The 72,089-nt window shown below is 37.1% G+C and overlaps 1 long non-coding RNA gene across 1 annotated transcript; it reads right to left on the bottom strand.

Annotated features, from left to right (window-relative positions):
* Nucleotides 1–13,112: 13,112 nt before the first annotated feature.
* LOC143588610 (uncharacterized) lies at nucleotides 13,113–36,136 on the bottom strand. Its single transcript, XR_013145138.1, has 3 exons — nucleotides 36,066–36,136; nucleotides 35,691–35,962; nucleotides 13,113–13,266 (listed from the first exon to the last, which is right to left on the bottom strand). It is a non-coding gene; the product is annotated as an uncharacterized LOC143588610 (long non-coding RNA).
* Between the last annotated feature and the right edge of the window lie 35,953 nt (nucleotides 36,137–72,089).

Below are 72,089 nucleotides of genomic sequence, written 5' to 3'. Positions count from 1 at the left end.
TAAGAAAAACGTACCGAATCGTTGTAAAAATTGAAAATATTTTCACGGGTTGCTTAGAACATGTCATATAAGTGTTTTATAAAACTTTTTCGGTTTAACGGATGCTACAATGCTCGTTTTGATGTTAACGATTGCGTTTAAACTTATAGCGTAACCATAAACGAAACCTTTTTCGTTTAAATGGTTTTAAACATACTAAGGCCTAAATATCAATTTGTTTGCCTCTATAGCATATGTATAACTCTTATATGACCCCTCGGTATATATATACGGGTCTTAGTCAGTATCAGTCGGTTACTTGTTTAATCACTACGAATTAACCGATTTTTCGTTTACTCGCTACGTAGTGAATAAAGTATACCTCATATTGTCAAGAATGTCACAAGGCGGAAGCTGGACAGACGTTTCTAGAAGTAAAAAAGTGTTTAATGAGCTGCCAACGTTGTCCGCACTACATGATGGTGACCATTAACGATATATCCGTCCGCGTCGGATATAACGATTGCAACAGTGTTGTTAACGGATAGGAAAACTGTTCAGACACCAATTTATTATGTTATCCAGATGTTGGCAGATGCTGAAACACGACACTCTATGTTGGAGAAATTGGTATTGGCATTGGTTTATGCAGCACGACGTCTCCGCATATATTTTCAGGGTCACCCGATTAATGTTTGACGGTATACAAATTAAAGAGTAAGCTAAGCAGAATGAGTTGTTTGGAAGATTATCAAAGTGGGCTTTTGAATTGGGTGAACACACCATTGAATACAAACCAAGACCCGGAATTAAAGGACATATTTTGGCGGATGTCGTCACAGAAGTCCAGCAAAGTAAGGAAAAATAATGCTTGAACGAACGACAACCTCTAGTACCACTAGAGCAAGATCAGATGTGGTATTTGTTCACAGATGGTGCATCTGGCGGAGAGGGATCTGGTGCGGGTTTAAGGTTGGTTAATCAAGAAGGTCATGAGTTCACGTACGCTATCAGGTTGGATTTTAAGAGCAACAAAAATGAGGCTGAATATGAAGCATTCTTAGCAGGATTACGAATTGCTAGAATAGCTTGCGTACGTCACCTTGAAGCATGCGTTGACTCAATGTTGATTGCAGGACAAATTAATGGATCGTACGAAGCCAAAAATGAAATTATGGCTTCTTACTTGTCTCAAGCAAAAGAACTTATCCTTCAGTTTTCATCTTGTAAAGTCATTCATATCAAGAGAAGTAAACCTGCGGATGCCATAAGTAAATTAGCATCAACAAGTTTTGATCAATTAGCCAAGGATGTGCGCATTGAAGTTTTGAATAGGACATCAGTCCCACAACACCAAGTTATGGTTATTCAAATAGGTGTCGCAACATGGATGACACCAATTGTAGCTTACTTGTCTTCAGGAGTGCTCCATAATGAGAATATGGCGGCTCAAAAAGTCTCTCACAAGGCTTTGAACTATCACATTCAAGACGGTATCCTCTATCGTCGGTCTTTTTTAGGCCACTTCTCAGACGTATTGATGCGGAAGACGCTAATTATTTAATTTGAAAAATGCACGAGGGCATATGTTGTCTACATGCCGGACCAAGGATGGTAGTTGCTAAACTGATGAATGCGGGATATTATTGGCCCGAAATTCATGTTGATGTGGTTCGTGAGATTCAAAAATGTGATTCATGTCAACGGAATGCACCAAACACTTTACGCCCTAAGAATGAGTTGGTACCGGTATCATCTACATGGCCATTAAGAATGCAGTTTATATTAAGAAGGGCCCATTCCCAAAAGCTCCGGGGCGTGTGAATTTTTTAATAGTCGCAATTGATCACTTCACCAAGTGGGTTGATTCCAAGCCAGTCGCATCTATCACAGCTGCAAGCATGATAAAATTCATCTGGGAGTTCATTATTTGTCATTTTGGCCTTCCGCATGCAATATTCAGTGATAATGGAACTCAGTTTGCGAATTGTGGTTTACAAGAGTGGTTGAAAAAACTCCAAATCAATCAAGTATTTGCTTCAGCTGCTCACCCACAAGCTAATGGTCAGGTGGAGAGAGCCAACAAAAGTATCAAAGATGGGATTAAAGTAAGATGTGTTACGGGCTTATAGAACTCAAAAGAAAACAAGTAAACTCAGAAACACCGTTTAGCCTTACGTATGGAACTGAGGCTATGATACCCGTGGAGATTGGGATTTCATCATCGCAAGAATGCTTTCCATTGTCGACAATGATGAAGAACTGCGCCTTAACCTTGACTTACTGGAGGAAAGACGTGAGTTGGCACTCATCATAGAAAGTAATTACAAACGTCAACTCCATAAATATTACGATTCCTGGGTCAAGATCTGAGTGTTTTGATAAAATTAGTTATCTTTATAAAATGTGTTGTAAAGAAGGCGTGCGTGTCATTAACCTTTATAAAATTATCTATCATTTATTTTTGGCCTAGGTGTCTTAACATTTAATTGGTGTGCGTGCCATAATTACATGCATGTCATGTGTACATCCCTTGGGTTTGAGAACCCGATATCAGTTTAATCGGTTTGAATGCAATTTGTTATAACCCGCGAGTTATAATCTCATGGAATCATTGTATTTTGTGGTAATGATTAATGCATCATTAGCCCGCGAGCTATAATACTTAACTACCTTCTATTTGAATATACCTAAGAGTTTCATCACAACACTTATATTATTATCACAAGACAAAGTGTTAGAAACGACTTGTTATATTATCATAACAAAGGTTACAAAAACCCAAAACCAAACGATTTAAAAAATATATATAAACTCGAAAACCGAATTCTCTGTTTTGATCCAAAAACCTACCCACGCTAAACTATTCATGCTAAACTATACCATATGAAGATGAAATTTAGAATAAACATACTCGAAAAGCTTGTTGGAGAATGTGCAGCAACTCACGAGCTCGCTTTCTCTTTCTCGAAATGTCATCAGGTTCTTGCAACATTTGTTCAAACAAATCATCTCTGTTACCAGCACACTGTTAGATATCAGAATTTGAAATAATAAAACACAATAAATCAATATTCATTGATCCATTATTACCCGTGCAGCTTTTTAACGAACACACTGTGCAACTCTCTTTTTGTATGGTTAACCTAATATTAAGTTGAAAGAAGCAAGAAAAAGAATTTAAAGAATAATTGAATAAGAAACTAGTAGAAGTTTAATGACATTATAATTACCAGAAAGTGCATAATGGCTTAAGGCACATAGTCCTCAATGTTCTTCCTGACAATATCATAATATGATATCAACAACAATTTTGTAACTTGAATCTCAATGGCCTGTTGATCTGAGTTGGCATCAGATGGCCTCCTGTCGGTGGCTATAACAAAAGTCAGCATGCATTAGCAGTTAAATCCTGTTATATATACATATATATATATATATATATATATATATATATATATATATATATATATATATATATATTAAAAAATAAAGTTCCGGTCACTCTCAAATTTACTATTCATCATTTGGATCTTTTGATTGGTTGTTACATGACACGTGACACAAAACTATTGCACCATTTTCTTATCTTTTTAATAGTATAAAAGTTGAATTTTAGGTTACAACCTCTGCCTAATAACGTTATAAGGCTCCGTTACCGGTGCCTCACATTTGGACGTAGAATTTACTCATAAACGCAATTCTAAATATCATAGTTAATTAAAACTTTCGCAGAATAACATAAAACATCAACAGTCATTACAAACATTCATAACTTGTGTTTAAAACATAGTTTAAAACATGTCTTTTAGTTCAAACATTAACAATTAAATCTTCAGATGTCAGCTTCATTATTCCTCTACCATGTGTCCCCCTTCAAGCCAGCTGTATCATCCTACTCACCTGCGTGCATACTAAAAGTCAGCTACACTGAGTGAGTTCTAATTAATCGTACAACATACATCACATTCATAATTACATACTTTCATAAATACTCCATACATTCATACTTTCGTTTATATATACTTACTTACTTACATACTCTCTTTCTTTCATATTCATACCTTACGTTTTAAAGAGCATTTAGCCCTATAACCATCGCATACATTATTAGGGTATGCAACCCTTTAATAACCTTCGCATATATTATTAGGATATGCAACCCTTTAACCTTCGCATATATTATTAGGGTATGCAACCCTTTAACCATCACATATATTATTAGGGTATGCAACCATTTAACCTTCGCATATATTATTTGGGAATGCAACCCTTTATCCTTCACATATATTATTAGGGTATGCAACCATTTGTCCTTCACATATATTATTAGGGTATGAAACCCTTTAACCTTTCCTTACCCTTTGTTATCGTCTTTGTTATCGCATTCACACACATCATACATCATACATCATATCATACATGTCATAATCAAACATACCACATAATAAGGTCCGATTTACTATCCTACTAAGTTTCATGCAAAACTGACTTTGTTTACTCGTTCTTTTCACAAACCAAACACTACTCGTTTTACCCGAAACGAACCAACTAACCCGTTTATTATCAAGTTCATTACTTTATCAATAATCATGACCCGATCTGTCATCCTACCAATTCTCATGTTAATCCGTTCATGAAAAGTAAGTCTTTTTAGCAAAAACGTACATTTGAGGTTATTGTCTGAAATCACTCGAGAGGCTCAAAACTATATCACACGAACAACGATTTCAGTGATTCAAGCGGCCACGGAACCGCCTTGTCCCGATCTACAAACCTATAATCTCACCTTCGCCGGAAACAACCGCTACAGTCGCCGGAAAAGCTGAACAGTCGCCAGAATCTTCATTTTTGAGCTGCTACGGTTTTGCTGATAAAAACTTGACTTTCCGACCTCTGATCGAAGATATGATCTGTGGAAATCTTCATATATTTGTCATGAACACTCAGTTAAAATTTGTGACCGATCCGATGATCAGATCTACGGGAATCTTTGTGTCTTTGTGGGTGATTTTCTCAAAAACGGGAATTGGAGAAGTACGTGTTTTTGATGGTGTAGGTTATGGTGTAGAGATATATGAAAGTGGAAAGGATTAGAGTTTTAAGGGGTATTTATACTCCATTAAGCCCATAGACCTTAGGCCCATCTTTCCTTTTTGGATCATAATTAATTACATCTAATTAGCCTAGTTATCCTTCCATCTTTATTATTTTACTATTTTTCTATTAACTCAAGTAAACTTTTCGGTCTTAAATAAATAATATATTAATTATTTATTCTTAGAAATTTCGGGATGTTACAAGTCTACCCACCTTATAAGAGGTTTCATCCTCGAAACCTGCTTAGTCCTTGTAAAATGAATACTTCCTATATTCACATCCTTTCCTGAACCGTCTTAGCTTCCTAACCTACCGGTTTATCCTTTGTCTCATAATAATAGAGTGATATTCATTAGTTTTAGCTGTCTTAGGTAGCTTGTGCATGAAGTCCCCGATGATATGTTTCCTTATCTAGACTCTGCAACTATATATCATTTCCTCAAGCATGCTCTCCTTTCTTGTCCTTTCCAGTTTCTCCTTAAGGATTATTTTTTAAAATCCCTTTGTCTATTCCTTGAGATAGAACACTCCGTGCAATTCTTGAGCACATCAATTTCATAACTTGTCAAAAAACTTCTTAAGTCACCATTTAAACCTTCTTTCATTCTCAGCCTTGCATCAATACATAGGGTTCATGAGTTATAGTTGTCTAAGGTATCTTGATAATGAAGTCCGTGCTGATACATCTTTCTTCTCTCGACTAATCAAATCTCGTATTGTCCTCTGAATATTGTTTTCTATTGTTGAATAGCAGGTTATCTGACATATCATAACAATTTATTTTAACCGACTTCTTTTCTGAGCATGTGTTGGCCTTCATATGGATATATATTAATACCATTATTTCTTTACCGACCTAGAGGACTTCCCGTTGGTGATCACATGGATGTCAGTCACACACTAATCATTCATGTTAAGACTTAATTCTAATAACATAAGTCTAAGCCATCTCTACACCTTCCCTGCATGTCTTTCTAGCTTTTGTCCTTGGTTTCTTGTACCCTCTTTCTGCGTTATTGTCGTTTTCACCTTCGTAATACTTGCGGTTGTTCTTTTCTGTGTAGGAAAACTATCATATTCTTCCAAAACTATTACATATCATGAAATCATCTTCGTTTGACTTCTACTTACAGGTTTCACCTTCATCAGTATCCGCCTTCATTGTAATCAAATTCCTTCCTTTCGAAACCCCAATGTAAACCGACTATTTATGTTTGACAAATTGACAATGACACTCCATGGCTTGTCACAATCTTGTTAATGAACTCCTTAACTAACATTTCCAAGGAGATAGCTTCTCTTATTGGTATAAAGTGAGCACCTTTCTTCAAACGGTCCACAATCACTTAGATAGTATCATGGTTTCTAGCTGTACACGGTAGCTAAGTTATGAAATCCAAGGTTATGCGTTCCCATCTCCATTTTGGTGTTTCTAATGGTTGTTCCTTTTCATGCAGCTTCTGATGTTCTGCCTTGACTTGCGAGCAAGTCAAACACTTACTGACATATCATATCACTTTCATCTTCCATACTCGGCCACTTGTAGTCTATCTACAAGTATTGATACATCTTGGTGGATCTCGCATGTCTACGAATCCACCTGCGACCAAATTTGATTTTCACATCATAAGTATTATCCTTCAAATCTCCATCTAACCCGATAATTCGTTCCTTTTCTTCTTCATCTTGCTCCCATTCTTTATAACTTCTATTGCGTCTCGCAGATCTCGTTCATGAAATCCGAAGTGCTAAGTAATTTATACAACTTAATCGTCATGATAGCCTCTTCAACTTTACCACTTAGCGCGTCAGCGACCTCATTAGCCTCACCAGCATAATACTTGATTTCAAACTCACAATTCTTTTATAAGCCTTACCCATCTTCTTGTCTTATATTCTGTTCCTTCTGCTTGAAGAGATATCCAAACTCTTATGAAATGTATTAATGGTACACCTTGAAAACCTAGCATACAATTACTCTTTCTTTAGAGTTTCCAACACCTCTCTCAAGTGTTCAGCATGGTCGGACTTATCCCTTGAATAATCAAAACTATCTTCTGTGAAGGCAATGGCATATTTGTCCTAATATCAGATGGCATGCCCTATTCATCATAACCATAAATGCTGTTTGAGCATTCGTCTATCCAAACGATATCACGAGAAACTCGTAGTATTCGTTGTCTTTGAGATGTCTGCCTCTTTCACTTTCAATTGATGATAGCCTGCTCCGAGGTCTATTTGCGAGGACCAACTCGCAGCTTCCATTTGATCAAACAAATAGTCAATTTGTGGCAACAAATATCGATCCTTCAAAGTAAGCTTGTTCAACTCGCAGTAATCTATACACAATCTCATACTTCCGTCTTTCCCTTCAAGAACATCACCAGTACACCCCGTAGGGAAATACTCGGCATATAACACCTTCGTTGAGGAGTTCCTGTAGTTGGGACATTAACTCTTTCATCTTGGACGACGATATGCGGTAAGATGCTTTCGCGACGGGTTGTGCTTCTGGTATTAACTCTACCTGGAATTCAACCTTTCGTTCCAGTGGTAACCCCGGAAGGTCCTATGGGAACACTTCGGGTTAGTTACACACTACAGGAATGTCTTTCAATTCTTTTGTGTCAGCCGTAGCTTTGACAACATACGCCAGGTAGGCACTACACCGTCGTCTTAACAAACCTTCAGCTTCTATCATCGCAATGACGTTAAGCCTTGAACTTTCCTTATTACCATAAACCATCACTGTACCGCCATCCAATGACATAAAACTTATTAACGTAATCTTACATGCCATACGATATGTAAACTCTAACGTCAAATCCATTCCCCAAACGATATCAAACTCTCTTAAGGTCAATCATAAAGAGTTGCAAGGAACTCACGTCCCTCTAGTTCTACCTTACAATTCATAACCACTCTCATACTTTAACGAAAGTATCGCTAGTGGTCCCTTCTATAAAGTTTCAGGTACACAACTACATTCTTCTTGGCGTCTTTTTTCATTTTTGCTAAACTATGTAGCCTCATCCTTTCATGCATGCTCACTTAGGATATCTTTACAATCACCCGTCCTTCTCGATCATCTCCGCTTCCTCATCGTTCATTTCGTTACTCCTGATCCCAGCAAGTTCCCTTATGGAGTTAACTACTACATGCATACTACATGTCTTGACTCATTCTATTTGGTTTATCTCCGTTTCTTTTATGTCGCTTTCACTTGGATTCCCTATTTTGGACTACCTTTGATGCTTTAGCAAACATTGTTGGCATTGTATTTCGAAACAATTGAGCAACTCCCTTAGTGTTCATGAATACAAGCTCCAAGCATGATCCTTCTTCATTACTTTCTAAATTCGATGTACAACTGCTTTCGTGTATCGCTTTGTCACATCTTCTTCAATACTTGTTTGGTTGGCACGTGTCTTACCACAGCGTCCAGTACGACCTCTTCGCGCTCGTCCCTTTTGTAGCAGTCATCTATCTTATCTCTAAGGGAACACAAACGTTATCACTCTAGGAGTTATTTAGCACACGATTCGTAAGGTAAGTAGTTAATGACAGTGGCCAAGTATAATACACTCTTTACATTACTCCTCAGGTTCTACATATTTCCCTTTGTGATTTCACTTGTGCCAGTTCCTACTTCTCACACAATCATAACATACATATAGCCTATATTATTATTCCTAGCAATTAAGCTAGCATACACACATTCTTTCTTTAGCAATTAAGCTAACATTCAAATATTCTTTCTATAGCAATTAAGCTAACTTCCTTACACATTCTTACATTATGCATGAAATTAATCATATACTTTACCTTTACCGAGCTTGCTTGAGTGACACATGGCTATCTTGAACTGGCATCTTCTTTCTTTTCTTACTTAAATCCAATTCTCTGTTCTAGTCTAACCATGTAGGATGCCTAAATCTCTCGAACTTTGCTCTAATACCAACTTGTAAGGTCCCGTTACCGGTGCCTCACATTTTGGACGTTGGATTTACTCATAAACGCAGTTCTAAATATCAGAGTTAATTAAAATTTTCGTGGAATAACATAAAACATCAACAGTCATTACAAACATTCATAACTTGTCTTTAAAACATAGCTTAAAAGATGTCGTTTAGTTCAAACATTTACAATTAAATCTTCAGATGCCAGCTTCTTTATTCATCTGCTATGTGTCCCCCTTCAAGCCAGCTGTCTCATCCTACTCACCTGCGTGCATGTCAGCTACGCTGAGTGAGTTCTAGTTAATCATAAAACATACAACATATTCATAATTACATACTTTCATACATACTCCATACTTTCATACTTTCGTTTATTTATACTTACTTACTTGCTTACTTACTCTCTTTCTTTCATATTCATACCTTACGTTTTAAAGAGCATTTCGCCATATAACATTCGCATATATTATTAGGTTATGCAACCCTTTAACCTTTGCATATATTATTAGGGTATGCAACTCTTTAACCTTTGCATATATTATTAGGGTATGCAACCCTTTAACTTTTGCATATACTATTAGGGTATGCAACCCTTTATCCTACGCATATATTATTAGGGTATGCAACCCTTTAACATTTCCTTACCCTTTGTTATCGTCTTCGTTATCGCATTCACACACATCATACATAATGTCATACATGTCATAATCAAACACACTACACTATACTTTCCTTAACAATACATGCAAAACCCGAAGGTCGTTCACGTATTGTCAAGCGTACATTCATAATTTAAATATAACTTATCACATTCATCATTAAGGAATACACTTACCATTTAAGGTAAGTGTATTAACATTCACATTGAGTATGCACACAGCCCCGAAAACATAACAAGGAAGTGGGGCTAGAAACTCACATGGATCATGTTTCTTTCTCCGTTAAGTGTTAATCCTTTCCTTAATTAAGCTCTGCTAACTGTATATTAATTACATGTATCAATACGTGTCTCATTCACATTATTCAATTTCAGCCAAAATAGCTAATTCTGTTCTATTCTAATTGTCTTGTTTTAGATTACAATCTACCTAGAATATTTTCATCCTTAACCTGAATGTATTTGAATACAAGGTATTCAATTATCTTAGTATCCTTTCTTTCTTTCCTTTTGCATTTACAAGCATGGTTTGTATTAGATTACATTGTAATTAGAATCCGTATTCCATTGATAGCACCCAAAATACTCTACACTTGAATACATTGGTGTATTCAAGTGTATATACATGTATTCGATCCTAAAGGAGGTATTCGGGTCCCTCAATGAAATCGGGACTTCATGTAATCGAGTATATGTAATGTATGCGAGTATAAATTGTAACCGAATGGTATATTGTATTCGAGTTAAGCACATGAATCCAGTAATGGCCATGTAATCGAGTTCTGACCATGTAATCGAGTGACATAATGTAACCGAATTCCCCATTGTAATCGAGTATGTGTAATCGAACCATCCAAATGTACTCGACCATAAGGCATGTAATCGAACAAGTTGTGGCCACTTTGTTCGTTTATCACCTTTATTACTCCATTTCTTGACTTTAATACTTTATTAAGGTTTGGTGTTAACCCATAAACATTTCATTAACCGTTTTCGTCGAAAACTTGACCCGTGTGACCATAAAGCTTGGACCTTTATGGTCCAAAACGTCCAAGGCTAGATCTACGGTTTCTTTAGAAGAGGCGTATATGTACATGAGTTTGTTAATTCCATTTTAAACATCAATTTTGCAACTTTATCACATAATAAGGTCCGATTTACTATCCTACTAAGTTTCATGCAAAACCGTCTTCATTTACTCGTTCTTTTTACAAACCGAACACTAATCGTTTTACCCGAAACGAACCAACTAACCTGTTTATTATCAAATTCATTACTTTATCAATTATCATGACCCGATATATCATCCTGCCAATTTTCATGTAAATCCGTTCATGAAAAGTAAGCCTTTTTAGCAAAAACGTACATTTGAGGTTATTGTCTGAAATCACTCGAGAGGCTCAAAACTATATCTGACGAACTCCGATTTGGGTGATTCAAATGGCCATGGAACCATCTTGTCTCGATCTACAAACCTATAATCTCATCTTCGCCGGAAACAGCCGCTACAGTCGCCAGAAAAGCAGAACAATCGATGGAATCTTCAGTTTTGAGCTGCTACTGTTTTGCAGATAAAAACTAGACTTCCCGACCTCTGATCGAAGATCCGATAGGTGGAAATATTCATATATATATCATGACCACTCAGTTAAAATATGAACCGTTCCGACGGTCAGATCTCCGGGAATCTTTGTGTCTTTGTGGGTGATTTTCTCAAAAATGGGAATTGGAGAAGTGTGTGTTTTTGATGGTGTAGGCTATGGTGTAAAGATGTATGAAAATGGAAAGGATTTGGGTTTTAAGGGGTATTTGTACTCTATTAAGCACATGGACCTTAGGCCCATCTTTCCTTTTCGGTCCATAATTAATTACATCTAATTAGCCTACTTGTCCTTCCTTCTTTATTGTTTTACTATTTTTCTATTAACTCAAGTAAACTTTTCGGTCTTAAATAAATAATATATTAATTATTTATTCTTAGAAATTTCGGGATGTTTCAAACGTTTCCAACTCCGGTAAGGTTTCCGGCTATACAAATCCGTGGCCAACCACCGTCGCCATCTTCGCTAACGCCCGAAAATGTCACTAATCACCACACATGACAGAGGCAACGATTACAAGTGGTAGCGACTGGAAAGACGGAGACAATCCCCATATCACGGTACCATCGCATCGCGATCACCGGAAACCGCAAAAATATGGTAGAGATCGCTGCAGGGAACCATATCGGCACAAGTTGGTAATTCGGTGGAATAAAATAAAGGGTTTCGAGCTTTACGTGGATGTTGAAAGATTAGGTGGTGATGCTGTAGCGGTGGTTTCTAGATGGTTCTGACGGTAGTTAGGCGGTGGTCGTTACATGATGGTTTTGTAGTGGTATGGTTGTGATGTGATGGCAGGGGTGGGGTTCTAAGACATGGACTCTTACTGTAGATAGATTCCATACACAGACAAAGTATAATGGAGGTGAATAATTAATTAATTTAACAAGTATATATTCAGTTTAAATGTTTGGTAAACAACAAAATTTAGATTTATATAGGATTTCATATATATATATATGTATATATATATATATATATATTCAAACAATACTAGTTAATTAATTATATTACTTTCTTATATAACAATGATCAAATTTATAAAATATGAATATTGAATCATTTGGTTCTATAAAACATGCTTGAGAGATGGCCGTGGTGGTAGTAATTATCGTTGGTGGTGGTGGTATTGGAGGAACTTTACTTTTTAATATTATATATATATATATATATATATATATATATATAAACACACTTCTATCAATGGTTAAAGTTTTAATATTACTTTCTTAAAATTATTATAAAATGATTTCTTATTTACAACTTTGGTTGTTTTTGATTGTTTGGTCACAACTAACCAAACATAACCGATCTTTAACATGCAAAATCAATGTTGTTCATCTCCCTTCGTTTCCTGCTACAACGTGCGGGCTATATATATATATATATATATATATATATATATATATATATATAAACACTTCTATCAATGGTTAAAGTTTTTAAAATTACTTTTTAATATTACTTTCTTAAAATTATTATACAATGATTTCTTATTTACATCTTTGGTTGTTTTTGATTGTTTGGTCGCAACGAACCAAACATAACCAATCTTTAACATACAAAATCAATGTTGTTCATCTCCCTTCGTTTCCTGCTACAACGTGCGGGTCTTATTTACTAGCTCATGTCAATCAATAACTAGTGGTCTAGGGGTGTCGATCAATATCAGGTTCACAGTTGAATAGGTCAACCCAAACATGAACCGTATATTTTATTCATATCAAATACATCAACCTTAACCCATATAGACTTAAATTAATGCACTTGTTTAACCCATTTAAAAAAATAGAGTCAAAACGAGTTTATGTTTAATGGGTTGTTATCAAAATATAAATGGGTTAAACGAGTTGGCAGGATGTAATAAATGCCTTAGCATGTCGAGATTTTAATAAAGAGTGTTGACGGGTCGTGCTTAATTACACAGGTTGACTGTATTGCTGTAAAGAGCCGACCAAGCCAGGTTGGGCTCGAGCTCAAGCTCGAACTTAAACGATGTGACCTGGCTCGAATCGTTTATCTTTTACACACTGATATATACGAGATATAAAAAGATAACATTCTAACATGTGCATTATACAAAATTTATAAACTAAAAAGTTTATAGCATTATACTGTATTAATTTCATTTTTTTAAATTGAGATGCAAATTCAATATGTTATATTTACTATTTTTAGTTTTGTAAGTATTGATATTCTCTCCGTACAAAATATATTCATGCCGTCCATTTCTTTTTTCTTTTGCGTTCTATGTAAATCAACGGCTCTTTCTCAATATTCTCGTGGTCCAATTCTCGCCGGCAGATCGTAATTAAAGAGGTAAATTTTCATCAAATCATCTCCAGATCTGATCTAATCGATGCTCATCATATACGATTGAAGGCTCAAACCGTGGTTTGTGACAACAGCATCGGAGCTAGCTTTTTTTCTTGCAACTAGCACCTCACCGGAGCTCTTTCACCACCGAAGCTCCTCACCCAAATCTTATTTCTATATATTCTCTGTCACCTTCGCTACCATTGAACACCACCCCCGTTGCTACAACCACTTAATTTCTGACTACCTGAATAACATCCTATGGCAGCCACCGCTGCATAAACTCGCTGGTGATTAGAGATCTCAAGCTCTGGCTAAGATCTAGAGTCTCCAATCTTAAGCTCCGGACCAAAAATCAAGCTGGGATTTAGCAATTACCGGAGAATGGCAAACTAACAAAGGCAACCCACAATCATTTTGAAGCTCCTTGATTAGTGACTCAGTTTTCAACCTACGTTACCGACTACTATCTCGCAGCAAACACCCAGGTGCACTCAATCCTAAATTTTTAGTATCTCTACAAACACAAAGTGCACTATACTAAAAGAACTCTTAGTAATTAAATAGTAAGGATTATATAATCTGTTTAAGATAAACTTTTTAAATTAAAAATATTATCTTGTATTCTAAAATTCAATACTAGTTCTAAACAATATATTATTTACACACCTGGGGCGTTTGTGAGTATTTTTGAGTTCGTAGTTGTGGCGCGTCTTGTGGGTGACTAGGTGTTCTTTGACTTGCAATGCGTGGTTTTACATATTTAGATTGGGTGTTCTATTGCCTGTGTTTGTGTGATTTGTTGCAATCATTGAGCGTAGGAGCTATGACTATTACTTGATACCGTGTCCTTAAACGAGGCGTGTAGGTAAGGGTAAAGATATAAAGCATATATTGTGTCTGGCTTGTGGAATGTAGGAACACTAAATTGTAAGTTGCTAGAATTGGTAGATGTGCTTAAAAGACATAAGGTTCAAATAGCAAGCCTCCAGGAGACTAAGTCGAAAAGGGCATAAAGGGGCAGAGTGTAATGGGTATAAGTTGTTATACTCGGGGCCTGATGGAGCTAGAAATTGAGTGGGGTTTCTAGTGGGTAAGGAACTACACACTATTGTGGTGGAGGTGATAAGACATAATGACAGGATTATGGTGTTGAGTTTAGTATGAGAAGAGGAAGTAGTGGTAGTAGTTTACGCCTACGCCCCTTAGGTAGGCTTAAGGGATCAGAAAAAGAGAGAATTTTTGGATTTCCTAGACGCAGTGGTAGGGGGCATACATAGGGGTGAGAGGATCTGTATAGGTTGTGATTTTAATGGACACATTGGTAAGGCTAACGATGGTTTCAAGGTGTACATGGGGGCTTCGGTTTTGGTGATAGGAATGAGACCGGCGCAGATCTTCTAGAATTTACAGTGGCCCACGTCCTAGGTATTATAAATTTGTATTTTAAGAAAGCAGATTCACATTTGATCACTTTTAGAGGTGGCGGACACAACACGCAATCGGCTACCTTTTGATGGGGCAAGAAAACCAATGTTTGTGGAAGGACTGCAAAGTCATACCTGGGGAGACAGTTGTGGCTCAACATCGACTGTTGGTGGCAGATATAGGCTTCAGATATAAGCTGACTACTCGAGAGAGGAAATGTACACCTAGAATTCGATGGGGAAATTTGCAGGAAGAAAATCTTCAACTTTTTAAGGAAAAACTCATGTTATAGACATTGGCTCGACTAAATGAGGATTCAACTTAGATATGGGAAGTTATGGCGGCAAATATCATTCAAGGAGAAAAGGAGACTCTCAGGGTTACAACAGGAAAGGCAGGTGGGCATAAGGAGGCTTGGTGGTGGAATGAGGTTCACGAATGAGGTGGAGTGAGTGGAATTAAGGGAGACTTATAAAACAGCCAAGAGGGAAGCAAAAAAGACAGTGTCGGAAGCAAAGAACACGAACTTAAATGGATGTATGAACGTTTAGAAACAAAAGAGGGGAAACATGCTATGTTTAAGATTTCCAAAGACAAGGAGCGTAGAAGGCAAGATCTAGGGCTTGTGACGTTTATAAAGGATACTGATGGGCGTGTACTGGTTAAGGAGCTGGACATCAAACTAAGATGACAAACCTACTTTGACAACATTTTTTTTATCAATGGGAGAACTTACCAAGAAGAATATGACAACACAACCTTTCAATGACAATAACCGAATAACTGATACTGCCGACGGATCAAACAGAAATAGGTGCATAATACACTTAGGAAGATGGGAAGGGCTAAGGTGGTCGGTCAGACAACCTACCCATTGATGTGTGGAAGTGTCTGGGAGAAGGAGTCATGTGTTTAACTACTTTGTTCAATATTATCCTCAAATCTAGCAAGATTCCAGACCAGTGGAGGAGCAGCGTCGTAATCCCTATCTATAAGAACAAAGGAGACGCCCAATGTTGTGGAAACTACCGAGGAATCAAACTACTAAGCCATACTATGAAGCTATGGGAAAGAGTGATTGAGGTTAGACTTAGACGGGAAACCTAGGTTACGGTGAACCAACTTGGCTTCATGTCAGGGCGGTTCACCACAGAGGCAATACCATTATAAGAAGATTGATGGAAAAGTATAGGGAGACGAAGCGCGACCTTCATATGGTGTTTATTGACCTAGAAAAGGCGTACAATAGTGTGCCACACCAAGGGCTTTGGGAGTGTCTGGAGGCTAGAGGGGTCCCCAGGAAATATAAAGAGATAATTATGGATATGTATACCAGGAGTGCAACAAGTGTCTGTGCGCCCGTGAGGGATACTAATTTTTCCTTGTGGAGGTAAGTCTTCACCAGGGGTCAACGTTGAGCCCGTCTATTTTTGCAGTAGTCTTGGGTGAGTTATCAAAGTCGGTTAAGGAGACACTCCTGTGGTGCATGATGTTCGCAAATGATATTGTGTTAGTTTTTGAGAGAAAACAAGATCTAAACATGAGGCTAGAGGAGTGGCGAACAACCTTAGAGGCAAAAGGTTTAAGGATTAGTCGCTCTAAGACGGAGTACCTCCACTGTGATTTTGGTAAGGTAAATGACAATGTTCACGTCCTGATCACCATTGAAGGGCAAGTGGTCCCGCAGGTAACGAAGTTCAAGTAGCTAGGATCATTTGTCCAGAGCGATGGGGAATTAGACAACGATGTGGCCCATCAAGTTTAGGTAGGATGGTGTCGATGGAGAGCAGCCACGGGTATATTGTGCGACAAGAGATTCCCCTAAACTAATGGGAAAATTTTATAGGGTCGCAGTAAGACCTGCAATGTTATATGGAATAGATTGTTGGGCCATCAAGAAGGCACAAGTGCGAAAGATGGAGGTAGCATAGATGAGAATGCTACAATGGATGTGTGGGCACACAAGTTTAGACAGAATAAGAAATGGTGTGTTTCGGGAGAGATTAGGGGTAGTTAACATATTTGACAAGATAAGAGAGTGGAGATTGAGATGGTTCCGACATGTGAAAAGAAGACAGACGACGAATCCTGTTAGATCCGTAGAAAACATTACTATAGAGGGGAGTAGGGGTAGAGACCAACCTAAATTGATTTGGGAGGAGAGGATTAGACATGATTTGCTAGACCTAAACATCTCCGAGGACATGGTTAAGGATAGGAATTCTTGGAGAGGTAGAATTAAAGTTAAGGATTTTTAGGGAGAAATGAATACCTTAGGGTTACTCTTTACCTTATTTTTTTGGGTCACACACCATTATGTTATTTTCTTTTCATATATTATATATTCTTATCTATGTATGTAATAGTATTACTATTTTTACTATGTCTAATTATATTATTGTTGAACTTTGATTTCCTCTTATATCACCTCATACATATTTTTTTTAGAGCTAAGGGTCTCTCTGGAAGCCACGTCTCTATCCCATTGGATAGAGGTATGGTGTGCCTACATCCCACCCGCAGACCCCACATAGAGCTTTTCTATTGGTGGGATTCCACTAGGTATGATTGATTGACTAAAATAGTTTTATAAGTATTATTAGTATTATTATTATTATTACTAATAGTAGGATTATTACTATATCAAAAATTGGGGGTTAATTGAAACGAGCGAGCCTCTAGCCAAGCCAAGCAAACCCTGGCTCTGGCATGGCTCGTTTACAAACGAGTTTGCTTTTCAAGTAGAGTATTATTTTCAAGATTTTAACAACAGAGCAACAATTTTTCTGAACAACCCTAGGTTGACGGGTCACTCTGTTTAACTAAGAGGGTGACGGATTGATGTGTGGGTAAAAATATGTGTGTTAAGTGTTTAAATTTGTGGATTTTAATTAGTTATATATTGTGAACACGACTACTTTGAGTGTGTTTATTGGTATGGGTGTGCGGAGCTTAAAGGAGCTTAATCGGAGTTCATTTGGAGTGTTGAAGGATGAAAGAATCGAGATTATACGAAAATAGGCGATCGGGAGCTTAACCGGACGTTCGAGAATCCAGAAGAACGAGAAAACAGAGTTTTGGAGAAGGGCCAACCGTAAGCTACCCTCTCCAGGCCGTAGCTTATGGTCTGGTAGCAACCATAAAGCAGAGTCCATCAACCGTAGCTTACTACTTAACCGTAAGCTACGTTTACCTTACAGTAAGCTACGGTACACAACCGTAAGCTACGGTTGGCAGCCCGTAGCTTACGGTCTGGTCTGACAAAAAAATGGATTTTTGTGATTTTCTTCCAAATATAAAGCCATAAAACCCTAAGGTCAAGGTTATTCAATTATCATCAGTTTTGGGGACTTTTTGGAGGCATCTTACAGCATCATAACACATCCTAATCACAAGATTGATCCATGAACTCCCTTTGCAACATCATAATCAAGAGCATGAAGATCTAGATGCTCTTGATTATGATGTTGGAGAGGGAGTTCATGTATCAATCTTGTGATTTGGATGTGTTATGATGCTGCAAGATGCCTCCAAAAAGTCACCAAAACTGATGATAATTGAATAACCTCGACCTTAGGGCTTTATTGCTTTATATATGGAAGAAAATCACAAAATCCCCTTTTCCGTCAGACTAGACCGTAAGCTATGGGCTGACCACCGTAGCTTACAGTCATGTACCATAGCTTACGGTAAGGTAAATATAGCTTACGGTTAAGCCATAAGCTACGGTTGATGGACTCTACTTTACGGTTGCTACCAAACTGTATGCTACGGCGTGGAGAGCATAGCTTACGGCTGGCCCTTCTCCAAAACTCCGTTTTCTCGTTCTTCTTGATACTCAAACGTCCGATTAAGCTCCCAATCTCCTCTCTTCGTATAATCTCGATTCTTTCATCCTTAAACACTCCAAATGAGCTCCGATTAAGCTCAGTTAAGCTCGCATACCTATAACCATAAATGCACTCAAAGTTATCGTGTTCACAATATAAAACTAATTAAAATACACAAATTTAAAAACTTAACACACATATTTTTACCCACACATCACATCCCCACACTTATCATTTGCTTTCCCTCAAGCAAACTCTCATGCAACACATACACATCGATCGATGGTTCCTTAATTATCAATATTAATACTAGTAAGGTATACGGTCATACCCAATTTCCAAGAACTAACACACTCAAGGTTGATAACCCACCAAACAATTTAATAATACGTTTTAAAACTATTAAACCGCCAAAAACGAGTGTACTTTGTTTCCGGTTAAGGCACACATGGTCATACTCCATATAATATAATATCTCTCTACTCGGTTTAATATCTGGACCAGTAAAAAAATGTGCTAGTATCTCTCTATCCTCAATACCAAGTATGAACACAATGTAATAAGCTTGGAAGCAAGTCATATATCCTCCCATATAAATGTTCTCCATCCCCACACTTGAGAATGACATTTCCCTCAATGTAACTTAGATTTTCAAAAACAAATGCAAACACGGGATAATCATACCAATTGCAATTCTAGGGACAACCAATTACCCATCTCCGGATTTAAATAAAGTTTCATACCATTAAACGAAACACACAAAGTTTTTAAACATAAGCATACACACTAGCATTAACCACACGACCCGAAAGTTTATCACGCCACCCGACCACCTATAACACAATTATTAAACAGAAAACAAAACATAAAAGATAGAGAGAGACACATGGACCTGATCAGCGGATCAGTGAGTGCTCAAACATATGGCGGCCGCGGATCACCAAATATAGACCTCATAGTGTCGATGACACCAGAGAAGTTAAACGCGTCCGACGAACTTCCCACGCCAACATCCTGAGCAGAATCTGCACGTGGATCCGCCCACCTCGAATGAATCTGAGGTGGTGGATAGTGTGTACTCTCGTTAAACTGCCCAAAAGATGAGTAGTCAATCATCGGTGAATTATCCACCACCGGCACACCCCGATGCCACGTTGTATGTGCACGACTTTAGCAATCATCCTCATATCGATCATTGATTTCTTGCTGCCAGATATAAGCGTGTGTTTGATTCCACGATTCCATGCGGTCATACAATCTTCGGGTCTCTCTTCGCTGCATCTCTGCGTTCCGATTCTGTTGGTTAAACATGTATTGAAACTCACTACCCCAACTATCATAGACTAGTGGACTAGAAGCTTGTAACCAGTCAACCATCCATGCATCATCCTGCACCAACTCTTGTGGAAGTTGAGTCGAGGCTTGTTGTGGCTGCCTCGATAAACTCCCCCTTGATCACTTCTCACTACCCGTCGTGGAGCTTGATGACCCCGACTACCCGGAAAAAACACATACGGTTCCGCAATCACATCCTCACCATGCCCACTCTTCAATGCCTTCAGCTGCACTTGTGTATCAAAATGTTGGATATAAACATGTCCTCCTTCCTCATGATACCATAAATTCTCTTTCTGCAAGTGATCTTTATCAAAAGTACGCAGATTCTTCTCAACCGTTGGTGTATCTCCTCGAATCACTCCCTTTGCCTTTAATAAAGCTATAATCAAATGACAGTGTGGGATAATCAGCTTTAACTTCGACTCTCTTGCCATCCATATATTCATCATAACCAAATACCGTTACGAAATCTTAGTGTTCCCGTCATCAATGCATGCAACACTGGAATTTCCCATATTTTGACTTGAGTTTTGTCACCTCGCTTCGACATTACATTAAACCTTGCTTGCAATTTCAGATTGTTTCGCAACATCGTATGGGCAAGTCCCGGTTTAAAGAGATCCAATTTCATTATCTCGTACAAAAGATGTTTATCCGAATTTATATACAAATCATCTTCCGAGGGATACACATACTCTCTTGATGGTTTAGAATCAAATGTTGTTATTCTCTGCAATGTGTCTAACGACATAACCCCCTCCTTATTATTTGTCTTCCCAATCAACCTCATTGACTTGTTCGGATTACTTTCCCAATCAACTCTCAACGATGCGACCCACTCTTGTATAGCATCCATGTAAATTTCCTTATCTTCATCATCATAACACTTCAACGCTGCCTCCCAACCCAAGTTTTCAAACATGGTTATAATACCAAACGGCCTCAATAGATTATTCGAAACACGTTTTTCACACATAAACCCATCTATATTGTTTTTCAACTTTACTATATCATCATTAAATAACTCCGCTTGCCAATACGGATCCATTCCAGATAACCGCCCCCACCCCAAATTAGCTTAAGGGGAGGCGCCATTCCTTCTTCTTCGTATGGTTCTTGCATTGGGTCATCCTCATAATCACGTAAAATCAATATTCTCTTTGGCTGAGGCGGTGGATCGGCCGACGATGAGGCAACTTTCCCTTTGTTCCTTGGCTAGTTTTTTCTAGTATCACCTGTTCGTCCCATCCTACACAATCACAATCAAGCAAACAATGCAAGTCAAATAACCTAATAAACCCCCCAAACGTCCCCACACTTGTTGTTGGTTATGGGTGTATGACTTGTTGATTTAATGTTTATAAAAACCACCTCAAAGTCTACCTTGTAAAAGTTTGATTTATATCATTTACCCAACATGTTCCCATTAATTATATATACATCAGTCACTTTATCATCAATTTCCATCTTGTTTTTTTTCAACAAGCCAGTATAACAAAATCATTATAACCCATAGCAACCATAAACCAATCCCTTAACAAATCTAATCATACAAGTGTGGAGACATTATCACCAAAACATTCCCTAACCTAAATAAATATTCATAATATAAAACTTGAACTTCATCACAAACCTTAGGCTTCATCAATATAAATTTAAGTGAACTACATACCTTTTTAGTGATGAAAGTTGATGTCCTAAGATTTAATTACAAGTAAAAACACTTAAACTTGAATATCCCCAAACTTGATTGTTAGGGTTCTACACACCCTTACGAATCTGGCAGAAATTGAGCAAGAATTGATGAAAACCGACACCACACGTGAGTTCCTCTTGAAAAAATAATTGGTTTAGAGTCCTGAAACAAGAGATTTGGTGGAGAATTGAGAGAGTTAGGATTGTGGGTGTAGGTTTGTTCTTGGGTATAAGAGATGAAGAAGAAGATGAAGAATAAGAAGAATAAGAAGAAGAAGGAGAGAAAGAGGTAGGTAAAATTTGTGGTGGAAATTAATTGATTTAATTTTTATTTTTAATTTATTAATTTATTATTTTTCTTTGTCGGAAATCAAAAAACCCCGATGGTAAGCTATGGCCGGGGTGGCGTAAGCTACGGTCAGCTGGAAAAAAAATGTAGCGTAAAGCAGTAACCAAGACCCGTAGCCTACAGTTTGACCGTAAACTACGGTCTCCTGACCGTAAGCTACGGTTCATGGTAATTTTTTTACTTAAAATAAGATAAACAAAAACAAAAATGCTCAGGTTTCCTTCTGAGAAGCTCAGAATTTAGAGTCTACAGCCCGACATTACCTGGCCCTTATCACTCGGCAAAATATTATGGTGCAGTAGCTATAAAGCTCACCACCGACTCATGCATGCTCTTATTCAAGTTCGTATCTTCCAAATATGGTTTCAACCGATGCCCACTCACTACATGCCTTAGATTATCGTCAAAATCCTCACTTTTGACCTCACCAAACTGACCGACACGCTTCACCTGATACAATCCCATCCACTTACTATTTAACTTTCCCGGGAACAGTTTTGCTCTCGAAATGTATAACCAAACCTGTTGTCCTTCTTCAAAATTCTTCTTCTTGATCTTTGCATCATGCACTTGTTTCATCCGGTCTTTATATGCTGACGCACACTCATACGCTTCATACCGTAGCTCCTCCAGCTCACATATATTCAACTTTCTTTCTTTACCTGCACACTCATAATCCAGATTAACATTTTTCACGGCCCATAAAGCACGATGGGCAAGTTCGGCAGGTAAATGACATCCTTTCCCGTAAACCAACCGATAGGGGGTGGTACCAATAGGCATTTTAAAAGCAGTACGGTAAGCCCATAAAGCATCGTTTAACTTTGTTGACCAATCTTTTCTATCGGGTCTTACCGTTTTTTTGTCAAATTTCTTTAATTTGTCTATTAGATAACTCAACCTGACCACTCTTTTGAGGATGGTATGGTGTGGCTATTCGGTGGATTACCCCATATCATTTAAGTAATATACCAAAATTGAAGTTTTTAAAACTGGGAACCCCCGTCACTAATAATAATGAGAGGGATGCCAATTCTCTAGAAAATATTTGATTGGACAAATTTACAAACAACGGAATGGTCATTTGTTTTGGTGGCAATTGCTTCAACCCATTTTGAAACATAATCAACCACCACCAACATATAGTAATTCCCGAAGGAATTTGAGAACAGGCCCATAAGATCAATCCACCAAACATCAAAGATGTCCACAACGAGGATTGGTTGTACGGGCATCTCGTTCCTCCTGGAAATGCTACCTAACTGTTGACATCACACACAGTTCTTAGCATATTCTGCTGCATATTTAAATAAACTAGGCCAATAAAAACCACAAGCTAAAACTTTATGACTCGTTTTCTGCCCGCTGAAATATCCACCGCATGCGAGTGAGTGTGCGTGTGACAACACACTTCGAATCTCCTCATCTGGAATGCATCTCTGATAGACTTGTTCAGCCCCAATCTTGAACAAATATGGTTCTTCCCACACGTATTGTTTCACCTTAGACATGAATTGATGTTTCTTTTTCTTGGGCCACAATTATGGGATGGTACCTGCAATAAGAAAATTATTGATGTCAGCATGCCATGGTAGGGTAGAGACAGCAAATAATTTCTCGTCCGGGAATGATTCATTTATAGCCCTGGTATTCTCTCAATCTGGACCCGTCAGTCTAGGTAGATGATCAACAACCACATTCTCGCTTCCTTTCTTATCACGGATCTCCATGTCAAACTCTTGGATCAACAAAATCCATCTAATTAAGTGCGGCTTTGCATCCTTCTTCTCCGTCAGTTACTTAATAGCGTTGTGATATGAAAACACAATAACCTTGCTCCCATAAATATAAGATCTAAACTTATCCAAAGCATATACTACTACGAGCAACTCCTTTTCTGTAGTTGTGTTGTTTATTTGAGCATCAGAAAGGAAAGGGTTTTGCTTGCATAGTATATGGAAATGGTTTTCTTATCCACCCGTTGACCCAAAACAGCCCCAACCACATAATCACTTGCATAACACATAATTTCAAATGGAAGTGACCAATCAGGTGATAGCAAAATTGTTGCCTCAACCAGTATGTTTTAAAGAACGTTAAATGCATTTAAACTGTCTAAATCAAAACCATATGGCACATCTTTTAATAGAAATTTAAACAACAGTTTTGTGATGACACTGAATTTTTTAATGAACCATCGGTAAAATCATGCATGTCCTAAAAATGACCGGATTCCTTTAACATTTGTAGGAGGTGGCAAATTAGATATGACATTAACTTTTGCCCGGAGAACCTCAATCCCCCTACTCGAGATGACATGACCTAAAACCGTTCCCTCTTGAACCATGAAATGGCTCATTTCCCAACTTAAAACCAAATTCGTTTCCACACATCTTTTTAAAACCTTTGTTAATTCGTTTAAACATGATTCAAAAGATGAGCCAAAAATAGAAAAATCGTCCATAAAAATTTTAGTTGATTCCCCGACCATATCTGAGAAGATAATCATCATGCACCTTTGAAAGGCGGCCGTGGCATTACACAAGTCAAAAAGGCATTCCTAAATGCGAAAGTACCGTATGGACATATGAAAGTGGTCTTATGTTGGTCATTGGAGTGGATAGCAATTTGATTTTACCCCGACTAGCCATCTAAAAAGCAATAAAATTTCTGACCTGATAATTTTTCAATGATTTGGTCAGTGAATGGTAGACGGAAAAGGTGTTTAGATGTTGCAGTATTTAACTTTCGATAGTAAACGCAAATCCGCCACCCGGTCACCAGTCGGGTAGCAATTTCTTCACCTTTTTCATTACGGGTTATCTAAATACCTGCCTGATTTGGAACCGTTTGCGTAGGACTTACCCAAGTACTATCCGGAAAATAATTCCCGCATCCAACCACTTCAAGACCTGTTTCTTCACAATTTCCCGCATGTTCGGATTTAACCGTATTTATGCATCATGTGCGGGCTTCATCTCGGGATCCATGATAATCTTATGCATCACGTTGGATGGAGAAATTCCCTTCAAGTCCGCAATCGTCCACCCAATTGCTGCTTTATACTCTTTCACTACATCCATCAATGCCTTTTCTTGAGTTTCTTCTAAGTTTGAGGATATGATGGCGGGTAAAGTATCGTTGTCTCCAAAAACACATATTTGAGGTGTTTTGGGAGTTCCTTCAACTCAACTGCCGGTGGAATTTCAAGTGACGGTCTCAATTTTGAGTCTATAGTGTACGGTAATTTCTTTACCTGTTGAGACCATGGGGGTTTTCCGATGCTTGCAGCATAAATTTTCACCTGTCTTTCTTCTTTCTCCAACTGATGTGAATGCTCAACTGCGGTCCCGCAACAAATAGCACACTCCTCTGTGGCATCTTCCTCATTTTAATGAGGATTCAACCCGTTAATAACGTCAGTCGCGAAGCATTCATCACTCACTAGAGGGTTAGATACGTTTAAAAAAACATTCAACCTAATATTTTTATTCCCAAAAGCCATGTCAACTTCTCCGGTTTTACAGTTTATTAAAGCATTAGTTATTGCCAAAAAGGGCCTACCGAGAATCACGTTCGGTTGCCGTTTCCGGTCAACTGTAGCATAATCTAGAACCAAAAAGTTGACCGGGTAATAAAAATCCTCTATCATAACAATCGCATTAGTAACAAATCCCCTAGGAAGCCTAAGTGTCAAATCAGCTAACACCACGGTGGTGTCGGCTTTTCGAAGTAGACCAAAATCATATTGGACATATAAGCTTCCCGGGAGAATACTCACCCTGCTCCAAGATCTAATAACGCCCTTGTCATTTTAAAATCACCCACTTGAATGGGTATTATTGGTGCTCCCGGATCTTGCAACTTGGGTGGGAGGATTCCCGTCAAAACCGAACTCACATTAGCCGTTAAATCAACCTGTTTGGGCATCTTGTGAGTTCGCTTTTGAGTACACAAGTCCTTCAAGTACTTAGCATATGCGGGGACTTGTTTAATAGCATCGATGAGGGGTAAATTAATTTTTACTTCTTTAAAGACTTCCCACATTTCCTCCTGATGTGGGCCCCTCTTTTTTGGTGATGATGTTGCGGAATTCACCAATGCTTGAAGAAACAGGACGGTTTTACCCGTGGGCCCCATCTCCTTGGTGATTGGTGTTTCTTTATTTTTACCGATTTGTTTAAAATTTTATTAACTAACATTTTCGGTTTATTTATGTGTATAATCTCCACCTCCTCATGACTGTTCCTATTTTCTCCCAAATCTTCCACCAGTCCTTCTTCGAAGGATGATGATGGATTTACCCCGTTATCATAAACCTTACTATTCCTAAGGGTACTTACCTGGTTAATGTGATTGTTCTTTCCACTTGAAGAGCTGTTGTTCTGATGGCTAGGATTCTTCAAAGTGTCACTCGGTAACTTGGATGGATTTCGCTTTAGGCTCGCCATTTCTTCAGCTAGTTGACTCATCTGTTTATCTCTCGCAGCATTTGCCTTCTCTTGAAGCTCCAACCTCTGATTCGATGCTTTATTCTAAGTCTCTTGATCTGCCTTCATTTTATTTAAAACCTTATTTTGAGCTTCTTGGTCTCTCTTCATCTCCTTCAGAAAATCCATAACGTTTTTCATAGACTCGTCTCTGTTACCCGAAGAATTTCCTTGCCCCCGCTGATAATTCTTTTGATAACCCTTGTTATAACCCCCATAATCTCTCTGATTGTACCCACTCTGACTGCTGCCGGAGCAATTAACATACCACTTCTTGTTAGACTGATAGCATGTCTTCTGAAAACTACCTTGAAAATTTGGGTTATTTTGCGTGTTCGGATATCCGTAATTGAAGTTTGGATGATTTTTGAGGCCTGGATGATAGGTGTTTGAACTCATATTATTTTATTTCCTTTCACCCTGCACATAGTTGACCTCTTTTTCAGTTTCTTCATCTTGCACAACCCCACAACTCACAACCTCATGTCCCAAATCACCACAACTTTCACATACTGTGCTTGTCTCTTTGAATTTTTTGCATGTCTCTCCAAATACCCCCAATCCTCGTTTTCGTCATTTGCAAGAAAAGATCCATTCGTGGTGGCTTGGAGGTCACGAACATCATCATTTGAGAGACTATAGTGGAATACCTTTATCAATTCCCATAAGGTAATCCCATGACGCGGACAAGTTTTCAACAATCGTTTAAACCTTTCAAATGATTCATAGAAAGTTTCACCGGTGATCTGCTGAGAGTTTCAAATGTTGTTGCGGGCCTCTGTGGTTGTCTGAGCCAGGTCCCCCAAAGTGAAAATACTAGCTGATGGCAATGATAGAAACCACTGTTTTGCCACATATTTCAAGCTAAATTGGAAGACTACCATCTTCATCTGTTCTGCAGTATAGCCTTGACTTGAGATGAGTGCGTATATCGAGTTGAAGTCACTCAAATCTAAGTATGGTTCTTCTGTAGCCTTTTCATGAAATGTAGGTAACCCCGTCAAACTATTCTGCCTTAACGAAAAAGTTCTTCCATGTCTAACTGGAATGATGATCTGTTGAGAATTCGTAGCCACTTGTGGAATGAAGTGGCTTTGAACGCCTCTGACTGGCGGTGAAATAAATGCCCTTAGAACTTCATTGTCAAAATTATAGTACGGCTGTTCATGGTTTGGTTGCCGTCTTGGTGCTAGATTTCTCTGATTTTCTGGATGATCCTGTCTAATCTCTTGGGCATCATGGATATCTTGTTGCTGATACCGACCCCCTTGTTCATATCTAAGCTCATCCTCTTCATCAGAATCGAAACTGAAATCATCCCTATCTGCCAATGTTGCACCCGTGCACGAGCACTATTAATCGCTGGTCTTTCCTCTCTCAAGTCAGCGTGTCTTTGAAGGTTCACTAGGGCTGATCTGATTGACAAGTTGTCATCATGTTGCTGGTATTACGGTTAACATTTCTTTGGTTGAACAAATTGCGGTTTCTGTCAAAGTTAATATTTTGGTTTTGTGGATCTGGTTGTTCTTGGTTATGTGGTTGGTAAACATTTGGGTCTCTTCGTTTTAGGTTACTCATGGTCTCTTCTTTTGGTGTTATGATTTCGGGTATTTGGTTTAGTATGGGTTTCTGATCTGCTCGGTTTCGTCTTGCTGTTTTCTCGATTTCGGGATCAAACTGGAGCGGCTCTTTCTCACGATAATATCTTGTCTTCATCAACTTGTGAAGTTACTTGCACAGACAAAAACACTAACACCCCGCGTAAAATTAGCGGAGAAAAAATAAAAACAAAAATTATAAACTAAGTTAAACTAGCACTTTGCGCGTTGATTCTCCGGCAACGGCGCTATTTTGTTCGATTTCGAAAGGTTAATCAAAAATATTTATAAAATACCTTTACTAGCTAGGGCAAGTAAGTTGTCGAATCCACAGGAACCAGTGGAAAGTGCAAGTTGAACTCAAGTTTTATTACAAATACTTAAAAGTGGACAGACGATGTCAAGCGGTTAAAAGGAGTAGTTTGAAAAAATTATGTGAAAATAACCAAACTCCAGGGTTTGGGTTTTGCATCAAGTTAAGGAATTGTTAAACTTCTTTGGACGGTTTCTTATAAAATATTTAAATCAAAAGACTTAACGATTGACTGTGTTGATCGTCAGAACTAAATCCGAACAATTGACACGGTTAAATGAAAATCTATTTGATAAGATGTTTTTCTTGTCGAAACATAAAATCAATAATATGGTTAACGATAAACGGGTCAATGACAAAAGAACTTAATCTTAGTTGTTGATGACCACAAATCAGTTAACTGACATAAGATTAAGTAATCACTTCATTAAAACCGTTTAAGAACAAAGCAAACACAAAGAACTAATCAATCAAATGATTAATCAAATCCAAATCCAAAGTTAAAGTATAGAATAACAAAACCTAACATGCTACTCAACCCTACACCCGCAATCCTTACTCTCTCAATTCTCAACCAAATCGCTTGGTTCCAGACTCTAAACCAATTATTTTTTCGAGAGGAACTCACATGTGGTGTCGGTTTTCATCAATTCTTGCTAGATTTCTTCCAGATTCATGAGGGTGTGAAGAACCCTAACAATCAAGTTTGGGGATTTTCAAGTTTAAGTATTTTTTCCTTGTAATTGATGCTTAGGACATCAACTTTCATCACTAAAAAGGTATATAGTTCACTTAATTTTATACTGATGAAGCCTAAGCTTGTGATGAAGTTCAAGTTTTACATTATGAATATTGATTGAGGTTAGGGATTGTTTTGGTGATAATGTCTCCACACTTATATGATTAGATTTGTTAAGGGATTGTTTTATGGTTGTTATGGGTTATAATGATTTGGTTATATTGGCTTGTTGAAATTTTACAAGATGAAAATTGATGATAAAGTGATTGATGTTTATATAATCAATGGGAACATGTTGGGTAAATGATATAGATCAAACTTTTACAAGTTAGAGTTTGAAGTGGTTTTTATAAACATTAAATCAACAAGTCATACACCTATAACCAACAACAAGTGTGGGGACGTTTGTGGGGTTTATTATGTTATTTGACTTGTATCATTTGCTTGATTGTGATTGTGTAGGATGGGACGGACGGGTGGTACTAGGAAAAACCCGCCAGGAACAAAGGAAAAGTTGACTCATCGTCGGCCGACCCACCGCCTCTACCAAAGAGAAGAACGATTTTACGGGATTATAAGGATGAGGATGACCCAATGCAAGAACCATACGAGACGAAGGAATGGTGCCTCCCCTTAAGCCGATTTGGGGTGGGGCGGCTATCGGGAATGGATCACTATTGGCAAGCGGAGTTATTTAATGATGAGATAGAAATGTTGAAAAACAAAATAGATGTGTTTATGTGTGAGAAACGGGTTTCGAATAATCTATTTAGGCCGTTTATTATTATAACCATGTTTAAAAACTTGGGTTGAGAGGCAGCGTTGAAGTGTTATGATGATGAAGATAAGGAAATTTACATGGATGCTATTCAAGAGTGGGTCGCATCGTTGAGAGTTGATTGGGGAAGTAATCCGAACAAGTCAAAGAGATTGATTGGGAAGACAAATAATAAGGAGGTGGTTATGTCATTGGACACCTTGCGGAGGATAGCACCATTTGATTCTAAACCATAAGGAGAGTATGTGTATCCCTCGGAAGATGATTTGTATGTAAACCCGGATAAACATCCTTTGTACGTGAGAATGAAATTGGATCTCTTTAAACCGGGACTTGCCCATACGATGCTGCGAAACAATCTGAAGTTGCAAGAGAGGTTGTTGTTGAGTGTGATGGTCTTTAATGTAATGCCGAAGCGAGGCGACAAAACTCAAGTCAGAAGATGGGAAATTCTAGTGTTGCATGCATTGATGATGGGTACACCGAAGATTTCATCCCGGTATTTGGTTATGATGAATATCTGGATGGCAAGAGAGTCGAAGTTAAAGTTGATTATTCCACACTGTCGTTTGATTATAGATTTATTAATGGTAAAGGGAGCGATTCGAGTGGATACACCAACGGTTGAGAAGAATCTGCGTCCTTTTGATAAAGATCAGATGCATAAGTGATCAAGAGGGGAGTTCATTGAGGCAGCCACAACAAGCCTCGACTTAACTTCCACACGAGTTGGTGCAGGATGATGCAGGGATGGTTGACTGGTTACAAGCTTCGAGGCCACCAGTCTATGGTAGTTGGGGTAGTGAGTTTCAATACATGATTGACCAACATAATAGGAATGCAGAGATGCAACAAAGAGAGACCCGAAGATTGTATGACCGCATGAAGTCGTGGAATCAAACCCACGCGTATAACTGGCAGCAAGAAATCAATGATCAATATGAGGATGATCGCCAGAGTCAGGCACATACAGCGTGGCATCGGGGTGTGCCGGTGGTGGATAATCCACTGATGATTGACTACTCATCATTGGGGAAGTTTGACGTTAGTACACACTATCCACCACCTCAGATTCATCATTCGAGGTGGGTGGATCCTCGTGCAGATGCAGCTCAGGATGCTGGTGCGGGAAGTTCGTCGGATGCGTTTAACTTCTCTGGTGTCATGGACACCATTAGGTCTATCTTTGGTGACCCGCAGCCGCTTATATTTTTGAGCACTCGCTGATCCCCTGATCAGGTCCATGTGTCTCTCTCTATCTTTTATGTTTTGTTGACTGTTTAATAATTGTACTATGGGTGTTCGGGTGGCGTGATAAACTTTCGGGTCGTGTGGTTGATGCTAGTGTCTATGCTTATGTATAAAAACTTTGTGTGTTTCGTTTAATGGTATACAACTTTATTTAAATCCGGAGATGGGTAATTGGTTGTCCCTTGAATTGCAATTGGTACGATTATCCCGTGTTTGCATATGTTTTTGAAAATCTGAGTTAAATTGAGGGCAATGTCATTCTCAAATGTGGGGATGGAGAAATTAATATTTTTAGCCTTAAGAGTAGCTTGATTGTGCGCATAAGCCGAAATTGTAATTTGTTAATTGCTAGTGTTAATGCCATGTAGAGGTCTTTGGTCATGGTCAATTTTTAAGCTTCTCGAAAGTCTTCCCATGCAAATGTTTTTCAAAAATAGAAAATTAAAATGAACCATTTAGATGGGGATAACGAGTCATGGGAACAGGTACACATGTTTTATGTCGGCAACCTAATTCCTCCGGTACGTGTGCGGGATTTGCTTTATATGTAATACCCATATAATATATAGTATGCACACATGTTGGTTGAGTGCCACTATAGAGAGTAACCAATATGCCCATAATCTCTAGAACTTGGTTGTCTCATGCATTTCGAGATCTTAGCTTGGCATGAATTCAAAAGTGATGGAGGCAATTAGGTTAAGCCTCGTCTGGATGAGAGAGAGTGTGGGTATTGGGGGTTGGGCCATATACGTTATATATATGATCATGGATAATGAGAGGGGCGGGGGGGGGGTGGTTCCCTTAGAAAACATTGTTGGATCTATTCTTTCATTCAATCAACCCCGGTGTTATATTGCGAGACGATCCGGATTAATAGGTTTCTTTGTAATTCTTTGAGTATGTATCAATAGGATGTATTAAACATTAAGCATATTATGCTTCAAAAAAAATAAGACGAAAAAATTTGTGTTAAAGTTGCAAAGTTCAAGTATTTTGAGTTTGAAAAAAAAGAGACAAAAAAAGAGAAGAAAAAATTAGTGATGAAATCAGCTGTTTATGTCATTGTTTATTTAGTTGTTTTGTAAGAAGTCAGATCGGATCGTTTGAGCTACTTTAAAAATTCCCTTCCATGCCCTTACACTTAGCCCGGTTACAACCTGTGTTAAGCCCACTTGATTTGCATTTGTGTCAAAACATTTATATGGGTGGAGATATGACTTGCTTCCAAGATGATTACATTGTGTTCATTCTTGGTATCGAGGGTAGAGAGATACTAGCACATTTTTTGCTGGTCCAGATGTTAAACCAAGTGGAGAGATATTAAATTATGAGGGGTATTACCATGTGCGCCTTAACCGGAAGCAAAGTACACTCGTTTGGGCGGTTTCATAGTTTCAAAACTTATCATTAAATTGTTTGGAGGGTTATCAACCTTGACAGTGTCAGTTCTTGGGAATTGGGTATGACCTTATACCTCACTAGTATTAATACTGATAATTGGCGAACCATCGATCGAGGTGTATGTGTTGCATGAGAGTTTGCTTGAGGGCAAGCAAATGATAAGTGTGGGGATGCGATGTGTGGATAAAAATATGTGTGTTAAGTGTTTTGAATTCGTGTGTTTTAATTAGTTATATATTGTCAACACGAGTACTTTGAGTGTGTTTATGGTTATAGGTGTGCGGAGCTTAACGGAGCTTAATCAGAGTTATTTGGAGTGTTTAAGGATGGAAGAATCAATATTATACGAAGAGAGGCGATCGGGGGCTTAACCGGACTATCGAGAATCAAGAAGAACGAGAAATTTAAGAATTAGAGAAGAGCCAGCCGTAAGCTATGCTCTCCAGGTCGTAGCTTACAGCCTGGCAGGTGCCATAAGGCAGGGTCTACAATCCGTAGCTTATGGCTTAACCTTAAGCTACCTTTACCTTACAGTAAGCTATGGTGGTAAGCCCGTAGCTTACGGTCTGGTCTGACGGAAAAGGGGATTTTTGTGATTTTCTTCCATATATAAAGCCATAAAACCCTAGGGTCGAGGTTATTCAATTATCATCAGTTTTGGGGATATTTTGGAGGCATCTTACACCATCATAACACATCCTAATCACAAGATTGATCCATGAATTCCCTCTCCAATATCATAATCAAGAGCATGAAGATCGAGATGCAAGGCTAAAGACTTCATAACCATCTCTGGGTGTAGGGTTGAGTTTCATGTTAGGCTTTGTTATTCTATATTTTAACTTGGATTTGGATTTGGTTAATCATTCGTTGATCAGTTCTTTGTGTTTGCTTTGTGCTTAAACGGTATTTATCAATTGATTACTTAATCTTTTGTCAGTTAACTGATTGGTGGTCATCAACAATTAGAATTAAATTCTTTCGTCATTGACCCGTTTATCGTTAACCATTTTATTGATTTTGTGTTTCAACAAGCAAAACCGCTTATCAAATAGATTTTCATTTAACCGTGTCAATTGTTCGGATTCAGTTTTGGCGATCAACACATTCAATCGTTAAGTCTTTTGATTCACATATTTTATAAGAAATCGTCCAAAGAAGTTTTTCAATTCCTTAACTTGCTGCAAAACCCGAACCCTGGAGTTTGGTTATGTTCACATAATTGTTTACAAACTACTCCTTTGAACCGCTTGACATTGTCTGTCCGCTTTTAAGTATTTTTATAATAAAACTTGAGTTCCACTTGCACTTTTCACTAATTCCATGTGGATTCGACAACTTACTTGCCCAAGCTAGTATAGGTATTTAATAAGTATTTTTGATTGACCTTTCGACATCGATAAAAATAGCGTCGTTGCCGGGGATCAACGCTCAAAGTGATAGTTTAGCATAGATTTTATTTTTTGTTTATAATTTTACTTCGTTGATTTTACGCGGGGTGTTAGTGTTTTTGTCTGTGCAGGTAACTTCACAAGTTGATGCAGACGAGACTTACGCGTTGATCCTCGGCAACGATGCTATTTTGATCAATGTCGAAAGGTCAATCAAAAATACTTATAAAATACCTATACTAGCTTGGGCAAGTAAGGTGTCAAATCCACATGGAATCAGTTGAAAGTGCAAGTGGATCTCAAGTTTTATTATAAATATACTTAAAAGTGTACAGACGATGTCAAGAGGTTCAAAGGAGTAGTTTGTAAACAATTACGTGAAAATAACCAAACTCTATGGTTCGGTTTTCGCAGCAAGTTAAGGAATTGATAATCTTCTATGGACGGTTTCTTATAAAATATAGAAATCAAAAGACTTAACGATTTACTGTGTTGATCGTCAGAACTGAATCCGAACAATTCACACGGTTAAATGAAAATCTATTTGATAAGCGGTTTTACTTGTTGAAACACAAAATCAATAATATGGTTAACGACAAACGGGTCAATGATGAAAGAATTTAATCCTAATTGTTGATGACCACCAATCAGTTAACTGACAAACGATTAAGTAATCAATTGATAAATACCGTTTAAGCACAAAACAAACACAAAGAACTGATCAACCGAATGATTAACCAAATCAAAATCCAAAGTTAAAGTATAGAATAACAAAACTTAACATGCAACTCAAACCTACACCCGGAGATGGTTATGAAGTCTTTAGCCTTGCATATCGATCTTCATGCTCTTGATTATGATGTTGGAGAGGGAGTTCATGGATCAATCTTGAGATTAGGATGTCTTATGATGTGTAAGATGCTTCAAAAAAGTCCCCAAAACTGATGATAATTGAATGAATTCGACCTTAGGGTATTATGGCTTTATATATGGAACAAAATCACCAAAATCCCCTTTTCCGTCAGACCAGATCGTAAGCTACAGGCTGCCTACCGTAGCTTACGACAGTCAACCATAAATTACGGTTTATATAGCGTAGCTTACGGTTCATCCGTAAGCTACGTATTGTAGACTCTGCCTTACGGGACCTGCTAGGCCGTATGCTATGGCCTGGAGAGCGTGGCTTACGGCTGGCTCTACTCTAATTCATCATTTTCTCGTTCTTCTTGATTCTCGATCGTTTGCTTAAGCCCCCGATTGCCTCTCTTCGTAGAATCTTGATTCTTCCATCCTTTACACTCCAAATAAGCTCCGGTTAAGTTCGTTAAGCTCCGCACACCAGTAACCATAAACACACTCAAAGTACTCGTGCTGACAATATATAACTAATCAAAACACACGAATTTAAACACTTAATGCACATATTTTTACCCACACATCACGGATCAACCTATTCCATTAAACGGGATAAACATGTCAAACCAAACATGCCCTGTTTAAATAATTGGGTTAAACAGGTCCGCCCAAGCAACGACCTGTTTATTAACATTTCATCTTTCAAGTCATGTCATGAACTACAAGCTCTAGTAATTTATAAAATTGTAATCATACCTCCCTCAAATGAATGATTGAAGAAGAATAATCCATATGATCAATGGTATTAATAGGTTCACTAAATGGCTTATTTGCAGAACTCGATTTGGTTGAGCCACCAAAAATTGATGTGATTCCCCAGCTTGTGCTTCCTAGAAAAGCCACAGGAATAATTTTTTTCACAACCATTGGATCATAACAATCTCCATGATGTTTTTTTTTGTATCGTGTCCATGTTTTAAAGAATGAAATTACCAGATTTTGGTTTCTTAACCTCACCTACCGGCCGGGACGTGGATTGATTTTGCTACAAAATGTAAATTACTACAAACTAAGACACGGAAAAATATAAAATAAATTACCAAACAGGTGACATTTGCGGGCCACGCAACTAGAAACGAGTTTGATTCGGGTTATCTTAATAACTTCTATTAAACTTGATTCTAGTGTTGTAGTAATATAAATTTGGAAATCAAAATTAAAAATAGAAACAAAAGCTGTTAATGAATCAAACTGACCCATCCCATTTTGACCTCATACACAAACCCACCCATTTTCCCACCTTAAGTAAATTGTTTAAAATAAAAAAAATTAAAATTTTTACAACACCGAAAAACCTGTTCAGTGACGACTCCATTGCCTTGTCGACCAAGAAACGAGCGTGACTCGGAATTCTTTTCACATTGTGGTGCTTTTTCCAGCTTAGCAACATCCTGACCAACCACATGTAACCAGCTGTTAGTGTGTCTTTGTACAATTAGATAAGCTTTGTTTACAACCAGATGTTGCATATCTCTCATTTGTTTTACATATAAACCTATTTACCAAATAAACCTTTCATATTTTCTCCATCCCTTAAGACTGTTCTTCCACAAACCTCCACAGACCCTAACTTTGACCAATTCAGGCCCATCAAGCCTTTTTAAACCAAGATTGTTAGATATGAGTCCTTTAGCCAGTGAGTAAATATGAAACAATAATACTACCTTATGCATTTGAACTGATGTTGAAACCCTAAAAGACTTGACTTGCTGCATTGCTATTTCTACAGCCTTGCACCCACCAATAAAATTCGGATGTGAGCAGTTCATATAGTCCATATGCAAATAATATCCAACAAAACATTAAACTTGTCATATATTCGAACTAAATTCTAAATAACAGATATATTCATACGAAAATTGTCAAATATCATGTATATTCGAACCAAATTCTATATATCATATATATCCCTCTAAGTAATCAAAAGATCATATATATCCAACATATTTCTTAAAAGCAATTCATAATAAGATCATTTTACCCTTAATTATTTAAAAACTTCAACAGTTTTTGTTACGTATAGGAAAGTATAGTGGTTTAAGTGTAAACAATTGTAATAGAGGGACTAGTTTGTGATACTTGTAATTGTTAGGGATGCGGTTGTAATCTTGCTAACAAACTGTTAGCTGAGAATTAGTTGTACGTAACTGTGAGTAATGATAATAAACAGAGGATTAGTTGGAATACTTCTTCTCTGTTTTCTCTATTCTATCTTTTTGCTGATTACTTTCCAGTTCATTTCCATTTCTTGAAATTGATCTTTGATTTGATCAATTTCCTTCAATTCACTTAACAAATTCAGTTCGTCGAGTCCTAATTGATTGTTAGTTCGATCAAATATTTCCCTACATTCCGTCAATTCTAAACCCTAATTTCGCTCAGACCTAATTCGTGTCAGCATTGACTGACAACGTTAACACCCATCAATAAGAGGTCGATAAGACTCTTAAAGAACATGAACGCATGATCTTGCGTATGGAGAAAAATTCACATGCAGCAATGGCTGATTTACAGTCGAATATGGAGAAGATGATGGAGCGTATGCTTGCCCCAATTCAAGAACAGCTCCATAATCAACATAATTAACATCCTACCTTTGGTGCTACATCACATCATCAGGATCTCAATTTGGGGGTAATCAACAATTTAGCCGTTATGGTCGTATTGATTTCCCTAAATTTGACGGTGAAGATGTTGAGGGCTGGTTATATAAATGGGATCATTTCTCTGAAAGAACATGCACACATGATGCGTCGAAGCTAAGGATTGCAGTAGTCAATTTTGAAGTTCCTGCTCTTTAATGGCACCAAGCATATATGAGATTTTGTGGTAGGACAATTGATACCTTTGACATTCGTCACTTTCATTTAAACTTGTATTTGCATTTGTATTGGAAACCCGACCCATTTTTTCTTTTGGATCCTTCATTATTAATAAAATCTTGGGTTTTATATTCATTTATGCTACACAATTGTTGGATCAAGAAATCATCTCTTTCAGTACGTTAAAACACCCTTTTTTGACTAACGTGTTAAAACAAACATAAGGGACTAAAATTGTTAAATAACAAAAGCATGTAACTCTTGAAAGCAACATTATGCCAACCCTTCTCTCTTTCCCTATATAAAAAAGACCAATGCATCCCATTTGGGTTTGCTCATTCACCTCAAACTCTCCCCAATATAGATCTAAGTATTCTTCTTCAAACTCTTGATAGTTTGACTTATCAAGGACAAACTAATACTAATCTTTGTTTCTATCTAATTCTTGTTAATTAAAGCTTTTTATTATAGCTTGTTTAAAACATACTCCCCTTGTTTCTTTGGCTTTCCCTTCTCCGGCCATGGCCGGTGTAGGTGTATTGCAAGGCAAGGCTTCATGGAGGACTATTATAGTCCATGTTAACACTTTAAATTTTGTTTAAGCTTATTATTAATGTTAATGTTTAGTTCTATTTATTTTAGTTTTTAAATCTTTTTAATGAGTTCTATGGTAATGGGTATTTGGCAACCATCCTCGGTTTCATCCCGAGTCAAGAGCCGAACCAAAACCGAACTATTGTTTAAATTTATTGTTAACATATTGTATGTAAGACTTGAGTATTGTCAATTCTAAGTTTATTTTAATAAGTTATATGGTATTGGGTATGTGGTAACCATCCTCGGTCTTATTCCGAGTCAAGGACCGAACCAAGACCAGACTCTCGTTTAAATGCTTTATATTTAAAATGATTTATTAATATGTTACATGTAAGATTTGTGTATTATAATATCTAAGTTGCTTTTAATAAGTTCTATGGTATTGGGTATGTGGTAACCACCCTCGGTCTTATTCCGAGTCAAGGACCGAATCAAGACGGAACTAAACCGAGTTCACTCGCTTAAGACACAATAGTTGTGTTTTGGACCACCGAATCTCGTATTTCTTCTAAAACTGTATTATGAATTAATTTTACTTATTTTCTCAAAACAATTGGTATGTTGGATCCAACTTGATCTTATAACAAGTTTGGACCGACAAAACCACACACTTGCTTAACGGACTTCGAGGTTCTTCTTAATAGAACTACACACTTGGTTGAATTTCTTTTGATTTCATTGAGTTATATCATAACATTTTTTACTTTGGAATCTCGGCTTCGAGCTTGACCAATTATCAAGACTCGAACCGACAAATCCGAACACTCATAAAATCTTGTTTTGGTATCTATTTAACAAGGGATCTTGCAATATTGCAACCTTACCCAAATTTTTACTTAACAAAGGTTACGTAAAACAAATAAATAGAATACCAAGACCTGACTTCGAGTAAACTTACTTTTCAAAAACCATTACTTTAATTTCTAATATATTTACATTTTAGCCTTCAAACTTTAATTAATTATCTTACTAGTCATGTTTTTTACTTTAAAGTTTTTAAGTCCATCTACTAACTCAAGACCCTTTCTAATCTTGGTCTTGCTCGTTGAACTTACCTATCCATTGTCACAAACTAATCCTTCAAGTTACTTATTTCATGTGAGTACATTTCATTCACAGTTAAACACATTAAAGGAAAAGATAATATCCTTGCAGACTTCTTACCAAGACCAAAAGAGTACAGGCCAAAGGCCTATATATACAGAGAGTCTCGAGAAGTACAGCACTAACACACCAGTCACCCCATATCTTACCAACCTTATTCATGATGAATAACCCAGGTCTATCCAGCTCTCCAAATCCACTTGCAGATGAACTCAGAGACAAGAACGTTCCTGAAGAAATTATAGAAGTAATTGAAAAACATACTTTTAAGGAACGATCTCTATTGTGCTATAAGACGCTCCTCACGATCATTATGAGAAAGCATGGTCCATTCATGAGAGGAATCATGTTCCACTCTGATTATCCATTCATGAACATCTTCCATATCAGAGACCATTATAGCCTGCTAAAGAAGCTTTATGCTTTTTCTAGTATCTATTTGAGTCTCACATAATTACCATGACCTTCAATTCAGAGAAGCTTTTCTCTTACTTGATCGATTGTCAGTATGAAAAAAATGTCAAAAGAAGTTACAAATACGTTCACCCTTCTTAAATGGTCCCTCACCCCACATCAATGGGTTGAAGAAATTACATCCTCAAAGAAAAAATATTGTGTTATGTATTTCAGAAGACCAGGATGTTATATTCCTCCATCAATAGGTAGAGATGGACAGTCGTTGGTCCTACATGCCCCTTATTGTCTTATTCACTCATGGTATAGAATAAATCCTTCCATCCCTAATTACAAATACGGGGCTCCAAAAGAATATGCAGACATACATATATGTCTAGCTTATGAAAACAATGTTCCACCAAATCTATTCCAGCAACCGTTCAAAACGGGATAGATATTTGGGAGAATGACAATCCATATTCCAAAATATGGAAGGGGACTCACAGAAAATACACGAACACCCACGTTGTTGATGACGATTACTTTGATCCTTATAAAGATGACCCGTCACACCCAGAATCCCGTTGGAAATAAAAACGATAAGAAGAAGTTCCCTATCAAGCAATCTTCTGTGTATTTTATTTGTGTTCTTAATGTGTGCTTAAAAATAAAGCTTAATCACTCTTAAAGTGATTTTAGCAAGTAGGTTATGTATTAAAATATCTAGGTTTTGTGATGTAAGCCATGATGTAAATTGCTAGTGTGATGTAATCAATGATGTCATGGACACCCTTCCTTGGCCTATACAAGGAGGGTTCCACCATAGTGGGTTTTTCATCTTTGGAAAAAAATAAAATCTTGTTCTTATATATCTCTCTCTAACCTATCTCTAGTTTCACTCTCTAAAACCCCTTTGAGTCTTTATATTTTCCGGTGGGTTGTTTGAGGGTCCACTCAACTCTAGAAAGACTAGTCACTTGAGTTTCAGAAGATTTCCAAGCCGAGCTCCGCCTTGTGTCTTGAGGTTCATACTGGTCTTCCTGAAGATCAGCCATACACTCCCACCCCTACCATTTAGGTTGTTTGAGGGTCCTCTCAAGTCTAGAAAGACTAGTCACTTAAGGTTCATAAATTTTCCAAGCCAGCTCCACCTTGTGTCTTGAGGTTCTTACTGGTCTTCCTGAAGGTCAGCCATACACTCCCCCTATTTATGGTATCAGAGCCATAACCAGGCTCCCTGTACGCCTTTACCGGATATTTTAAGTATGCTCTGTGACTGCCGACGTTGATTGGATCTCTCATATAAGAACAACTGATCTTGTTAAGGACTCGAACAGTCTGATACGACGAATGGACACTTTCCCTATGTCGGGAGATAAATTTTTCATGAGTGGTAAGACGTAAATAGGGGAAGTGTATGTCTGACCTTCAGGAAGACTAGTAAGAATCTCAAGTCAAAAGACGGAGCTTGGCTTGGAAAATTTTTGAACGTCAAGTGACTAGTCTTTCTAGACTTGAGAGGAACCTCACACAACCCACCGCAAGTTGCATATGATCATCCTAACTTCCTCCAAAGTCTAAAACACAAGCACGTAGCATATCCTCAAAGGTTTGGATAGTCCATTCAGACTGCCCATCTGTTTGAGGATGATACGCCGTACTGATGTTCAATCTTGTTCCCATAGCTTCATGGAACTTCTTCCAGAATCTTGAAGTAAAGCGAGTATCTCTATCTGACGCAATTGATAACGGCACTCCATGCTTCGCCACAACTTCCTTTATGAACACATTTGCTAACATTTCTGACGAGATAGCCTCTCGTATAGGCAGAAAGTGAGCACTTTTCATCAAACGATCCACAATCACTCAAATGGTATTATGATGTTTAGATGTACAGGGTATCTTAGTTATGAAATCCATGGTGATGTGTTCCCATTCCATTCACGTATTTCTAGTGACTGCACCTTCCCATAGGGCTTCTGATGTTCTGCTTTGACTTGCAAGCAAGTTAAGCACTTATTGACGTAATCTACTACATCATTCTTCATACCCGGCCACAGTAATCCCTCTTCAGGTCTATACATCTTGGTGGTCCCCGGATGAATCGAATATCTCGACTTGTGAGCTTCATATTATATTCGACCTCTAAGATTTCCATGGTGTGTAATCCACATATGGTCAATCTAGTCCTTACACCATAAAGTTTTTTGTTGGAACTTATATTTTAGACCGACGCATCGAATTAAGTTGTGGGTGAAAAATATATTATTTGGTCTCAACCAAGGGTGGATGGCTTGAAGACCAAGTCATGCTAGACTAGTATAAATAGATGTTTTTATTCATTTGTCTAGTATGAGTGTTTGTATTATGTATGTGTGAGATCTAGGGTTTTATCACTTTGAGAGAGTCTCCGCCTCCAGGATGAGCTTCCGGGTACACTTTGTGCTAGTTGAAAATTAAAAAATCATAATTGTTTTGCTTTCCGGGTACACTTTGTGCTATGAAAGTTCTTCCGAGCACACTTTGTGCTAGGAAAGTGCTCCCAAGCAGACTTTGTGCTAGGAAAGTGTTCCCAAGCACATTTGTGCTAGGAAAGTGATCCCAAGAACACTTTGTGCTAGGAAACAGAGTTTGTGAAACATTTCAAGGTTTTGAAGAAACTTTTGAGATTTTTGGTGCCGTTGACCATTTGACCAAGCTGTTCTCTACGGAAAATATATACCCAGGGGTATTTTGGTATTTTTTCTTCAATCATCAACAAGCTTATGGAATTCAAACCTCATCCAATTTCACAACTTCATCAAAAGCTTTACAAGAACAAGTGTTGACCAAGCTTAAGGATTTAATCACTTTTAGTGTCAACCAACATATGAATATGTTTATTTTCAGATTTTTACAATCTTGGTAAGGATGATCAAGATTGTTTCACCCACACTTGATTTTAAGACACATTTATTAAAGACAATTGCAACGAAATTGGGGGAGTAAAAATCTTTGAATTTCATTGCAAATGGTTAGCTTTAAATCAAGTAAAAGACTCAAGTTAAGAATTGAAGATTAATTGATGATCACATTGAGTTTATTTCTGTTTGTGGTAACCTTGTTACTTGAAGTTGATCTTTGAAGTTCAAAGCCTCGTTCATATGCCCATACAACTATATCCAAAAGTGGTATAAGAGTGATAATTCAAAATGAAAAATGGGAGAAGCTTAACGTGAGGGGGAGAATTTCAACGAAAGACAACGAGTTATTAGGTGATCATGGAAGAAATTCGATGGCATCGATCTAAGGGGGAGATTGTTGGAACTTATATTTTAGACCGACGCATCGAATTAAGTTTTGGGTGAAAAATATATTATTTGGTCTCAACCAAGGGTGGATGGCTGGAAGACCAAGTCATGCTAGACTAGTATAAATAGATGTTTTTATTCATTTGTCTAGTATGAGTGTTTGTATTGTGTATGTGTGAGATCTAGGGATTTATCCCTTTGAGAGAGTCTCCGCCTCCAGGATGAGCTCTCCTGGTGGCGGCTGAGATATTTCTTATTCGATTGTATGTATGAATGTATGTATGAGTGTTTCATCTTAATGACAATCATTCGGCTAATATTTCATACTACCATTTCTATCTTGTTTGTGTTTTGATTGCAATTGTTCATCCTATTATTGATTGTTAATCAAATCAGGCTCTCTCCCAATACACCTCATCCGTCCAAACATCTTTCAAGAGAGTTAATACGAGTGAGATTCGATCCTAACCCTAGACCCGAGCTCCACACGAATGTTTAATAACAATTATTCACGCTTCCGCACCGGGGTTCAGTTCTCTCATTTTTTCCGTTAACTCACATTGTTGTTCGACAATTCTTTCCTTCTTCATTAGCCCTTCATCTGCAAGTACCTCAGACTGCACCTTGATGATTCCTTTAAAGAGATTTGAGTTAATTATCAACTTATAAGAGTTCACTATTGCATTGACCTCTTCATTCTTACGGCTCAGTGTGTCAGTAACCACATTAGCCATGCCAGGGTATTTGATATCACAGTCATAGTCCTTTATTAACTCTAACCATCTCCTCTGTCTCATGTACAACTCCTTCTGCTCGAGGAAGTACTTCAAACTCTTACGATCCGTATAAAGAGTACACTTAGTACCATACAGATAATATCTTCATATTTTGAGAGCATGCACTACTGCTGCTAGCTCTAAATCGTGCGTCGGGTAGGTACTCTCATGAACCTTTAACTGTCTGGAGGCATAAGCTATCACTTTTCCTCGTTGCATCAACACATAACATACCCACGATGCGAGGCATCAATACAAACAACCAAATCCTCGTCACCATCGGGTAGAGCAAGGATTGGTGCTTGTGTGAGTCTTATCTTCAGTTCCTCAAAAGCCTCCACCTGAAACATACCCCAACTAAATACTACAGACTTTCGGGTCATTCCGATCAACGGTGCGGCTATCTTGGAGAAGCCTTCAATGAATCTCCTATAATAGCCAACCAATCCTAAGAAGCTGTGTATATCAGTCGGGTTCTGCGGAGTCTTACAATTCGTTATTGCCTCAATCTTAGCTGGTTCCATGGTAATCCCTTCAGGATTGATTACGTGATCTAAAAACTGCACTTCGTGCAACCAAAATGCGCACTTCGAGAACTTATCATACAGTTTCTCCTACCTCAGCTTCTCTAATACTTCTCTTAGATGCTCAGCATGATCAGACTATCTCTTAGAATAAAGTAATATATCGTCAATGAAAACGATGACTGACTTATCGAACATCGTTCGACATACCCTATTAATCATGTCCATAAATGTTGCGGGAGCATTCGTTAGACTGAACGACATCAGGAGAAACTCATAGTGTCCATACCGCCTCCTAAACGCCGTCTTAGTGATGTTTACCTCTTTCACTTTCAGCTGATGGTAGCCTGATCTAAAGTCTACTCGTGAGAACCAACTTGAACCTTGTAGTTGATCAAACAAATCATCAATTCGTGGCAAAAAATATCCATTTTTCATCGTAAGCTTGTTCAACTCACGATAGTCTATACACATTCTCATACTTCCATTCTTCTTCTTAACAAACAGCACCGGTGCGACCCACGGGGAAACACTCGGTCTTATATAACCTTTATCGAAGTGTTCTTGTAGTTAGGATATTAATTGTTTCATCTCAGATGGCGCTAGGCGGTAAGGTGCTTTCACGATAGGCTGTGCACCTGGTATTAAGTGTATTTAAAATTCTATCTCATGCTCCGGTGGCAACCCCATGGTCCCCAGGGAACACTTCTGGATAGTCGCACATAACATGAACATCTTTCACTTCTTTCGTCTCAGCCGTAGCTTTGACAACATACGTGTCGGTCACGTATCTATTCACTCAATTAATCTATAACTAACTGTCGTAACCCACACAATAAGTGTCGAAAGAAGGTTAACGACTTGCTAATTTGGGAAAGAACAATAGTGCATTAATGGCGGAAACACTAAGACACTAAACGTTTTTCACTTGACAAAAATGTAACAAACACACACCGTATGTCGGTCCCCAAAATAATCTCTAATCACTTAATCCAAAACTGTCGCAACCCACACTAAAAGCGTTGACCAGAAGGTTAACGGAGAGCTAATTTGGGAAACAACACTAATGTATTAATGGCGGAATCACTAATACACTAAACCTTGCATAGGCGACACATTTAAAACAGACACACTCTTTAACTCAATAGATTTCCATTAATAGATAGATCAATTACAAAACAGAAATCATTTAGGGTTTCAAGAATGGAATGTATTGATTTTTGGACGAATATCAGTACGAGAATATGTCATCTGTCAAATCGTTTTCAATGAATGTTCAGGTGATGTCGCTTGTCGTATGCGTGCCCTAAATTATTCCTTTTATAGGCGTGCCTTGACATTTGACATTCCTTCTAGAAATCTTAATCATTAATGCATAATCATAAACATATTACAAAAAGATTCTAAGTGTAAAACAGGTCTTTGAGTAAGCTTTGTAACTTTTGTCTTCTTCGAGCAGACTTGGTAACATTGAAGTGTGCTAGTGAACAGTTCTACGGGTAGACTTTACTTAGAATATTTTCCTTAGATAATATTCTCCTAGCAGACTTCAATCCTCTTGACAATAGCAAACTTTTCTCGATATGATCTTACGAGCAAACTTGTTCTTCAGAATCCCTTTCAAATCTTTGTTAATGAATAACTTATTGGAAAAATTACAAGTGTTCTGGTAACACTATAGACTGTGCTGGTAGCACTGTAGCTGCTCACCTTGCTAGAGAAAATCCTTAGATTATTTCATGATCAACTTTCTTCAAGCTTGTTGGGACCATTGTTTATTATTAAGGAACCTTGCTAGATCTTCCAAGTAACTTGGTATCAGCTTGGTTTTGCCAAGAGTTTTCTAAGAAACAAACCTTGCTTGACAAGAAGAACAACCTTGCTAGACAAAGTGAACCCTGCTCGGAGTAACACTTAAGAGGACTTCTAGAAGATAACCTTTCTCGGAGAGAAAAATACCTTGCTTGGATAAGTAAAACCTTGCTGGGAGGTCCAAGTGTGCTCGGTATCCATACTTAGCCATATGTAGAGAGTGTTGAGAAGATTCCAATCTCTCTTAAGTCTTTTCTCAAAATACACACAAATTTTAAAAGAGAACATTACATATCAAAGTAAAAATAATACAAGTTCAGAATTCTATCCTTGGACATTACAAAGCTAAAAAGTCTTCTTATCTTCTTGAGCTCGAGTCTGCTTTTCTTCTTGCCAGCTTAGCACTTCCAGCTCTTTTCTTGAATAAAAACAATTCCTGATGATGAGGGTGGTTGTCAGGCATAGTCCACCTCATAATATCTTGTAAATCATCATAATGAAGGAAAGTAAAATCTACATGGGCTCTAATAATTCCCAAGTCAAGTCTGTCACAGTTTCTGAGAATGTAGGATTCATCTTATAATTGTAAATGATTTGAGCAATCCTACCATTTCTCTGGACTTCAAGATTAGGCCTTGTCATTTGTCTCCTCATGCTTATACACACCATCATGTTAGCTAGAGGATCCTTGTTCTTCATATTCAAAATGTAATCAATTTCAGCATGTTTAATGTCCCTCATCCTCTTGGTTCTTTTGTTTTTCTCATATTCAGACTGTTCCAACTTTCTCTTCTTGCTCAACATAGGGAACCCTTTCCTTGCCTCATTCTTCAGATGTTTAGATAATTCAATTTTCTGTCTTCCTACAAACATATGACTGTAATGATAATCATAAAGATCCATGGTTGCCATCTCCTCCAGTAGTTCGTTTTTAAATTCAGCAAAATTATCTTTGAAGATGATTTCCTTCAATTCCCCACTTCTCATTATCACCTTCAAAGTTTCAGACACATAGTTATATTAGAGCTTCTTAGGTAGATCCAAATCAGATGGTGGCCTATGTTGTCTTTGACTTGCAGCTCTTGTAGTAGCAATTTGTGCTCTTGAGACTGACGGCCTAGAGGAAATTGCCTTTTTGGGTTTAGTGGAACTCAAGTCTCTAAACCTCTTCTCAAACATTGAAATTACCAACTCCACCGGCATCATCATAAATCAAGAAAGTTTTCAACTCCTTCTCTAGATAATCTTATAATCATTTTCATCACCCTCTCATCTCCAAGTTGACCGGTAGGGACAAATCTTGGTCCAACTTCAAAGTTTCACGGATTTCTCTGTCCAGCTTCAAGCCTCTCCCACTCAGTCTTTTCTTCATAGGATAATTGTTTCAGTTGAGCCTTTCCCAAGTTATCAAACACATTTTCAGCCATCCCCTTACTCAACATCAAGCCTTTTAGGGTCTTGATTTTGTTCTCATCATTCCATGACTCTACATATTCAACAGGTTCAGGTTTCACTTGCACAATTATAGGAATTTTGGATGCTTTTGAAGATTGAGCCTTTTCTTGATCATTCTTTTCCAGCTCAGACAGGTATAAGGCCAATTTCTCACTCCTGCTCATACCTTGAATTTTAGATAATCTCCCACTTGCCTCCATCAATCTTTCAAGTAATTTAAGCTGTTCATCCTCCCACTTCTTTTTCTTTGCAGCTTTCTCCTTTTTAGCCAAAGTGAAAACTCTTGTCTTCTTCGTAGATTTATCGTTTTGAGTTTTCATTGATAATTTCCTGAAGTGGGATTCAACTTGTGTTTTTGACAGGCTATCAACCAACTCCATAGCCATTCCTCTATCAATCAAGTACTTACATATTCCTCCAAATCTCGTCATCAACTCATCAATTTTTTCTTTTTGATTAACTTCTCTTTTCAATCTCTCCAACTCCCCTGTCTTCATTCTTTCCACCTTTAAGTTGTAATGTTCTTCCAGTTCATCAAAGCTCATTTTACTCAAGTCTTTGTCAGACAATCCATGCAATATCAAGAAGTTTCTGAATTTCAGGGAATCCCTGTTTTTCTTCTCCATCTTCTTCTTTATCTCATCTGCCTCCTTATTAACCAGACTTTGCAACTCCTCATCTGTCATTGGAGCCAAAGTTTCAAATTTGTATCCATGTTTAATCATACTAAGAATTAGTGGATGATCCATTCTCCCTTTGTTCATCTGTTATGTCAATGTGTGGGGAGTCACTAGTATCATTTTTCACATTATTATCATAAACATTATCATCATCATCAGTTGATTCTTCCAATGCCTCAATCCTTGGTTCATTTAAATCAGGCTTAGTTTCAGGCATAACAGCTGAATTGGAATAGCATCACAGGGCTTTTATGATATTTTGGGCTTTCAATAGTGTATACAGGTTTATTAGCCTCATCAGTCTTCTTTTTCTTGGGTTCATTATCATCATCACCTTTCATATCAGATCTGCTCCTTTTCCTTTAGTATTTTTGTTCATATTTATCTTTGTTATAATCTCCCCAATTTTCAAGATCCCAATCTTCAGGATGTTTTTCTGTATGTTCTTCTACTTCCTTGACCAATCTTTTTGTTGCAATTCGAGTCACTGATTCTCCAGCTTCATCCGTCACCATCTGCTTATCATTTTAAGCGTTTTTAGCAGTGGTTGGAGTTTCAGTCTCAGTTTGGGCTTCCTTGAATTTATACATTACAAATTCTAAGGTGTTATCAACCTCTTTAACTTGCTTCATCTTTATTAGTACCTCAATAACCTCCTGCTCAACTTCCTCTTCATGATTCAAAGTTTTTACAATTTAAGCCTGTTCAAACAAGGTTTCCTGCTCAACAAATGCTTCATTAGTTAAGGATATGGCAATCCTCTCTCTTTTGAAAGTTTCAAATACAATATCAGTATACCTCTTGGAAGCTTGTTCATCAGAATTTTAATCTTCATGTTCAACATCAGATTTATTTTGTGTTTCAATGGGCTCTTCAGACTTAGCAATGAATTTCCCTTTAGCCCTTTTCCTCCTTTCTTGTTCAGATTTCCTCACCTCTTCAGGTTCCTGGGAAAATTTTCAATGTTATCAAATAGCTCCTTTAGTTCCTCATCTACCTTATCAGCCTCCTTCTCAACACCTTCCTCCTCCACACTCTTCTTCAACACATCCTCCACATCATATTCTTGTTCACCAACATCAGATTTGTCTCCTTCATAACCATCATCATTAAATCCTCTTCCTTCACTCTCCTCTTCCATATCACTCCCACCATATGCATCAAACAATATTTTTCAATCCATATTTAGCATCAACCTCCACACTCACAACCTCCTACAAAACAACATCAGTAGCATCATAGGCAACAATATTATCCCCCTGTTTTGGGACAGCTGAGGTCCTCTCAACCTTAGCCTCAAGGGTTTGAATTCGGTTCTAAACATGTGCCAACTATGCCTTTAAATCTTCATTTTCATTCACCAGCTCCTCATTCCTTCCTCTCAAATCAACATTCTCAACTATTAGATCTGAATTTCTTTTAAATAAATAAGCACCAGTGGAAGGGGGTTTGGGTTAGTGGGTCAGAAAAAGGTTCAGGTATATTGGTTTGGGTTGGGATGGTTCAGTGGATGGGCTTGGGCTTTCACAAATGTTTGCACTTGTTAAAGGTAATGGGCTAATGTTTTGTGGTGAAGGGAAGTTGGTATGGACAATTGTAAATGTTGGTTGTTTGGGTTGGTCTATGATTTGGGAATGGGTTGGGGATTGGAATGGTGTGGATGGAAAGTTAAGTAGGTGGGCTGGGACATGTTATGGGATGTATGGCTCATGGATAGATTGGTTCTTGTCTTGGATTAGGGTTCGGGTTTGTGTAAGTGGTTGGTTTATGGTTAAGGGTGGACTTTGGGTATGGCTTGGTGGTGATTAAGTATGTGTGGGTGGGGATTGGATGAATGGATCTGTTTGCGGTGGTGTGGATGGTGTTTGGTGTTGGGGTGTGATTATGGGTGTGTCTGGTGGTGTAGGTAAGGGTAAATCCTCCCTCTGTGCTTCAACATGAATAACCGCATCAACAACCAAATTTCATTCAAATCCTCCCGCACCTCCATCATCATTGCCATCAGAATCATTATCCTCAACACTTTCATCATCACTCTCTCCTTACTCCTCAGAACTCAGTTCTGGAACATGCATAATTTCCACATTTTTATAAATTAACCAAGGTAGTATGTCAAAATCTTCTTCTGGGTTGAAACGACTCGTGGGACCCAACTTTGCAATTATTTTGTATACATTGGGATTTTGTAGCACATGGGTCGTGCCAATTACTGGCAGATCTTGTAGTACTTGATTAAAGATGATCTGTAGAAATCTTGGGTAAGCCACGAATTTTTCTTTGTTCGGCTTCCTTAAGTTGCCAACCATGCCTTCGAAAACCATTTTTGAAAAATTAAAAGGCAGATTATACACTACTGCCATAGTGGCATTCGGAAAATCTCTGCTCATCAACGTCCACGAGCCTTTCTCGGCACATATCCCTGAATAATATGATGAATAAGGAACCTATAAAGGTTAGGGAACATGCCCTTTTGAAACTGTCTCTCATGGACATTCCTTTGATAACCCATAGTCTACTGAAAAATTCTAAGCAAGTGATCAGTGAAGAAATGGATTGGGTTATGATCATCATTAAATAGTTGCAGAGACGCCCGTATCAACATGTCGGTTATCACCAATTCATTCTTGCTATCGTATCCTCTATACGCCTAACAACGACATCATCTACAAACTGAGTAAAGTGCCAAAAATCTAGGTGATGATTTCTGTAAATAATGGGCATTCCGTCAATGAGAACCGTAAGTTTGACCGTTGTAGCCATCTAATCATTAGAGCCACCGGTTCGTTGTCAACAGTTACTTGAAGTAGAGCGCACATGTTGTGCTTTTGCTCAAAAGGATATGTCGGTTCGTTCGCCATATCTGCGAAAACATAAACAAATACACATTCAAAGTAAAACTTAGTCATAAAGTTCGTAACTTTAACACATATTCGGTTTCAATTTGAAAAAGTGAAGAGAGAATGTCTTTAAGAACCTGTTCTTCGAAAAATTGTAAAACCTACACAAAAAATAGAGATGTCAGTTAACATGAACAATCAACCCTAATTCCATACAATTAGTGTCGAAATACATTCAATTGACACTTACCGAGTCAGAATTATTTGGCTGGTAAATTAGGGTAGGGATTTAGTCGTTTGAAATTCTGGAGCGAGAGAGATGAACAATAATGCAATAATGGAAAGAGAGAGAGAGAGAGAAGTTTAAATGTGAAAAATTTCACTAAGTTCTTCTTATATACCTTATTGAAAGTGGGTTTTAAATGAATTTTGTCTTTTTATGGGAAAAAGTTGTCAAATAGTCAAAATATCCAATTTAAATATCTTCCCATTTAAAACCTTGCTCGATAAAGCACATGTTGTAAACCTTATACGGAAGTGTTTATTTACAAAACTTGCCAAGGTAATTTCCACTCGTCAAAGCTTGCTCATTCCAGAGTTAGTTCAAAATATAATAAAGGATATAGAAAGTGAAGGAAGAACCTTGCAAAAGTGAAGGAAGCTTACTCGAAAAAGAACCTAAGTTGATAAAGTGACGTTTGCCTATTTGATAAAGAACCTAAGTTGATAAAGTGAAGGAAGCTTACTCAAAATACAAGATTCTCGAGAAAAAAATCACAAGTCAAATAATCAAGTGTTAATTATCAAATAGGCAACCTTGCTAGGAATCAATAAAGAATCCTATAATAATAACTTAGACATTTTCCTAGTTCTCAACTTTGCTCGAATATCTGAATATCTCAAACCTTACACGAAAATACATAAACAGATAACAAATATTCATTCAAGTATACTTTTATACAAAGTGTGCCCGAAACATAAAGTGTGCTCGGAAAACAAAATTTATTCGAAACACTTGTAAATTTCAGAAACTATCATTCAAATCACAAATTGTGCTAGGATTAAACACTTTTCATTTCATTACAAACATTAAATATGCTAGACAACAATTTCTCAGAGTGTACTTGATAAAACAAGAACAAATCATTCAAGCACAAAGAATCATCAAGCTTGCTAGGATGATATAAACAATCACATAAAACACCTAAGTGTGCTAGAAAGTTCACAAATCATCAAAGCTTGCTAGGAATTCATATTCAAATCAACAAGCTTTCACGAATGAGTCAACAATACCTAAGTCTGCTAGAAATGTTGAAAAATAGCAAAACTTGCTCGAATTGAATGATTAGACAAAAAAATCTAAGTTTTCTTGATAAGGTTCAAAATCATCAAACCTTACTCAAAAGTATATATTCAGACCTATTCAAGGTAAAATGCAACTCTTTAAGCCATAAGCCACATTTCAAACTGGATTATCATTGGAGATCATTGTTTTAGAGAAAATGGTGCATTAAGAGATCAAATTTCATTTTCATTTCTTTTTAAAATATTTATTTTCTTTTTCTGAAAAGATCACAACATGGAATCATATTGATTAAGTCGCCTTTCAGTACTTCATTCTCAGCATTATTATGACTGATCAAGCGGGTTTATAGAAAGTTAGACTTTGTATAAATTTCATTGCTTTTGGTGATATGCTTAAGGTTAAATTAAGTTGCTTAAGATATAAATGAATAACACTTATTGTGCAATGATGTTTCATATATATTTGGCTATCTCCAGATCACCCAGAATTGACTCCGACCCCCCTGATATTTGGTTAAAATTTTTAATGACAACAAATAGGATAAATAGATTTTTTTTTTTCAAAAATCAAACATATGTGAGGTTGAACATTGGACTTATATGCCATGCAGTTCGGACTTACAGGCCTTTCATTCGGAAGGTTTAAAAGACTTATATGATTGCCTCCACCCATGTAGTTCTATAATTAACCCTCATTTTTGGATTTTCTTTCTAAAAACTTGTGAACATAGATCAACTTTTGGTTTATTGAAAATAGAAATTTTTCTCACAGTTGTTCTTTGCCATTTGGATAAAATAATTCATTTTAGTGTGACCAAATAGCAACAGGCTCGTGTACAACCGGATAATCACTTTTCTGCCTATTATGCGGAAAGATGTATATTGGAACATGTATAGACAACAATGTATCTCCACATTAAGTTTAGCATATTCATTATGTTTATATCACCTCAGTTTTTACACACATACAAAGTGACCATACTTAAAAATGATTGCACTAATAGTTCTTTTAGCCTATTAAATCCCTATGATTGGCAAAAGTAACCAATGTACTACCATTTTCCAAAAGGTTGGATCAATTTTCATTGAAAACCCTATTGGTTTCTTTAAAGCTTTGAACTGAATAATCTTATCATATCTTTAACACCATATCAACTTGCTCTGTTTTGTCAAAAATTGTTTCATGTAAAATATTCTTTAAAATGTTCATTTGAGCATTCAACTTTAACACAAAAACACATTTTGACATAAACAATTGTAACATATTCAAATCACAATATGAAGGACATCATTAAAACAAGCAAACTTCACATAATGTATAGTATAATAAATACTAATAACATCATCAGATAAGATAATTCACATAATCAAGATATCAGATAAGCACACACACACAAATAGATCAATTCAAATACTTATCATGACATCACACACATTCACAAATAATTAACCTAAGCATTAAAAATACCTTAGTTACACACATAATCATTCAAAGAACACATCAACAAGCACTAATCATGGTTTCACTTATCACACAAATAAGATCATACAAGACCATAAAGAAAATCAGTTCGCACAATTGAGCATACATCATCAATCAGACCTCATCTGAGTTGATCATTCCTGAAGCTTACAGGAGAAAGTGGAATCTGGTCTTATCAAGTGGCTTGGTGAATAGGTCAGCTAAGTTGTCACTTGTATCGACCCTTTTCATTTCAGTGAGACCTTTCTCACTACAATCACTTATAAAATGGTGTCTGATTTCAATGTGCTTGGTCTTAGAGTGTTGAACTGGACTGTTAATAATGAAAAATGCAGCAATATTATCAATAAAGATGGGAGTGTTTAAGAAATTCAGACCATAATCCAGCATTTGATTATGAATCCATAGAACTTGTGCACAGCAGGCATATGCAGCAATGTACTCAGGTTCAGCAGTTAAGATGGACACTGTAATTTGTTTCTTGCACCGCAAAGACACTAGCATGTCTCCCAAAAATTGACGTCCACTAGAAGTTGACTTTCTGCTCATGTTGCATCCATCATAATCACTGTCAGTATAAACAATTAGATCAAATGAATGGTTCTTTGGATACCATATCCCCAAATTTGATTTTCCTTTCAAGTATCTGAAGATCCTCTTGACAGCAGTCATGTGAGACACCTTTAGAGTTAATTGGAATCTTGCACATACACATACAAAAAATATAATGTCTGGTCTAGAAGCAGTTAAGTACATCAAGAACCCAATTTTGGCTATATATTCATGTGTAACAACAGGCTTTCCCTTTTCATCTGCTATCATCTTCTCATGTGTGTCCATTGGAGTTGAAGCAGTTTTGAGATCTTGACACTTGAACTTGTTCAATATGTCCTGCACATGCTTTGACTGATGTAAGAAAATACCTTCAGCCTTTGTTGAACTTGAAATCCAAGAAAGTAGTTAATTTCTCACATTGAGCTCATTGAGTACTTGGACTTCATCACTTCTTCAAATTCCAGACACATTTGTTCATTTTTTGAACCAAAAATAATATCATCAACATAGACTTGAAGTAGGAGCAAATCTCTTCCTCTTTTCTTGTAAAAGAGGGTCTTGTCAATGGCTCCCCTTTGGAATTCATTTGCAAACAGGTGGTTTGATAACTCATCATACCATGCTCTTGGAGCTTGATGTAGTCCATACAAACCTTTGTTCAGTTTATATACTTTGTTAGGATAATCAAGGTCCTCAAATCCTGTTGGTTGAGTCACATACAACTCATCTTCTATTTTTCCATTTAAAAATGTAGATTTGACATCCAACTGGAATACCCTTATGTTCTTTGAGGCAGCATAAGCTAGGAAGATTCTTATTGCTCTATTGCTTCAAGTCTTGCTACTGGAGTAAAGAATTCCTCAAAGTCAATCCCTTTTTCTTGTAAGCATCCCAAAGCAACAAGTCTTCCTTTATTCTTGATCACAATCCCTTTCTCATACCTTTTGTTTCTGAAAACCCATTTTGTTTCAATTTCATATCTGTTTCTTGGCTTATCTTCAAGTTCCCACACTTGCAAATCCCTAAATTTAGCCAACTCCTCTTGCATTGCTTCTACCCAACAATTATCTTTCAATGCTTGAACAATGTTCTTGGGTTCAAGTTGGGATACAAAGCAAGAGTTCAAATTGAGATAAACAATAGGAGTACAAACAAATGTTTGCAGATTCAGTTGCACTTCTTGTAACTCTTTCATTGATATCATCAATGATGTTCTCAAGTGGATGATATTTCTTAACATAAGAGGATTGTACTATCACGTCATTAGACAAATTAGAATCCGGAATTGTGTCAATGAGATCACGTCATTAGACAAATTAGAATCCGGAATTGTGTCAATGAGATCAGGTTCATCAATCACCAAATCATTTTTTGCAACATGAAATTCACTTCCTTCCTCATTATTCGGATTTGAAGTGGGCGGACCATTGTTTCCTAGATTTAGGCTCTGAAACAAATCTTCAAATCTTGCCACTCTTGCAACATTATATTGTCTGTTTTGCTTGCTTTGATCCTCCTCATTCAAGACATGGTCTTGATTAACATGTTCTTGATCTTGTCCTTGATCATTACATTGGTCTTGATTTTGAACTTGATCTTGAACTTGTTCATTTTTAACAGATGGGAGATCTCTTATAAAGTTGTATTCATTTATTTTTCCAGCAACCATATACCATAACATATCCAAGTCCATTTTCTTCACATAATTCTCTTCTATTACACTTATCTAGTAATAGGTTTCATAAAAATCTTCAGGATAAATTTTGAAAGATTTGATCAACTTTTCAAGATCAAACAACCATGAAGCTCCATCTACAATACTAAACTGATTTTCATTGAATATCACATCAGAGGATTCAACCAGACTCAAGTGGTCTTTCACATAGACTCTAAAGGCTTTTGAGTGTGTTGAATATCAAACAAAGAAGCAATCCAAGGACTTTGATTGAAACTTGTTAAGGTAGTCCAAGGTGTTCAATAGTGAACATTTGCATCCAAATGGCTTAAGAAACATGATGTAGGGCTTCCTTTTGAACAACATCTCATATGAGGTTTTGTTATGACTTTTGTTGAGAAGAACCATGTTCTGAACATAGCAAGCAGTGTTGATAGCTTCTCCCCAAAAAGTAATAGACAAGAAAGCATTTGCTAGAATGGTTCTTGCAGCTTCAATGAGTGTTCTATTCCTTCTTTCTGCAACCCCATTCTATTCAGGAGTTCTAGGAGCACTGGATTATTGTAGAATTCCTTTTGTATTGCACAAATTCATCCATTACCCCATTCTTGAACTCAGTTCCATTGTCACTTCTCATAACTTTCACCCTTGCATCCAACTGATTCTCAACCCATGTCACACAACTCTTAACCAACTCAGTAGTTTCATCTTTGGAGCTAAGAAATACACCCATGTATATCTTGAGTAGTCATTAATAATCACCAAGCAATACGTCTTCTTCTCTTTACTAGGAACACTAACAAAATCGAAACGATCCATATGAAGCATTTCCAGTACACTTTCAATTGAATTCACAAGTTTTGATTTGTATGATGACTTGTGCTGTATTCGTTTATGACATGAGATGCATTTGTCATCAAGCTTGAACTCCCTTGTAGGCAAACCAATTACATGTTCACCTTTCACAAGTTTGTTCATGTTCTTTAAGTTGACATGACAAAGTTTTCTGTGCCACAATTTGGTTTCATTTTCAGTGGCCTTTGATACTAAATAAGTACCTCCCCTTGAAATGGCATCCTTCATATTCAGTTCATATAGATTACCATTCCTTGGAGCTATCATCATGATCATGTCTAGAGGAATTACAAATTCAGATTTGAGAATAAAGCAATGAGAGTCATCAAATCCAACATTATTTCTTTATCACACATTTGTGAGATTCATTATCAAAAGGTTATATTGTAATCCTTCCACATGAAAGACATTAACAAATGTAACTTTTCCATTAGTGAAGATTCATTTTCCTACAATCTTTCCACCGTTCTCATCACTTAAGCAACTAGGCCCTCAAACTTCACTTCATAATTATCAGTGACCTTTGTTACACGTCATGTTCTTGGAATACCCACTTTCCATGTACCATACTTCATTCCTTGGTGTGGACTGTTCCAGCACATATAAAAGAAATTGATCAGTTGGGTAATGAAATGCTAGCTGAGTTAACTTGCAAATCATCATTGACATGGACACTTGTTGCATTTGAGTTGATTATAGGCTTAGGATCCTTATAAACTACTTCACAAGTTTCAGACTCATCTGATTCATATCCATTTTCACTTGTGTTTCCCACATAGGGAATAATGCTTTTGCATTCTTCAACTACAAGACTAGTTTTGATACTTGGTGCAACAGATTCACTTCTTGGTTTCCAAAGGAATCCATGGGGTTCATATCCATGCTTTACCAAGAATTTATTATCACCATTCAACTCTCTTGGTTTCTTTCTTGAAAACACAACTTTCTTCCCCTTCTTTCCACTAGTTGGTGATCTCGTAGAATCATCATATTTAACTGAATTCGTGTCTCTGTTGGGAACAATCCTCAAAGGTTGTGTATTCCCTTTCACAAGTGGTTCAGATTTGATGCGAAGAGTGTTTCTTTTCACTTGATCAGTCACATTCTTCTTTGGCTTCTCATCAACATTACCATCCTTCTTCACACTGTTGATAGTTTATTCAACTCTCTCTTCAACCTTTGATTTAACCTTGTTGACTGTTTCCTCTCCACACATATTTCCTTTTCCCAAATATTCATCATATTTCTTTTTGTAGAAACCAAATTCTTGACCAAACTTTGTTTCATTTGGGACATGAATTGGTTTGAAGATAAACTTTTCATGTCATGAATCAGTGTGGTGGCCATATTCATCACAATGCTTACACCAAACTTTTCCCTTGAAACTTTCACTTGACTTCCCCTTCTTGAATCTGTCACTTGGTCTTGGGACAATGCCAATAGTCTTCTGAGTTTTACGACCATCAAAATCAATTGAAAATGGTACGAATTCTTCAATCTAGATGTCTTGCCTCTCACCTTTGCTTTTCACAAATGTTATTTTCTCCAATTTCATTGGCTCTTCATCCAGATTCCCTTTGTATCTTGACTGCTTTCTCTCATATTCTTCTACAGTTTCAACTTCTCCAATGTCAAACAATTCTTGATTTGAGAAAACAGGGTACACATGAATGAATGGAACATTGTTACTTGTTTCTTCAGTCTTCTTTACCTCATGCACCTTCTCCTTCTGTAACACTTCTATTTTTCTTGGAGGCGTAACAGCATTGTATTTCTCAACTTTGACCTTTCACATATGTCAAATGACACATGTTCCCTTCTCATTCTTTCATGATTTCTTATTATTTTGGGAGTCATCTTTGGTAAATAAGGAAGTTTGTCTGGCCTCTTTTACCTCCTATTTCTTTCTGTAGCTAAGATCTCTTCAGTTGAGATTTGATCAATTGAGTCACTCAAGTCATCCTTGTTCAAACAATCTTCATCAAAGTCATCTTCTGAAACTTTAACACCAATAGACTTATCTTCTTTCACATCTTCCTTTAACACAAACTCTCCCTCTTCATCAATTGTAACCATATCATAATGCTCAAGAAAGTCTTCTTTGTCTTTGAACACATATCTAAATAGATTCAGGTATGCCTCTCTCTTCTCCTTATCAATCTTCAATTAATAATTGTTATTGAAGGGTGGATGCACTACCTTATACTTATCTTCTTCGTTTATCTTGTTCAAACTCCCACATATATTTCCAGTACTCACTAGATTTTTCAAAAACTCATTTTCAACTTGAAGAGTGGTATTCTTCACCTTCTCTTCAACCACCATTTTCTTCAAACCTTCAACTTCAGTCACATACCTTGACTGAATTCGGTAACTATCCATACAATATTGTTCAAGGCTCTTGATTATATCTTCATAAGTTAAATCACTTGCTTGACTTAATCATGCTTTGCTTTCTGAAGCATTCACTTTCAAGCTTTCCTTCCTTCACATTCAATGAATCAATTGTTTCAAGTAATTCAAGTGTGGATTTTGAATGTACCTGCCTTGAAGAAGATCCAACTTCATTTTCTATCTTGGCCATGAAAGCCACATTAGCCTTTTCAATCTCACTTGCATAATCACTCCAGTCAAATTCTCCTTCTTCTTGATCAGTTAGTGCCTCGTTTCCTTGGTTTCTTGGTTGATTGTTTCTTTGGTTGTTGTTGTTGTTATGAGCTGGTTGAAGAAGGTTTGGATTTTTATTTCTCTGGTAATTCTAGTTCTGATATTGGTTTTGAGCAATGACTTGTTGGTTGTGATGTTGCTACTAGTTTAGGTTGTTATTGTTGTTGTTGGAATTGTTGTTGTAGTTTCTCTGTTGACCTTGCTGGAATTGATAATTGTCTCTTGATTGAGCAAACTGATTATTCTGGAAGTTTCTTGGTTGGTTGCATTCTCTTGCAAAGTGTCCAAGTTGTTGACAATTATAGCATATTGCATTTACCTTGTCAAAACATATTCTTTTATTTGGTCTTGACACAAGAGACCTTCTAGTCCTATTAAACAACATTTTGCTCCTCAAGGCTAACATAGTTGCTTGCCACTTAAGATCCATGTCCTCCACATCATCTGCATCAATTTGTTCAAGATAATCTTGAGCAACACTGGTGTGGATCATGTTCTTGGCAACAAAGGCATTGTATGAGTCTATGAACGTTGAAAATAATGCCTGGTATTCATTTCCTTGACCACCATTGTAACCACCAAATGGTGCATGCCCACTAGCCATTGACACCGAATCATGATCATCAATTAGTTGAACATTGAAACTTGATGGTCCACTTTGATGGCTTGAGCTTCCCACAACAAAGCTTCTTGGAGTATCAGCAGCAACTCAATTGGTTCTTCAATGATTGGGACTTGTTGTTGATTCTTGTTAGATGGGTTTCCCATTGGTGCAATGAGTGCATTTGACACTTGAAAACAAGGTTTGTCTTCTTTGATCATCCCATTCTCATTCATCTCTATCTTAGCAGCTTGCAAGAAGCAGATCACATCATCAAGCTTAAGAGAATAATAGTTTTATTTCTTCCTTATGAACTTGCTGGCAGTGTACCATTCTTTAGATAAAGAAGATAACAACTTTGCATTCAAATCAGCGTCAGTCACCACATAATTAGTTGTCCTGATTTCATTCACAATTGTCAGGAACCTTTCAATCACCGACTTCAATCTTTCTCCATCCTTGTATTTGACCCTATCAAGTTGTTGCTTCAACCTTTCCTTCTTTATGTTCTTCAATTCAGTATTTCCTTCAAACATTTCTAAAATGGCGTCATACATGGCCTTAGCAGTTTGATGATGAGCAACCTTTGTTAGGATTTCCCATGATAATCGAAGTTTCAGCATGGCCAATTCTCTTTCATCGACTTTCTCCATCTTGGCATCAACAGTTTGATTGTTGTTGGTCCCATCAGGCACATATGGTCCATTCTTTATGAAATTCCACATTTCTACATTTTTGTAGAATACTGTAGCCTCAAACAACACTTTCCATTTTATGAAATTCTCATGTCCTGCAACCTTGGATCTTTGTTAGTTGAGACTTCCAGCTCATCGTATCCAGACATGTTTTTGGTGTTTTGAAAAATATTTTTCAAAATGAAAACATAAACTTATGAAGTATTAAGACTAAGAATCAAACAAACCTGTTCAAAATAAAACGGATCTCAGATGAAATACTCAGATCTGATGGATCTGGACCGATTAAAGCAAGATTAATAGAGAAAATAATGAAGATCTAAAGGAAAAGAAACTTTTAAACCATAAAAGAGTGTAGATCTGAACAACAGAGTATTGGAATCGATCTGCCCAATACACATATTTGAGTTGATTTGGCTAGTACGTTATGATCCAAGTCGGGTCATACCCAATAATAAGCTAGACAAACACCTCGATATTTATTATTAGATATGACCTAATTAATAACTATCAACACTTAAAATGTTTGGAAAATTGATTTTCTAAACATTTGCACTCGTGTTATGAATAAATTATATGGATAATTTATATTTTGAGAGATGTTATTAAGTTGGGTAAATAACATATATGTATAAAATGAAAATATAAACAAAACAGGATTTGGTTTTTGGTGGGAAACGCTCAAGTGAGCCGGCCCCTCCATCCTTTTTCTCCTATTTTGTATTTTCCAATGCATGCAATGTTTTGGTTGGTGGATGTTATTTTCACTAACACGATTCACAATACACTCTCACACACACACACAAGCTCTTTCTCTCTCTCTCTCTCTCTCTCTCTCGGCAGAACAAGAGGAAGAACTCAAGGGAGAATAATTTGCAGGTGAAAAATCCTAGTATATTGGATGTTTGTTGGATAGCTTAAACAAATATACAAGCTTGAAGTACCATTGGAGACTTGTCATTCACAACCTCATCCCTTTCAAATTTCTGGAAAATTTAAAGGTATTTATCCAAACACCCTATGGTTGTTTTGATAGCATGCAAATCGTATATGGATCCTGGACTGGGTTTAATATAGAACGGGTTTTATATGTATTGGTAAACAAGATTTAAATCCTTATTTCCGCTGCGTTTTTACATATAAATGGGTTTATATGTTCTTTGATAATCTTGTGGAAACCCAATAATGACATCAAGAGCCGCTTATACGATTACATGCTTCAAAATGAGATATAAAGTTTTCAGGTTTCATGGTATTTTTTACCATATTGGTCGAAAACTTTAGGCATATTGGTTGCCCCTTGGTTTTTCAAGATTATACCAGACATGTATATGGAAATCTGGAAAAATTATGAATTTTGGCTGAGAACCCTTGGTTAGAAACCATGGTTCTCGGTCTGGCCGAAAACAACAAAAGACCTGTTTCGGTTGGCCGAGAACTCATGGTTGTAAACCATGATTCTGGTTTGGCCGAAAACATGTTCTCGGTTCGGCCGAGAACTCATGGTTGTGAACCATGGTTCTCGGTTCTTGGCCGAGAACTCTAGGTTCTCAGCTGAGCGAAATCTCTGAGCCGAAAACTTTGAAGCTTTGATCTCTTGGCTGAGAACTAAAGGGTCAAAAAGGGGAACCATTCTGGTCAAAGGTTGACCTAATTGTTTTGATATTCATAACCTAGCCATGATCTTGTGTATATTGAAGTGATGTGTTGTGATTTATACAATTGGATTGTAATATTCTTTATTTGGGTTTGTAATCTATTTGTTTGTTTCAAATTGGTTTGTAATAATAAGTAGAATATTTGTATTTCTTTTACTAGAAAAAATGTATTAGGATATGTTTTGTAAAAGAAGATGCAACATAATACCATTTTAGTTTTGGGCCTAAATAGATCGAAGAGTCTAAATAAAGAGAAAAGATCACAACAAGAGGTGGACACTTGAAGCATATGGATGCGGAGTCAAATGGGAGTTCACCATCACATACCTCGTGTCATGCTCGTCCCTTAGGAGAGACCATATGACATACTTGTTTCGGTCAACAAGTTTTGTCAATTTTAGGTGGCTATGGTTATGGACTTGTGATTATTATTTATGCTTGTGTGGTTGATGTATGTTTTGTTTTATCATATTTGGATATAGATGTTAACAAATTAAAATCAACAGCTTGCATAAAATTGATTCCTTAGAAATTATTAAGTAATAAAATTGGTTTTATTAACAATTAATGATTTCATAATAAAATGGGTTTTATTAAATGGAATTTTGAAAATTGGTTTCAAAGGTACCGTACATTTGAATGCATACAAATGGAAGGTACATAAAAGTGTTTTCCAATCTAGAATTTAGAAAACTTAAATCCATTTTAAACAAGTTGAACACCATCCTTTATACAACACTCGAATCACTTGAGAACTTGATGTGGGATAAAAGTGACCCAACCGCATTAAGGAAACTTGTGAATTTGAGGTGGATTTACAATACTTGTGGGATAAAGGTCACCTGACCACTTGTATGTGTAAACTCACACGTGTGTACAAGTAGGACGACTGATTTGGAAACCATGTGAATAGGGTCACCGAAGCATGGCGTACAAAGGTATTGATGGGATTAAAACTATAAGTGGCAAAGGATTGCAATTGTCTAACGTTGATACCTTGTTAATTTGAATAGTAGAATGAAGGACACCTAACTTCTATTTGAATGAAAAGTTGGGTTCTAGAGTTTAGTCATTAATTGTCTTGGAGACATTAAAGGGTATTAACGATTAAAATTTATTAATGATATCGAAAATACTAAAATTGAGCTTTGTTAAATTCATAGATGGTTAGAAACAACAACCCACTGAATGCGATTATCCCTCACGTGCATAATATATCACTAAGATCCATTCTGGACTAAGATCGTCTAAATTTCAACAATTTTATGGATTGGTATCGAAACTTGAGAATTGTTCTCAAGCAACAAAATAAATCCTATATATTGGACGATCTTATTCTTGGTGAACCAAATGTAAACAACTTGGATGCCTACGCCGATTGGTTAAAATACACCGAGGATTCGGTGCAAGTTTCTTGCCTCATGTTGGGAACAATGATTCCCGAGATCCAAAAAGATTTCGAGAATCATGGGGCATATGACATGATCACCCAACTTAAGGAAATGTTTCTTACTCAAGCAAGGGTTGAACGCTTCGAAACTGTTCGAGCGTTTCATGCATGTCATATGGGAGAAACTCAATCTGTCTCATCTTATGTGCTTAAGATGAAAAGCCACATTAATCAGCTTGAAAGGCTTAATTGTCACATCTCAAAGGAGTTAGCCACGGATATGATCCTTAATGGCTTAACTAAAAGGTTTGAGACATTTGTCATGAATTATAACATGAATAGATGGGACAAGAGCATTGGTAAGCTTCACGCAATGCTCAAAACAGCCAAAGCTGGAATGGGTAAAAAGGTTTACCTATTCTCGCGATCAATGAGGGTGGCTTGAAAAAGAGGCATCACTCAGAACCTAAAGCTAAGGTTATTAGTGGTAAGGGGCAAGTCAAGGGAAGGTTCAAGGCAAAAGCAAAGGAAGAACCCAAACCAAAGAAGCTAAAGGTTAGCTCTGAGGACCCGTGCCTTGGTTGTGGAGAGATAGGCCATTGGATGAGAAATTGTCCAACCTATTCAAACATGAGTTCAATTCATTGCAGGAGTTCAAAAGAAGAAGTGATTATAAGAAAGGAGATATAAGTCTCTTCATGGGCAATGGAGCAAAGGTTGACGTCCAAGCTCGAGGAGATTATGTTTTGAAACTTCCAAATGGTTTGGAGGTTATTTTGAAAAACATTTTGTATTCTCCTAGTTTGACTACGAATATTATCTCTGTTTCTTTGTTAAGACAGTTTGGTTATGATTTAAAGTTTGTAAACGATGGTATTTATGTTTTCATGAATGATGTCTTTTATTTTAAAGCGATGCCGTCTAATGGCATTTATGAATTAGTTCATGATGATCCATCCATTGATAACTCGATGTACAAATATAGCACCAAAAGACTAAAATTGGATTTGAGTATGACTTTTCTTTGGCATTGTCGCCTTGGTCACATAAACAAGGATCGCATTCATACACTTCAAAAGAATGGTCTTTGGTAATCAAATGATGATTCATTTGATAATTGTGAATCTTGTTTATTGGGAAAGATGTCCAAGGAGCCCTTTATTGGAACTAATGAAAGGGCAAAAGACTTATTAGGTATCATACATTCGGATGTATGTGGTCCTTTTAAGACAATGACAAGGAATGGTGAAATATACTTCATTACCTTTACCGATGAGTATAGTCGCTATGGGTACGTTTTCTTGTTAAGACACAAAGATGAAGCCTTTGAAATGTTCAAAGTCTTCCAAAATGAAGTGCAAAACCAACTCAATAAAACAATCAAAGTACTTCGTTCCGATAAAGGAGGTGAATACCTCAATGATGTGTTTCTAGATCATCTTAGGAGTTGTGGGATTATCTCACAACTTACTCCACCCGGAACACCGTAACATAATGGTGTGTCTGAAAGGAGGAATCGAACTCTATTGGATATGGTTCGATCCATGATGGCTAGAAGCACATTACCTCCATCATTTTGGGGTTTCACATTGATCTCCGCAGCCCGTATTCTAAAGATGGCACCAACCAAGAAAGTGGAAAGGACACCTTTTGTATTATGGCATGGAAGGGTTCCACCATTATCATATTTAAAGGTATGGGGTTGTGAGGCTTATGTTAAGCACAACATCCAAAACAAACTTGAATGCCGATCCACTAACGCTGTGTTTCCGAGTTCATTTATGAAAAGAAAAGCAGGGAAAAGAAAATTTTCTCTTCTTATTTTTTCTTTTGGTATCTCCTCTTTATCTTCAACTTATTTTCCTTCCAAATATTTTCAATTTGGAAAGACACAAATTCTTTTATTTTACTTATAATTTTCTCTCCCCTCCCCTCCCTTTCTTTCCTTTAATGAAACTCGGGAACATCTGTTTTAAATTTTCCTTCCTTTTCTTTTCTTAAATGAAACTCGGGAAAACAGTGTAAGTGTATCTTTGTAGGATATCCCAAAGATTCTATGAGTTATTATTTCTACAATCCAAACGAGCAAAAGGTGTTTGTTTCTCAAAAGTCTGAGTTCTCTGAAAGAAAGTTCCTTATGGAAGGAACTAGTAGAACTGTGGAACTCGTGGAAGACCGAGAACCACAAGCCGATACACGTTTGATTGACACTAGCATACAACAAGAGGTTGTTGAAAATGATCAAATGGTTGATCAAGACACACAAAACGTTCTTCGATCTAGTAGAATTAGCACACCAACCGAAAGATATAGATTTTTCGTGGATGGATGCTTTGTGGTAGATTCGGATGAGCCAACCACATACCACGATGCAATGTCACAATCTGATTGTGATAAATGGATTGAGGCCATGAACGTTGAGATTCAATCCATGCATGACAACCAAGTATGGGACTTGGTTTCACCACATCTAAATTCCAAACTGGTTGGAAGTAAGTGGGTTTTCAAGAAGAAAACCGGCATGCATGGAAACTTGGTTACTTACAAAGCAAGAGTTGTAGTAAAATGCTTCACTCAAACTCAAGGCGTTGATTATGATGAAACCATTTCGCCTGTTGCGATGCTAAAGTATATTAGGATATTGTTTGCCATAGCCGCATATTATGACTATGAGATATGGCAAATGGATGTCAAAACCGATTTTCTAAAAGGACACCTTGAGGAAGATGTCTATATGGTTCAGCCTGAAGGTTTTGTCAATCCACAACATCTTAATAAAGTATGCAAGTTAAAGAAGTCGATCTATGGATTGAAACAAGCATCTAGAAGTTGGAATCACCATTTTGATGATAAAGTTAAGAAATTTGGTTCATCAAGAACGCTGATGAAGTTTGTGTGTATAAGATAGCTAGTGGGAGCATAATTACCTTTCTGGTATTGTATGTCGATGACATACTACTATTTGGAAATGACATTCCAACCTTGAAAGGTATAAAAGCCTGGCTTGGAAGTTGTTTTTCCATCAAGGGTCTCGGTGAAGCCGCCTATATTCTGTGAATAAGGATCTACAAGGATAGATCAGAGCGGTTGATAGGTTTAAATCAAAGTGCATACATTGACAAAACCTTGAAAAGGTTCAAGATGGACAACTCTAAGAAAGGTGTGGTACCTATTCAAAGAGGAACAATATTGAGTGGTATCTCAATGTCCAAGCTCAGAGGTTGAGCAAGACAAAATGAATGGAATCCCATATGCATCTGCTATAGGATCCATCATGTATGCCATGATATGCACCAGACTGGATATGTCATGCGCTTTAAGCATGACAATTAGATACCAACAAAATCCGAGAACTAGCCATTGGATGGCGGTTAAGAGCATATTGAAATACCTTAGGAGGACTAAGGATATGTTTCTAATATATGACTCTGGTGAGGAGGAACTCGTTGTAAAGGGTTACACAGATGCGAGTTTCCAAACTGATCGAGATGATTCTCGATCACAATCGGGAAATGTTTTCGTTTTAAATGGTGGAGCTATCTCCTGGAAGAGCGCTAAACAAGATGTGGTAGCATTGTCCACCACTGTATTAGAATACATCACTGTCTCATTGGCAGATCAAGAAGCTGCGTCGATTAGAAAGTTCATTGCCGATCTAGGGGTGATCCGTACCATTCAGGACCCTCTAGAGATCTTTTGTGACAACGAGGGTGCGATTGCTCAAATCAAGGAACCCCGTGCACATCAAAAGACAAGATACATTGAGCGGAGATTCAACTACATAAGGGATTAAGTTGAAAAAGGAAAGATATGTATTCACAAAGTTCACACTGATTAAAACATTGCGGATTCAATCACGAAGCTCCTAGAAAGGCCAAAGCATGAAGGTCATACTTGTGCCTTAGGACTTCGATATTCTAGTGATTGGATTTGATTAAAATTTTGTATTTGAATATCGAAACAACTTTTATTTTGACTCTATCATATAATTATGGTTTATGATTATTCTTTTGAGTTATGTTCCATTTTTAGCATGTTTAAATCTGTGAATAAGTTAATTATTCTAAATGTCCGTAGTCGATCACATTTGTGGGAACAAATGTGAAAGTACGACTATTATGAACTTGTATTGGTAGATATTCATAAGGTATGAATATAGCAAGGGTTTGCTGCCAAGGTTCATAGATATTTATGGGATAAATATTGGACTGACCCACCCTCAAATTTTACTACATGGAATCCTTGTGATTTATGGTAATAAGTAAATTTGAGTAAAGGCGAACATCATAGTATCCTCCGACCTGAGATACATATTGGGTCTTGATATTAACCGACTGTTATACTTTGACTTAGTTCTTCACTGCTCTGAAATATGTCAGTACATAAGGCTAAGCTCAACTATAGTACGAGGTGATAGTGAGAGACGTATGTAGTCAATAGGGGATTTGTCCATCTTATTCGTTGAGAGTTAAATGTCTAAGGCCTGATAAGTTAAATCAACAGGGAATGATCACTCTGTGTCTCTGGATTTAACATGACATTTGTAGCAAAAGAATAAATGATAGTTTCACATAAATCATTTTCAAGTGAGGGACTTGAAAGGGATGATGTTATTGAATGGTACTTTGTCATGCGTATTAGGGATAGTAAACCGTTGTTAGGTGGTATTTGCTATCTGCATTAATCTTTTATGTATGTTGTGCAAGTGGGAGATTGTTGGAATCGATCTGCCCAAGACACATATTTGAGTTGATATGGCTAGTACGTTATGATCCAAGTCGGGTCATAGCCAATAACAAGCTAGAAAAACACCTCGATATTTATTATTTTATATGATCTAAGAATAACTATCAACACTTATAATGTTTGGAAAATTGGTTTTCTAAACATTTGCACTCGTGTGATGAATAAATTATATGGATAATTTATATTTTGAGAGATGTTATATATTTGGATAAATAACATATATGTATAAAAGGAAAATATAAACAAAATAGGATTTGGTTTTTGGTGGGAAAGGCTCAAGTGAGTCGGCCCCTCCCTCCTCTCTCTCCTATTTTGTATTTTCCAATGCATGCAATGTTTTGGTTGGTGGATGTTATTTTCACTAACACAATTCATAATACACTCTCTCTCACACACACAAGCTCTGTCTCTCTCTCTTTCGGCCGAATAAGAGGAAGAACTCAAGGGAGATTTGAAAGTGTAAAATCCTAGCATATTGGGTATTTTTTGGATATCTTGAATGGGTATACAAGCTTGAGGTTTTCCTCCATTGGAGACTCATCATTCATAACCTCATCCCTTTCAAATTTCAGGAAATTTAAAGGTATGTATCCAAACACCCTATGGTTGTTTTGATAGCATGCAAATCGTATATGGATCCTGGATTGGGTTTTATATGTATTGGTAAAAAAGATTTAAATCCTTATTTTCGATGTGTTTTTACATATAAATGGGTTTATATGTTCTTTGATAATCTTGTGGAAACCCAACACAGAGTTGCTGACGTCACTCTTCAATGAACATTGCTTAGCTGACGTCACTCTTCGTCCTCAAATCATCCATCTTCAGACAATATTCAGCAACAATTCTTCACCAAATTAGCCAAACAAGCTCTAATACCACTTGACAGAACCGAGCGTCGGTGTAGAAGCGTGTGTCGTGTACGGACATGTATAAACGAGCTCGGTTCCGGGATCGAATCGTAACTAGTATTCACTCTTGAATGATAATAATGGACGGATGTGGAGAGTTTGATTCAGTTAACAATCAATAATAGGATGAACAATTGAAATCGAAAAACAAAAAATAGATGTAGTAGCATGATTTCATTAATCGAATGATTCTTAATCATACATACATACATACATACATACATACATACATACATACATACATACATACATACATACATACATACATACATACATACATACATACATAAAAAGAACGGCCACCCGGGGAGATCTCTTCCCCGAGGGATAACTCTCAATCCAATGAACATATCTCAAAAATCACTGAAGAACCAATTGAGCATGCTGCTGATACTCCAATAAGCTTTGTTGCAGGAAGCTCAAGCCATCAAAGTGGACCATTAAGGTTCAATGTTCAACTAATTGATGATCATGATTCGGTGGCAACGGCTAGTGGGCATACACCATTTGATGGTAACAATGGTGGTCAAGGAAATGAATACCAAGCATTATTTTCATTGTTCATCGCCTCATGCAATGCCTTTGTTGCCAAGAACATGATCCACACCAGTGTTGTTCAAGATGATATTGAAAAAATTGATTCAAATGATCTGGAGGACATGGATCTTAAGTGGCAGGCAGTTATGTTGGCCTTGAGGGGCAAAAGGTTGTTTAATAGGACTGGAAAGTCTCTTGTGTCAAAACCAAATGAGAGAATAGGTTTTGACAAGTCGAAAGCAATATGCTATAATTGTCAACAACCTGGATACTTTGCAAGAGAATGCAACCAACCAAGAAACTTCCAGAATAATCTGTTTGCTCAACCAAGAAACCATTATCAATTCCAGCAAGGACAATAGAGAAACTACAACAACAATTCCAACAACTTCAACAACAACCAAAACCAGCAGCAGCAGCATCAAAACCAGCAAGTCATTACTCAAAACCAATATCAGATCTAGAATTACCAGAAAAATAAAAATCCAAACCTTCTTCCACCAGCTCATAACAACAACAACCAAAGAAACAATCAACCAAGGAAATGTGGCAATAACTGCTCAGCAAGAAGGAGAATTTAACTGGAATGATCATGCAAGTGAGATTGAAAAGGCTAATGTGGCTTTCATGGCCAAAATAGAAAATGAAGCTGAATCTTCTTCAAGCCAGGTACATTCAAACTCCACACTTGAAACAATTGATTCATTGAATGTGAAGGTAGGAAAGCTTGAAAGTGAATGCTTTAGAAAGCAAAAGCATGATTAATGTATATCAAGCAAGTGATTTAACTTATGAAGACACAATCAAAGAGCCTTGAACATGATTGTATGGATAGTTACAGAATTCAGTCAAGGTATGTGACTGAAGTTCAAGGTTTGAAGAAAATGGTGGTTGAAGAGAACGTGAAGAATACCACTCCTAAAGTTGAAAATAAGTTTTTGAAAAATCTAGTGACTACTGGAAATATTTGTGGGATTTTGAACAAGATAAACGAAGAAGATAAGTATAAGGTAGTGCATCCACCCCTCAATAACAATTATTCATTGAAGATTGATAAGGAGAAGAGAGAGGCATACTTGAATCAATTTAGAGATGTGTTTAAAGACAAAGAAGACTTTCTTGAGCATTATGATATGGTTACAATTGATGAAGAGGGAGAGTTTGTGTTAAAGGAAGATGAGGGAAAGAAGATAAGTCTATTGGTGTTCAAGTTTTAGAAGATGACTTTGATGAAGATTGACTGAACAAGGATGACTTGAGTGACTCAAGTGATCAAATCTCAAGTGAAGAGATCTTAGCTACAGAAAGAAAACGGAGGCAAAAGAAGCCAGAATCAATTGACAAACTTCCTTATTTACCAAATATGACTCCCTAAATGATAAGAAATCATGAAAGAATGAGAAGGGAACATGTGTCATTTGACACCTGTGAAGGGTTAATGTTGAGATACAATGTTGTTAGGCCTCCAAGAAAAGAAGTGTTACAGAAGAAGAAGAAGAAGAAGAAGAAGAAGAAGAAGAAGAAGAAGAAGGTGCATCAAGTAAACAAGACTGAAGAAACAAGTAACAATGTTCCATTCATTTATG

This window comes from Bidens hawaiensis, unplaced genomic scaffold, assembly GCF_021521415.1.
Source record: "Bidens hawaiensis isolate Kalapana, Puna unplaced genomic scaffold, B.hawaiensis_p1.1 tig00036533_1, whole genome shotgun sequence".
Classification (NCBI taxonomy): domain Eukaryota; kingdom Viridiplantae; phylum Streptophyta; class Magnoliopsida; order Asterales; family Asteraceae; genus Bidens; species Bidens hawaiensis.
Note: the sequence above shows the minus strand (reverse complement) of the source record. Positions and strands in the feature narration are given on the sequence as shown.